We start from the raw sequence: 72,089 nt of genomic DNA on the forward strand, positions 1-72,089 counted from the left end.
TTGGCTTCACTTTTATAAGAAATACAGCCGCCAGGTTTCAAACCTGTCAACACTGGATTGGGCTGTCAAAGGTGGTTCACTACAGGAGTGAACCAGTGTGCTTCAGAAGTCATTTTCACGTGACTAGTGACGTAATGATACAAGCTCCGAAGCAGTGGTTCATTGCAAGGACCGTTCGAGTTTGAAGCAAGCTTCGGAGCGTCGGTGTCAGACGTAACATCACTAGGAATATGTGGAGTTGCTGCAAATGAACTGAGAAGATCGTGTTTGTTAAAAGAGGAGATTGAGGAGGACTCGAGTGAATAAAACACGAGGAACAAGCAGGTTGGTGTCTATTCTAAATTCATCTTTAATGACTGGTGTGGTACATTAATACACTAACAAAGCTTTAGACACCCCTTGCAAACATTTCCTGTGGTATTCTATGTGATAAACCATCAAAAGTACCACACGAAACGAAACTGGTGTGGTAATTGTGTAGTATTGTGTTGTTTTTTGGGACGCTTTACCACAGGATTTTGTTGTATTGTATGTAATATTGCTGTGATATTCTTGTGCTACTGTCATATTCCTGCAGTAATACTTGGAATTTCCTTGTAATGAACCTGTGGTCCAAATTGTTTTGCACTGTTTCTGTAACCTTTTATTTATTTTATGGTAACATTCTATAGTAATCCTGCTAGAAAAGTTGTTTGTCCATGATAAACCCGATATTACTTGCATACTAGTCATAATCTGAAAATATAGTACACATGCAAGCCAAGGCTTTAGTGGTGACATGTTGATATACAAGGTAAATTGCTGCAGTCAGTCATGATATGTGACATCAAATACACTTATGTTAACATTTATTCACAACACATTTGAGAGTTTGTTGAGAGTCCACTTTGTACAATACTGGTTCCCGACAATTCCTACCCCTCGCTGATATACAATTAGTTAAAACAATTATCTGAATAAATGCAATCTGCAATTTTGGGGCGAAATCTAGGCTGAGATGGGAGAAGTGAAATCAGAAAGTGTTTTATTTTTGTGTGTGTGATAAAAGTCATGCATTTAGCATAGCTATGTATGTAAAAAAAAAAAAAAAAAAATCTTGCATCACAATAAGTGTATTGTGATTGTCAAAACATTTTAGTAACTAAACTGAATTTTATTAGGTTTAGTGACAACATGTTACAATGTATATATAATGGTACAATTTCTGGTAAGCTGCGCTTTTTTAAATTATTGATTGAAACAAATTTCACGATTTCAATTCAATTCTTGTGATTTGATTTATTGTTGACTCATTTGGATAAATATTAGGTACACAAGATAGGCGTTAATTTTTCTCAAGAAAAAAAAAAAAATCACCTAATGCTGTAAACATTCAGACAACCCTATCCGCTGGTAGTATTAAGGTTAAAAATAACTCAAATTAAATATAATGTGTTTTTTATTATAATAACAACTTTATTTAATGATAAGTAAACATATAATAAATATGTAATATAGTACACATATTTAGCAAAATAAGTGTCAATTGCGTGAGTCTCACGGTGAATGCGTGAGAGTTGGCAGCCCTGCATTTAGAGAGCATGCTAAACACCATGTAACAATGATTTTGGTATATAATCATATCAATAATAAGTAGTATTAAAATGTTTATTTTTACAAAGTAAAATTTTCTACCATATACAATTGAATATACAATTGAAGTTTAAAGACAGAGAGAGTAAGCGCGTGAGGGAGGAGCTCTTTTCTCTTTCTCTCCCTCAGGTAACATGCGCCCTGTCACATCTACATCACTCATAAATCACAATAACCAATCAAATAAGGCTTTGGCGGGACAAAAATTTGTTTTGGCAGCCACCTAAAAAATTTAATGGGGGGGGGAAATCCACACAATTAACACCCTAAAAATGACATAGCTTATAGTGTTTTGACCTCGACAACCCAACTACTGCAAACTTGCGACTAACGTTAGTTAACTTACTAAAGAAGGCGTAATCGCTTGTTTGCTAAAGGTCGTGTCGGGACTCCAACATTAACACACTGACAACATTTTATTCAGAATCTAAAATATTTTTTGATCTGGTTGATCTCTGATGATCTCGTTTTCATGGAGACAGACGCGGTGTGCACGGAGGGGAGGAGCTGTCTGTGTGTATGTGTGTGAGAATGTGAGAGAGACGCGTGAGTGACAGAGAGACGGAGGGAGAGCAGGGAATGGAAATGCAGCTGAACGAATACGCTGTGTGTTTTAAGTAGTGTAAAACAAATAAATGAATAACGAAACGCAAGATGAAGCGGCCGGTGTTGATTATGTGGCGCACCGCCATGAATTAGTCTATGTGTGGGAAACACTGAATAGTATATGCGATATCCGTATCGCAGAGAGGTGCGATAAATTACATTTATTTTATGTGCCAAGCATTTGTGTGTTTCATGCATTGGTTGTTTATCCAAATTCAACCAATCAGATGGAGCCTTACTATTTGAATACCCGCCTCCCCAGTAGGTGCTATTATGCTATTGGCTAGGCCAGGCCTAAAGGGGAACCTAGTGGCTCAGAGCAGAGAGTGGAAAATAAAAACTAATGGCGGGAGTAGAGAAGCGAGGAAAATGACAACAGCAAAGAACCTGTGCCTAAAAAGAACTGTACGTCTGAAATATTGCAGTATTTTGGCTTCAATAAGAGAATGTGTCACAAATGCAGGTACTGTGTAAGGGGCCGTTCACATATCGCGTCTAAAAACGCCTGGAAAGCGCAGCCGCGCCGTTATCTCCTCCTTTCCACAAGCGCTTGCGCTCCCATGGCATCTGTCGTTGCTATGCAACCATGAACTGCACTGAGCGCTTTCCATGATGACGAGAAAGTATCAGCCAATGATTAATTGATTTCTAGCCCTTGCATTAGCTTTACTACTAGATATATTTATTGAGATGAGAAATAAAATATCGCCCTGTACGGCTATGATCAGCTGTTCGGCCGAGCTTTCGACGTTGTTATGGAAACGCTGATCGGTTGGTTTTTGTTACGTGACCTGCGGTGATTTTGCGGCATTCTGAAAAGTTGAGACAGGCCTGGAAAAACGTGCTTCCATTATATGCCTCCATTTGACATAATGAATTTGCATGTGAAAAAAAACGCGATATGTGGACATTAGTGACGGTGTCATTATAAGTCGTGCCGAAAAATTGTGGCCACGTCAAGAGGGAAAAGCCAAGTCATCTGGAAAGCCACCTCAGGGAGCATTATGAAGACTTCAACAAGTGTGAGCCCAAATCTACCAAAACTGCTAATGAATTTCCAAGTAAAAATAACCCAGTCTCACAGGCAAACATTAATCAAAGTTGTGCAAGTGTAACTCCTTATGAAAAAACTGAGATATTCTTCTGAAGGACCTGCGCCTGGACCCAATGTCATAGCGGGGTGCTAAAGTGCCAACTAGTTTCACCTTATGGAGGATCCCTTTACCACTCTACAGATAAAGCGTTCTCGGGAAAATTCGGTTCGCGTATCTACTGAAAGTAAACTGATTAATTAAATGTAAAGCCTTTGACACGTTGTTTTCATCTTTTAAGAATCAGAGCCATATAGACAGTGGCGTAACTTTGTTTTAAAAAGTGGGTGGGACAGGTGGGGTGGGGTGGGGTGGGGGGGTTGCTAATAAAATGCTAAATCAGATATATGAACAATAACATTACGATGACCTTCAATCGATTTAAATAGTAGGCTACATGGGGTTTAATTTGTCGTTTAATGAGATGTAACCTGATATATGTATCCGCTGCTTGACTAACGTGTATCTTAATGGTCCAGTGGTAGAACTTTCGCCAACCTTGTCAGAGGTTCTGGGTTCTAATCTGCTCTCGCATAGTTTTTTTTTTTTTTTTTTCTCATATAATTTTTTTTTTTCTCATCAAAACCGTTTATGTTCATCAGTGGTTGTATATCAAGCAGGGGCACGTTTGTGTGCATTATGTTTTGTGATTTCACCAGAACGAATAGAGAGTATCCGCAACGGACTGAAGCGCGCGTCCGAGTGAAGACAGTGCGGTCCACCGAAAACACTGTATCCGCGCCACTGATCACAGCGCCAACGAGCACTTTGATCACTTGATTTAAAAAACACATTTGAGCGCTAGATCGTCTTTTATTTAAAAAACGAACGAAATGAATGCTCTGCCAGTTAACTGGAGATGTTTTATTTATTTGTAGAATTGGTACATTCGTGCCGCGAGATGTTTTAAAAAGTGATGGGGACAATATCGACCCTGGCAAAAAGTGGTGGGGACATGTCCCACCCGTCCCACCCGCAAATTACGCCTATGCATATAGAGATATATATTGTTAAGAACAATGTAGTGTCGTCATTATCCTGATGAAGTCACCGCTCACGCCTTCCATTCGCTTTGAGTTTCAGCGTTGAGTCTTCTGAGGTGAGGAGAGCAGTTCACGGTATTTCTCATATTTACACAACCATCACACACACTTTATACTGTTTGATTAAGCAACAGGCTCATTTCTGTATTGTTTTCATCGATCACAGCGATACTTGTGCGTCTTTTCTGGCGTCTTCCTACTGAAATAAACATTTAGTGCAGCAGCAGCGAGCATGAGGAGAATATGTTGAGTTCATTTAGACCTGAGCGATTTTGTGTTCGTTTGTGTGATTGTCTCGATGTTTGTGAGAGAACTGTTACTGAATATGTTGCTGCCGTTACTTCCAGAGGTCATAGATCCTCTTCTTAATATCATTAATTCATCTTTGTCTCTAGGATACGTACCAAAAACCTTTAGGGGAGAGTGGGGTGAGTTGTGCCAGTTTTTACTCAAAGTGACTTTAAAGTGAGGCCATGACAGTAATGCCTTCAACTTAAGGATGTGCATGTATTTCAGGATGTTGTGCATCCCTGAGAATAATTACTTTGGATCTGAAATAAATAGTTTCAGAAATATAGCTTTTGGGAAAAAAGTGGTCTCATGGCACAACTTGCCCCTGGTGCGGGGTAAGTTGTGCCTTTTGGGGAAATATGTTGGGGTAAATTGTGCCAGTGCTTTCTGAAGTAAAACAGAACATTTTACTGTTATGAACCGTATGCTATATGAAAGCAAGACAAATTCAATACAAAATGACTAATTTAAGGTTTATTTAGATATTGTCACCCTGGAATACCATAGCATGCATTTTTCCTACTATGGTCAATTGCATAGGGATTTTGTATTGAACACAACTCTGGATCACAGTGTCACAGAGACAAGGGGGCGGGCTCATTTTACTCAGACGACCAATCAGTCTCTCAGGATCATTGTGAAGCTATCAAGCTACGCCCTAGCAACCATTTAGAGCACCATAGCAACACAATATATGATATTTGTGAATCATTTCAGGCAAAAAAGGCTTTGGCAATAGATGCCTGTTGACAGAACACTGTCTGTCAATTATGTAACATAAGAATAAAGTTACTAGGCTAATTTCTAAACATCCTATTGTGACTTAGGCCACTTAAAAACTGAATAAAACTTATCTTTATTAACATAGTGCAAACTCAAAACTGAAATCAGTGTTAGCTAAATTAAACAAATAGCAGGTAGGCCTAAGTCAAACACAGATGAGGCATGCCCATCTCCTCACTTCTCAAGATTATCCCCTGTGAGTATGTAAGTCTCTAGGTGGTCTGGATCTGGCACAACTTACCCCATGCCCTTTGGCACAAATCACCCCAGACCCACAAGTTTGAATAATTAGCATGATCCAGCAGTTAAGAGCTAACATCATGCTTACTGTATAGACTCATTGTGTAGCCTACTAAAGCACTAAAACATGTGTGAAATGTTTTCAAACTTGTCTATAATTGTCCAGACACTACAATCAAAAAACCTTAATCATAGAAAATGTACTTTGAAAGGGAAAAAACTGTTTTTTGCACTAAAATGTGCTTAACTCTCATGCCATGTATCTCTCTTCTTTGGAGGATGAGTAAAATTGATTGCTTTTCAAAATTATGTGGTCACATGACCAAATTATTCTATGGTTTTCCAGAACAAGGGGTGGAACTACTTCCCCCCTGGCACAAATCACCCCACTCTCCCCCTAAGCTGGCTATGATTAAACCGCTTGTTAAAAAACCGCAACTTGATCCTACAGAATTAGTCAATTACAGGCCGATCTCGAATCTACCTTTTCTGTCAAAGATATTAGAAAAAGCAGTATCTTCACAACTGTGTTCCTTTCTTGAAAGAAATGATATCTGCGAGGATTTCCAGTCTGGATTTAGACCATACCATAGTACCGAGACTGCTCTCGTTAGAGTCACAAATGATTTGCTCTTATCATCTGATCGTGGTTGTGTCTCTCTATTAGTGTTACTCGATCTTAGTGCTGCATTTGATACTATCGACCACAACATTATTTTAAATAGACTCGAAAATTATGTTGGCATTAGTGGAATTGCAATAGCATGGTTTAAATCATACTTATCTGACCGTTATCAGTTTGTAGCAGTAAATGAAGAGATGTCTCATCGATCACAAGTTCAGTATGGCGTACCACAAGGCTCAGTACTAGGACCACTGCTGTTCACTCTGTACATGCTACCATTAGGAGATATCATTAGGAAACATGGCATTAGCTTTCACTGTTATGCCGACGATACTAAGCTCTATATTTCTTCAAAACCTAACGAAACTTACCAATTCACAAAATTAACAGAATGCATAGCTGATATAAAAAAATGGATGACTCTTAATTTCGTACTTCTAAATTCTGAAAAAACAGAGTTTCTAATTATTGGACAAAAAACGTCCTCACGTAACAACCTAGAATACTGTCTAACACTTGATGGCTGCTCTGTTATGTCTTCGTCGTCGGTTAGGAACCTGGGTTTGCTCTTTGATACCAATCTTTCATTTGAAAGTCACGTGTCCAGTATCTGTAAAACTGCATTTTTCCATCTTAAAAATATATCTAAATTACGTCATATGCTCTCATTGACAAATGCGGTACAGTTAGTTCATGCGTTCATGACCTCAAGGCTAGATTATTGTTTGCTAGTTTAGTTTTTTTTTTTTTTTTTGAAAATGCTTAGTTTTAGTTTAGTTTTTATTAGTTTTAGTGTTAGTTTTAGTCTTTTTTTGTAATTTGGGTTATTTGTCAGGGGCAAGATTCTAAAAGGTCAGTAAAAGTATTGTGTAATAATAACTCAACAAAAACATCATACAATTTTAGAAAAAAATTCACATCCCATTGAAATTCCTTTACCTCGGCTCTTACAAAATCCACACGCCACAATCCATACCAAAAATCTACATCTTCTATACAGAATTCACACCCTATACAAATACCACAGCTGTACAATTTTCACACCCTAGGCCTATACTAAATTTACCCTATACAGTCAATAGCCTACTCACTGAGGTGGACAGTAACAAAGTACATTTACTTGAGTACTGTACTCAAGTACACTTTTTGAGTATCTGTACTTTAGTTGAGTATTATTTTTGCTGGAAACTTTTAACTTTAAAGCTACACTGTGTGATAATTTCCCCCATCTAGCGGTGAAATTGTATATGACTACCCAGTGAATATTAGTTTCTGTTCCTTTCAATTTCGAGGGGGTTTTAACTCCTACGGTGGCCGTATTATTCCAAGATTAACATGGCTTCCAGTTCGACTTTGTCCAATTGCGCCTTTAAAACTATTCATCACCTGTGATCTGTCGCAGCACAGATTTATGTTACAAGGTAAACAATACTTTTTCACCATTGACGTGAGGAAAAGTAATGCAAGTTATTCTAGAGGTTGTTCTGCACAACCATGCTATGGTTAGACAAGCAACTATAAAACTTTTTTACACAAATAGGCTGGATTACCTGCCGAGAAGAAAGCAGGCAACTTCGGCGTCCGTTTTAAAATCTTTGCTCCTCATGAGCTCTTTCCATCTGGGAAAAGTTACTCCAATATTGACTTTGGTCTTGCTGATTTGCCTATCGCGTTGACGTTTTAATTCTCTCTTTCGCTTCCTTGGCGACTTTGCTACATGTCCTCGAAAATAGGCGTGATCCTCCATCAGCAATCTTTCAAATCTGCAGGCAGTCGCGAGTAATCTCCCCCTCACATTCATCTCTGTCACTGAGTGTAAAGCACGAAAGGCGAAGCTTGATTTTACTGGTATGTCCCTCTTTGGCTAATGTAGTTTCAAGATGGAGGGGCAACATGGCGACCGGCATTCGAACCCCTCACCCGTATGTACTTTCAATGGCAGATTATAAACTTACGAGAATACTTTATTACTTGAAAGAAGTAAATATACATAAATGAGCACATATATTTTTGAAAGAACAAAGTGTTTTTTGCTAAGAATCAACTAAAAAAATTACACAGTGTAGCTTTAACTTCACTACATTTGAAAGACAAATATCGTACTTTTTACTCCACTACATTTCTGTCAAGGTCCTTGAGTAGAAAGTAGTAACGTCAGTCAGGGGATGATTTTGGTTGGAAATGAAAGTCGGATTGATGTCAGAAACCGACTGATTTCGGTTTCTGACGTCAACCCAATTTTCTATTTCAACGACAATACAACGTCTGTCCAATGTTGGAGATTAATGTCAATCTGGCGTTGGATTCTGACATCAACCTCATTTTCATTTTTAATGTTGGGTTTGGTCTTCTGAATGCGAATTGTCATTGTTTTGGAGCAAACCAGCTTATAGATAACAGTAAGGCTAACATATTCATACTAAAAGCCAAAACACTTTAAATAGGGCACTATTTGAGGGAACAGCCATTTGGGTGTCAGAAACCATTGTGGACGTTATTGAGTGCACTTATTCAATCTCACATTCAATCCCACTACTGGAACTGTGTTCTAGAAATAAATGTGATATTGTTATGAGGGTATAGTCAGGCATAGATTCAGAGGCATAAGGTACTGTAAGTATTATACACAACAATGCAACAATAATAAAACAATGCATTGCCATTTACTTTTTACTTTTGATACTTAAGTATTTTTAAAAACAAGTACTTCTGTACTTTTACTTAAGTAAAAATCGGTCTTTACAACTTTTACTTGTAACAGAGTAATATTTGACCAGTAGTAGGCCTATCTGTACTTTCACTCAAGTAAGTTGTGTACTTTGTCCACCTCTGCCTACTCATCTGGATTGAAGCAGCAAACATTCAGTGTAAAAGTAAAAAAAATAACATAACATTATTTAATATTTGAATCACAGCTTATACAGTGTTTTGATATCGACAACCACAACCAAAAAGTGCATTTTACCTCAAACTTGCGGCTAATTAACTTTCTAAAGAATGCGCAATCGCTTCTCGGGTTGACATTAACACACTGACAAAATTATATTCAGAATTTAAAATATTTTTATACCACTTTTTAATGTGTGATTGTGTAAAGGTGTTCACAATACTAGAGATACCAACCTTTAGCGAACTTGCTTTTCAACGTCGAACGAACACTCGTTCTCATGGAGACGCGGTGTGCACGGAGAAAGGCGGCGCAAGGTGGAGGGTGGGTGTGGCCTTGACCATCTTGCGCAACTGTACCGTGCATGTTTACGTTGGATATAGCAATGGCACGAAGACACGCAGTCTTTCAAGCATTTCAGTTTGACCCAGAATCTGATCCGGATGGAGAAGCAACGGATGAAGAAGTTGCAACTCAGCGGCTCCAGCAGGACGTTTCTGAATGGTTAGTTTAAAATATTATGTCTGGATACGGTACTTTATTCGGATGGTTTACAGTTATTAGAAACTGCGTTGTTGTCGGATGAGAAGCGCTGAGAAGAGAGGGCGGTCACTGTGGTCAGTCTCTAATAAAGCCTGAGAAAGGCCACCCCTCTCTGGGTTTGCTGTACCAATGAGAAGGGTGGACTGTTTGGCGGGAGTTTCCTCTGGTGAAGATTTATGACGCTATCTCAAATCTGCCTTACCTCTTTTCTGTTAATTAATACTCAGATAGATATAACAAATCCACACTGCATTCTAAGAGAAGGTGATGTACATCAAAGCATTAGTCATCAAATGAGGATTAATTAGATAGGAGACATGAAACAGGTAAAGTTACATTGACCGTTGGTTGTATAATGAAATACATACCATGGTGTATACATAATAGGACACAAAACATCACACTCATTCACACAGTTTCTGGGATGCACGTTCATTTCTAGCTCAGTTCGTCTCTGATTAATGCAGCGAAGTCTGCATGGAAGATTGTTTCTTCCCATTGTCTCTCTCTTGCACATTGTCTCTCTCTTGCACATGCGGCCACATACCTTTCGATCGTAAAAACTGTCTGTGTTCCCTGTAACAAGACATCGTCCTGCCAGTGTGTTAGCCTCATTTGGGATGTTAGTTTTTGGTGAAGGTTTCACAGTGAGTTTGCTGGATTAATCATTAAATAAATGAATAATTTGTGTGTGTCCGATTGGTCCAGACGCTACACTTATTACAATTACATCAAGCTCTGCGATCTTGAAATGCGGATATCGCGCGCGCGCCATATAACCAACAGGAAAACGGTTATCCAAATAACAAAGAAGTGTACAACACTCGCGTTACAGTGTGTGTATTCACACACATAAACTGCATAGCTGCATAGCTAATGTTACAGCCACATTCTACGTGTAACAATCTAGGTAACCATAAACAGTAAAGCAACACACTGTAAGATATTTGTATTTGTAGTGATTTGTCAATTTAGCTCAAAGGAATTATTAATTAATTTATAGGGAATTCGAAAGAGTCACTTATTACAACTGAGCAAATGACTCGTTCGCGGTTCATTTGAACTGGCTATAACTATCAACTCTGCAACGGATATGAATATCCGAACTATAGGGAAACACTATAGTTAGCAAGGTAACTTAGATCGAAGTTCAAGACAATAAATTCGTAAGCACATAACAAGTAATACTTCTCTTTTCAAATAAAAACAATACTTTATTGATTATATACTAACACATAAAGCTAATATCTAACACAAACACACACACGCCTACACGCATTCATACAAGTTGCCGAAAGAAAGAAAGAAAGAAAGAAAGAAAATTAGAGTTTGGAAAGAATGAGTTTAAGAGTGAGATGATGAAATCTCAAGATTCTATGCACTTATAAGACATAACCTGGAACGAACCATCAATCATTAATTAACCCTTCTATCGTTTCTTAGACAGGTTATTACATTTATATCAATACACCAGTTCAGCTTTTAGTCTGGAGGTTACTTGCTTGTCTTTTGCGTTCCTTTTTTCTCTTGGGATTCCCTTTCGGCGTAAAAGGGGTTTCCCGAGTTCGTTCTTGGCTGGTCTCCTCGTGCCTGGTCTGAGGCGGCCAATCACGTGGTGTACTGGCGGGTTGATGGAAGTCTTTGTTTGAAGCTGGCTTTGCAGAAGAAACGTGGACCGAAACTTTGCCGCAAAACTTAACTTAGAACCGAGACTCACAACGGAAAATAAAGGAAAACTTAGAAAAGAAAAGAAAATTTAGACGAGAGTAGTAAGATGGCTTGAATAAAGCTGTTGAACCCGTTCTTCTGATCTTAATTTGGGTTCTTTGTCTCTGCGGTCTACATGGTTGCTAGTCTGGTTTAGATCTTCATCTTTTTCTGCCCATCTCTCTTGAGAGTGATAGCAGAGCGTTTCTTGAGGGTGAACCCAGAGAGCGAGAGCACAGAGAGAGAGAGCGACCTTGTTTCGGGTCTAAGATTTTAAACTCAAAGTTTGTCCAACCTCCAGGATGAGTTCTGGCCAATTAGACACTGGCTAAATTTAGGAGGTGGCATTCTTTTCAGTTCTGATCGTAAATTATCTTATCTGGGGGGGTGTCTGTTCTCTAGCTCTTAAGCAGAGAGAACAGAGGCCACAGTTTAGACATCATTACTATTATAAGAATACAAAACATTTTACACAGATTTCAATCAAGCCATCTTTTGAATCACGAGCATACGGTCATGCTGACAGGATGCACGACACACTTTCATTCAAGCATCTAATAGTTATAACAATTACATGAATTATATGGGATCAAAACATATTATCTTATTAAAATATGCATATAAGTGGTAGAAACAACACAGGATTAGGTAGTTGCATGATTGTTTGATCATGAGTCCATTGAAAATTGTTCTTGAATGGTTTTATGTATTTTGATATGTAAAGTCTCTTGGTGTGTAAAGTTTATGGGGCTCACGACATTCCAATCTGAGGTCATGGATAGTTCCTGCTGAAAGCTGTTTTTGTTCATTTCTCATGGGACCTTGGTCTCGGTCATTCCCTTAACCCATCAGTATTCGGCCACAAAGCTAGCATTGACCAGTTATTTTGTTAGTGCTGGGGGGGGCTCTTTTAAATAGCCAGACTGGCCGGCGCCTGGACCCCATGACAAGATTGATGAGGATACGAAGTCCTGACCAAATCTTCCCCTTTGTTCGGCAGGAAGTGGAAAGTTTGAATTAATTTTCTGGAAGAAGATTAGTTTGTGGTTGGTTCCTTCTCATTGTCGCTACAACACTTATATATCATTAGTTGACTTACTTGTTCGAGGTGTGTAGCTGAGCCAAAGAGAGTGATCCAGACTTTAGTTTCAGACGTCCAGCAAGCCCAGCTCTGTATTGACCCTTCGGTGTTCATTTGTACATCCAATTATTGAGCAATTATTATGCTTCGCTCGCTCAAAAGCCATGATATCTCTCGTGGAGAAACTAAAATCGCGCTTGCGCGTTCCTACTTCCTAGCGCATTTTCTCATGGGCGGAACATATTCTCTGGGCGGGCAAAGCAGAGACAGGGGAGGTAACATTTCTCCTTATAACGTCATAAGGAGGAGATTCAAGATGAGCGCGTATGAGCCTCCATTTTCTCAAAGGCAGAGAAAAATAGCAAAAGCTCGATTTACTCTGATTGAAATTTCTAGAAACTTGGGGACCATATACAGGCTAGGTGAACTCATATTAATGTTAAAAAACCTCAGAAAGTGAAAATTTCATGTCATGGGACCTTTAACCGTTGCCAGTGCGCCCGCGTACAGAAGCGTTTTTTTTTTTTTTTTTTTGTTCAAAGTTACTATCAGATTTAATGTTATACCTTGACAAACTATACATCATTAAAAAGATACAAGACTCAAGTTTCAGTATTTAACCACTATTGTATTCTGATAACTATAGTGACAGTTATTTCTTAAATTTGTTAGTTACAGTGAGGAAAATAAGTATTTGAACACCCTGCTATTTTGCAAGTTCTCCCACTTAGAAATCATGGAGGGGTCTGAAATTGTCATCGTAGGTGCATGTCCACTGTGAGAGACATAATCTAAAAAAAAAAAATCCAGAAATCATAATGTATGATTTTTTAACTATTTATTTGTATGATACAGCTGCAAATAAGTATTTACAGATTACAGAGGTATACAATTACAGAGGTCAAACGTTTCCTGTAGTTTTTCACCAGGTTTGCACACACTGCAGGAGGGATTTTGGCTCACTCCTCCACACAGATCTTCTCTAGATCAGTCAGGTTTCTGGGCTGTCGCTGAGAAACACAGAGTTTGAGCTCCCTCCAAAGATTCTCTATTGGGTTAAGGTCTGGAGACTGGCTAGGCCACGCCAGAACCTTGATATGCTTCTTACAGAGCCACTCCTTGGTTATCCTGGCTGTGTGCTTCGGGTCATTGTCATGTTGGAAGACCCTGCCTCGACCCATCTTCAATGCTCTAACTGAGGGAAGGAGGTTGTTCCCCAAAATCTCGCAATACATGGCCCCGGTCATCCTCTCCTTAATACAGTGCAGTCGCCCTGTCCCATGTGCAGAAAAAACACCCCCAAAGCATGATGCTACCACCCCCATGCTTCACAGTAGGGATGGTGTTCTTGGGATGGTACTCATCATTCTTCTTCCTCCAAACACGTTTAGTGGAATTATGACCAAAAAGTTCTATTTTGGTCTCATCTGACCACATGACTTTTTCCCATGACTCCTCTGGATCATCCAAATGGTCATTGGCAAACTTAAGACGGGCCTTGACATGTGCTGGTTTAAGCAGGGGAACCTTCCGTGCCATGCATGATTTCAAACCATGACGTTGTAACGTAAAGACGGGTCAGAATGCCAGCTCTCCTTGATCTAATTAACTTACTGGGATCTTCACAGAACACAAAGACCCCTGTTCTCCTTGATAGCAAGAATTTACATGATTAACTTACTGACTTTCCAATCAACAAACAGGCTCTGTCCTTCCTCTACTGTCTACAAACAACAGATGGTTTTGTCATCTCAGTTACTCATTGACTGCCATTTGAATACGCTCTCTTGTCTTGAATCAGCAAAACACGAAGTTTACTACTCCACGGGAAGTCATGAGGGGCAAGGCGCCGCAATGTCGGCAATTTCGCAAATCCCCTGTGGGTTCCTTAAGACACTGATTTACACCCAAACACTGATTTACACCTCAGAACAAACAAGACAGTGTCTAACCAAAAGCCATGCGAGTGGAAAACGCACATACACACATTTACACCCTCACCCTCCCCGGCTCGGAAAGCCAAAAGTTCAACGCGTGGTGTGAACTCTGTGTGACACCACACACACACACACACAGAAACACACGCAGGCCCCACCACGTGTGATCCAAAATCCTTGTATAAAATATTTTAAATGTATTTTCGTGATGTGTATGATCCCCTGTCCCAAATATTATGCCTATGTAGTTTATTGGCCTGTAATCACTCTGTGGTGCCCACAATTACAAGAAATGATGTACCTCCTTGATTTTAGATATTAGAACTGTCATTCGCGGTATTGCCGTGTTCCACAAACCCCAACGATGCTGAATCTTTAACACAAAATATCAGAGAATGCATTGTTTTATTAAATACCAGTGTTAAGTTAGGGACGAATTCATCGTTTCAAAACCCCGCGGAAAGGGGAGCGTATAGACCTCGAAACGTCAGGAGGTGGGCCCATACGTTGTTAAAGACGATTGGCCCACGTACGTGAGGGAGGTGTGAGTTTAGCCCTTTAAAATTGCGCGCCCCTCTCCTCTCATTGCAGTCCGCCAGAGAGAGAAAGACGACACGCCTCCTTCCCTCAAGGAAGCTTCGCTCGCTTTTATTTTCCTTTTATTTCCAAGTCTTTTCTTAGAACTACTATTACTTCAGTATAGTCTTCTGAAACCAACCCACGAAACCAACTTAAGGCTAAGATAATCTTTGCTGAGTCTTCGCTCGCTTCAAGTCGCCATAGCAACCAGAACGCTGTGACCACGTGATCCAGGTGCCTTTATATCCAACACAGACGAACACACGCACAGAAGGCCGATCTTCCAAACAGAGTAACGTAGATCTTTTAAATTTGCAATCTGAAGGAAATGCTGTTTAAAGTTGTCTAAATATTACTAAGAAACGTTGGGGTTTTGTGGTGTATGACTAAACTGTTTCTATCTCTCTCTCTAAATTCTCTTTCACACACACAAACATACACATACACACACACACACATACTCTCACCCACGTGTGCCGAGACAAACACACTACCACGTGCTCACGGAGCCGCCGACACACCCACCTTACAAACGCGACCATCTCAACATCTCACACGCACACCAAAAATCATTCGTATCTCAACTATCAGTTTCCTCTCGTTGATTTTCTCTCTCTCTCTCTCTCCCTTCCTCTCTCTCAAACCTTTTTATTTTGTTGTATTTCTGTATTACGATCGTTATATTGCCTGTTTTGTTTATGCATTTTTATTCATGCGTGATTTTAAAATAATTGTGTAATCGCTAGCTTGTTTAAATAAACTTTGTTAAATCATTTGAATTAAGTTTGCCTGTTTGTTTCAAATTCTGAGTCCCTGAGGAGTGCAGATTTTACCTTATAAGCTCTACGATTGTCTTTACTATTAAAAGAAATCCAAAAGTGTCTAAAACACGAAGATAATTATCTTCTTTGTGGCCACAAGAAAGTGTTATCTATCAGTGTTAAAGACGCCCGATTTCTGTTCATAAATTATACATTCTGTCCGCCGGACGGCCAGTCTGCATGATAAATGAACATTCTTCAACTTCTACCTCAAATTTCCCCAAATTGAGTAAATTCTACCCGTCTCTATCAGTGATTATTACAAGTAATTGTGTAATCGCTGATACAAGCCGAGGTTTTGACCTATTCCCTATTTTGAATAAATTAATTTATGGAAGCAACAGATGCATATTCACATTGATGAATATTACCGCTAATTTGAGCTAATTAATTCCCCAACACAAGGTCATTGTTGTTACAACGTCTTAGTGTATTACCAACAGTAACCTTGGAAACGGTGGTCCCAGCTCTTTTCAGGTCATTGACCAGCTCCTCCCGTGTAGTTCTGGGCTGATTTCTCACCTTTCTTAGGATCATTGAGACCCCACGAGGTGAGATCTTGCATGGAGCCCCAGTCCGAGGGAGATTGACAGTCATGTTTAGCTTCTTCCATTTTCTAATGATTGCTCCAACAGTGGACCTTTTTTCACCAAGCTGCTTGGCAATTTCCCCGTAGCCCTTTCCAGCCTTGTGGAGGTGTACAATTTTGTCTCTAGTGTCTTTGGACAGCTCTTTGGTCTTGGCCATGTTAGTAGTTGGATTCTTACTGATTGTATGGGGTGGACAGGTGTCTTTATGCAGCTAACGACCTCAAACAGGTGCATCTAATTTAGGATAATAAATGGAGTGGAGGTGGACATTTTAAAGGCAGACTAACAGGTCTTTGAGGGTCAGAATTCTAGCTGATAGACAGGTGTTCAAATACTTATTTGCAGCTGTATCATACAAAGAAATAGTTAAAAAATCATATATTGTGATTTCTGGTTTTTTTTTTTAGATTATGTCTCTCACAGTGGACATGCACCTACGATGATAATTTCAGACCCCTCCATGATTTCCAAGTGGGAGAACTTGCAAAATAGCAGGGTGTTCAAATACTTATTTTCCTCACTGTACGTCACATTGTTAAAATAAACTGCAACAGATACTGCTAAATACTATACTTCGAGCCTGTGAGTCACGTGAGACATTTTAAATCTATACATAAATAATATTGTATTTATTGCACTTTGAATAATAATGCTTGTGGTGCTCTTTATTTTTTAAAGTTTTTGTTTTCAGTTTCTGCACATTTTAATGATGAATAATGAAACTTCAATGCTTGTTTGTAACCAACAATAAAATGCCTTGACAATGTAAAATCTCAACCTTTTCAAAACATTGAATCAATTGGAAACACTGGTCCAATTAAGCATTTACTGGTGCATAATGTGACGTTTGAGAACCTAAAACCCAGTTCCTCCCAGTTGAAACGGCAACACAACCGGCGTTATCAGAAATCTCCACTTTGGCCGGAGTTTTTAGAAATAATCGTTTTCTGTGATAAAAACAAAGTTTTTGTGTAAATGAGACGCCAAACCGCAGGGAAATATCTGCGTCTTCCCTTCGTGTAAGCGGGTCCTCAGTTGACCCTTCGCTAAGCCATGCCTGAAAACCGTCACAGGGGGTGGATTTTCTTCATTTATATAGCGCTTTTAACAATGTAGATTGTTCCAAAGCAGCTTTACATTGATAATAGAAAATTAAAATTAAAGTGTTTTGGCTTTATAGCAGCTCTAGAGTAAAGTTATTGTCCAGCTCGTGGATCAAGCAGTGTGATTAAAGGCAAGACGGAGGCTCACTGACATAACGTTACTTTATTACTAACGTAAATATATTTCAGCATTTTGTAAATCGACGGCCAAACTAGTACCCCATTCCGATCGCGACTCTCCTGGTGTTAGTTCTAGTAAAAGTAAAAGGTAGTTAGTAAAAGGAGGGAACATAAGGGGGCTTGCCGGAGATCTCCAAGGAAAAGGTTGGTATGCAAACTTAAATTAACAAAAACAACAAACTTAATCAGGTCATAACAGTAATCACTTATGTGACCCACGACGTGTGAGCTAGAGCTTAGATCGGGCCCAACAAATCAAGCCCGACCCTACCCGAGCCCGAGCACGTTGTGTCCGAGCCCGGCCCGGCCCGACACATTCACTGTAATTATGAGCCCGAGCCCGATTTAAATCCGACCATTTTTAATATGTGAGCCGTTATAACCAGGGGCGGCGCCAGAATTTTTTTTAACGCAGGTGCTGCTGTGCTAGATCATTTAGGCTACAGGGGGGAGCTGCGCAGTTATATATATTATATAAATACTATTAATAAATGAGAAAAAAATTGGCCACTCAATATTAAATATTCAATTATTTTAATTATTACAATTAAAGTTAAAATTTTCTTAAATTGAACAAGCACAACATTCAGCATTCAATCAAATATTCTTAAAGATTAATTATTATTAATAATGTTACTACAACATATTGTTATTTCAACATATGTGTGTGAGCAACAAGCAAGATTTGTAAATTCGGTGACAGCGTGCGTTACGAGTTTCAAATGGTGTAAGTGACCGCGACGCGCTGGCGACTGCATGTCATGATTATATTGTCTGCTATAGGCCTATTGCTTTTTATGTATTAAATCCAGGCAATTGGAATGTATTAAAATTAAGATTCAATTTATACAAAACGAAATTTACTTTAAAGAAAAGCTTTCTTCAAAACAAAACTTAACAAACTTGAAACTAAATGTGTTTATTTAATGGCTAAAACACATAGGCTAGCCTACTACAGACTCTCTTTTTGTACAAATTTTGCACATTCATTTAACCCTTGTGTGGTGTTCAGAACCCTAAAACCCCCGGGATCTTCCCGGTCAAAAATGACCGGACTATAAAAAATAGCTTATAAATCTCTCATTATACTATATTTTCACCCAATATTGGATTAAATCTTTTTGCCAACTTGTTCTCTTTCAATTAGGACTGGTTTTATATTTCTATTTGCATCTAATTAATCGTAGGCCTAATTTATTTGACAGTAGGGATCTCATTTTTTGAGTAAAAAAAACATTATTTTTGAATAATTTTGGAAATATTAAATAAAATCTGAAGAAAATTGGCACTGTTTATCAGACTAGTCTACTTTAATTTTTCACCAGGAATTTTGTTTTGAAAAACTTTTATTTTGTACAAAATGGCACATTGTCACACTTGTGGTCTTCCCGGTCAAAAATGACCGGCCTACAAAAAATTGCTTATAAATCACTTGTTATGCAATATTATCACCCAATTTTGGATTCAATCTTTTTGTTAACTTGTTTTCTTTCAATTAGGACTGGTTTTATATTTCTATTTGCATCTGATTAATCGTAGGCCTCATTTATTTGACAGTAGGCATCTCATTTTTTGAGTAAAAAAAACATTATTTTTGAATAATTTTGGAAATATTAAATAAAATCTGAAGAAAATTGGCACTGTTGATCACACTAGTCTACTTACATTTTTCACCAGGAATTTTGTTTTGAAAAACTTTTATTTTGTACAATATGGCACAGAGTTACACTTGTGGTGTTCCACTGGGCCATTGAGGGCCATTGTTTCAATGGGCCATTGAAAGTGAATGGGAGACACTGAAAAGTTTTCAGGAGCATGTTCATTGTTTATGTACACATATGTGCATGTGATGGATTATGGTGAGTTTGGGCTCTTTTTAATCTTAACAATCTCATGTAAATAATGATGTGCCATTTTTCACAATTTATGCATGCTTCATTGAGTTATGAGTTAAAACGCAACATAAGTGCTAGGCTACATCTATATTCAAGGCTCTGTGAGCGCCTGTGGGGGTTCGTGTGTTACAACTCCATTAGGAATATCTTTAGATCTGAGTGATGGATTATGCTGAGTTTGGGCTCTTTTTAATTGTGATAGTCTACTGAAAATAATGATGTACATTTTTCTACGATCGATGTATGTTTCATGAATATACGAGTAAAAAGGCCAAGTCTAAGCTACCTTGCTTGGCTATGTGAGTCTTGTGCGTCTGTGGTCTTTTTTGTGTTAGAACTCCATGAGGAATATATTTAGTTCTGTGTGATGGATTATGTTGAGTTTGGACTCATTTTAATTGTAAGCATCTGTTGTAAATAATGATGTGTCATTTTCCACAATCGGAGCATGTTTCATGAAGTTACGAGCTGAAATGTGTCTAAAATTCCATCATCCATATATGGTTTACACATGGTCTCTTGAAGGGCTTCTTTTACAAAAACCTCGCTCAAGTTTAGTAAATAGCCTGAAACAATTATGCTTGCTGTATTCTACTCATTGAGACCTTTCAAATGACATATGATACAGGACTATCTGAGCTGTATGATGTATTTGACATATTGCTGAATGTAGTACAAAAAAGTAGTTTATAAATTATGAATTTGTTTTTTTCTATTTATCAGCAAATAACTCAGCACTACTTAGGAGTTTATCAAATTGGCTACATTCATTGTAAATTTCAGACTCTAAGCTTTCAAATGACACCTATTTTAAGTTGATCAAGGTAATAGGTTTGAAAAATATTATGATTATTTATTTCGCAGCTAGGTGGCGCCTGCGGGTGGTACACTCTGTTTTAGAGTGATAACTCGGCTCTCGTTAGGAGTTGATCAAAGTGATTAGATGCATTAAAAAGCTGAGATTCTAAGCTTTAAAATGATACCTATTTTGTGTTGTTCCATTGATTGTTTGCATTGGTCTCTCCCATTCACTTTCAATGGCCCATTGAAACAATGGCCCACAATGGCCCTCAATGGCCCAGTGGGACACCACAAGTGTAACTCTGTGCCATATTGTACAAAATAAAAGTTTTTCAAAACAAAATTCCTGGTGAAAAATTAAAGTACACTAGTGTGATCAACAGTGCCAATTTTCTTCAGATTTTATTTTATTTTTCCAAAATTATTCAAAAATATATATTTTTTTTACTCAAAAATTTAGATGCCTACTCTCAAATAAATGAGGCCTACAATTAATCAGATGCAAATATAAATATAAAACCAGTCCTAATTGAAAGAGAACAAGTTGACAAAAAGATTGAATCCAATATTGGGTGATAATATTGCATAAAGAGTGATTTATAAGCAATTTTTTGTAGGCCGGTCATTTTTGACCGGGAAGACCACAAGTGTGACAATGTGCCATTTTGTACAAAATAAAAGTTTTTCAAAACAAAATTCCTGGTGAAATATTAAAGTAGACTAGTGTGATCAACAGTGCCAATTTTCTTCAGATTTTATTTAAAATTTCCAAAATTATTCAAAAATAATGTTTTTTTTACTCAAAACATGAGATGCCTACTGTCAAATAAATGAGGCCTACGATTAATCAGATGCAAATAGAAATATAAAACCAGTCCTAATTGAAAGAGAACAAATTGACAAAAAGATTGAATCCAATATTGGGTGATAATATTGCATAACAAGTGATTTATAAGCAATTTCTTGTAGTCCGGTCATTTTTGACCGGGAAGACCACAAGTGTAACAAGGTGACAAAATCCCCCCTAAAAAAGTAAGAAAATTGTCAAAAAACATTTGAGAAGTAGTTATACCATCTGTGAATAAAGTCACTAAGTTTCAGTCCAAAGCGATAACATTAAAGGTACCGTATGTAAGAAATATATTTCAATTAATCATAAAATTGCCCTAATATGTCACTAGACATTAAGAAATCATGTTCATTTCAAATACTTATATCACTGACAACAGTAGTATGGCTAGGATATTGTCATTTAAAAAGTGGACTTGCAGCCCTCAACTGATGTTGATGTTGTCATTTTGTGTTTTGGCCTGAAGCGCCTCCCTCCACCATCTACCAATCACGAAGTCAGTAGTGTTTCGGGATCCGGGTTGCCAGCTTTGCTCTAACCTACCCTAACTCTAGTCGGATAAAAATGTCTAACGTTAATAAATCCAAAAGACCTCGTTACAATTCAGAAATTCTTCGTGACAAAGTCCGAAATAAAACCAGAATTTGTATTGGAGATGCTTTTGACAGATGGAGACGGCTGAAAACGGAGAACAATTTTAAAACAGACGCCAACGTTGCTAATTTTCTCCTGGACAGGTAAGATTCATCTATGCTTGGATAACTTGTACTTGATGTCAATGGACATTTCATATAACGTTATTCATGACAGTCGAACAAAGTTATGCATGCTCGTGCAAAGTAACGTAACAGCTCACATGGACGTATGCTAACATTAGCAATGCATTATAGGAGCCCGTTTCTCTGTACTTATGCTGAGACGCTGAGGAAAACAACATTAGCACACCCATTAACTTATGGCAATTTGAAACGTAACTTAATTGAGACAGCAGCCTAACTTTACCTCAGAAAAAAATTATTCGTCATTCGTTCTTCTAAGTTACACATGCTGCAAGTTGACCTATATGACCATTGCTAATGTAATGTAGTTACTCTAACAATATATTCTGATGGGACTGAAAACAACCCTGTGACAGCCATTGGTGATATTGACTTTGTCCCGCGTTATAATTGCTGTGGAAAATGTTTTGGTTATTTTTTAGCCTACTTATGACATAAACTTTTTTCTTTTTTTTTTTTCTTTTCGTATTGAAAAAATAAGGAAGTTTTATTTTGTTGTTTATATGTTTTTTGTTTTGTTTTACTATTATCCTTTTTTTTCCTCCAATTTTTTTTAAAATTGTAATTGTATTTATATGTTCAACATAAAGAAATCAAATCAAATTAAATATCGAATCAAAAACGCTTATCTCTTCAGCTATTATGGCCCCAGCACCTCAACACCCAGTAAGAGAGACTTGAAGAAGCACCACCTGACTGCACCATCACTTTCCAGTATTGTATGTGCATCATCTGAAACACTTTCAAATCGGTCAGTAGTCAGTACTACTTTTATTTATTTATTTATTTTCATTGCATATTCTGAAACATTTTGGGTCTAAAACAACTACACCATTTACAGAGAGGACCTGTCGCCTATTGAGGAAAGACTGGAAGATGATGAGTGCACCATGGATGCCTCTGAGGTTCTGGAGGAAAGGTAGATAAAGCCTCTCAAGCTTCCTAATATGCCAAATGAAAAGAAATGTTGTTTAAATGTGAAAAAAAAAAAAAAAAAAAAAAATTCCATTGTGACCGCTGTATTGTTTTTGTTTTTAGTCTACAGAACATGAGCATCCAGGATGCTGAAACCCAGGTCATGAATGAGCAGGAGAGAAATGACCTAATGAACAGTGTGTAAGTTCCACTGGGTTTGACTGTACATTGTGTAACAAGATGTTCTGCTTTGTATTAACAAATATAATTTTCTATCACATTTTCCAGAATTGATTGGGGGGACAGTGAAGGTGTTAGTAATGAGGAGATTGAAGCAGATGACAGTGATGTTGAAGACTATGTCCCTCGTATTTGTATTCGGTATGTTAACATTGGATCCTCTAAGATTATTCACAATACATCCTCGAACATTGATTCAATGAAATATGTAAACATAAAAATAGAAGATGTCTGGTCTCTGTAGTATCTCAAAGATAACCCCCTCTCTGTATTTGCCATTTTTATTTTATTCATCTGATTGGATATCTATCTGTAATTGATATATATATATATATATATATATCTTTCATGTCTTTAGGTTGGGTGGAGCATTGCAGGCACCACCATGCATTGACAATCTGCCTGTGATAGATGCCAGTGAGACAGTACATGACATCCCGGATGTAGAGCCTCCATCAGTCACCTTACCTACACTTCATCAACCTGGCTTTCCTGATACACTGGAGGTCATGACTGAAGATGACCTAATCGGGAAACGGGCCTCCGTCACTTATGAGGACTGTTTGAAGCAGCTTGCAACATTCCTTGTGCTTCCGGTCCAAAAGTGCCCATACAAATGTGACGTCAGTCAAGTGGAGTGTCAGTGTCGCCCTCCATTTGAAGTTTCCATTACGCGCAGGGGTACTGCAAGCATCATGGAATGGGTAGGTGTTATAATCATACTACATAGAAAATAAGTGTAGATTGGTGTTGGATGCAAAGTTAATACCTTGACAGTGGTTTTGTGAAACTCAATCAAGCTTCCTGAGTTGTAATTCCACTTAGTGGAAGAAATTCTATGTTTGTATTTGATAATGCTAAATAGCATAAGTTGTGTCCCATTTATTGTCAGACCTGCCCTGTTGGCCACACTGTATGGAGATGGAGCTCACAGCCCACTGTGAGGTACGGGATGCTAGCAGGGGACTTCATGTTGGCAAGCAACATACTAATCTCCGGAAGCAACTACGCCAAAGTCTCGCTTCTGTTCAAGTTTATGAACATGGGGATGGTGGACCGTAGTTCATTTTTCACAATTCAGGACACATACGGTGTAGACACTGTGAAGGACTTTTGGGAGGAGAGGAGGGCTGAGGCAATAAATCGCCTGAAAGACAGAGATGTGGTAATAGTGGGTAATGTACATTTTTTATTCATTTAGGCTATAGTATGTTAATATGTCAGTTTGATGTTATGTGAAAATCATTGATTCTTGTTTACAAATTGAATAGCGGATGGAAGAATGGACAGCCCTGGACATTGTGCCCAGTACTGTACATACACTGCCATGGAGAACGAATCCAGGGAAATCATCTCTGTCATCACTGTGGACAAAAGGGAGACTGGGCGAAATTCTGTGATCATGGAGAGAGAGGCATTTGTGCGGACAGTAGACACTCTTTTGAATGAAGTGAAACTAGTAGAGGTCTGCACTGATGCCCATGTCCAGATCTCCGCACTAATGAGTAAGTTGCCACTGAAATTTTGCGTTACTTGTAGAATTACAACAACTTTTTGGAGGGGTGGGGGGGGGGCATTACTGTACTAATTATACATATTATTTTTCCAAATAAGACAAAGGAAAGTACAAAGACCTTGGGCTGCAGCACAGCTTGGATATGTGGCATGGGGCCAAGAATTTGGCAAAAAGGATCCATGCTGTAAGTTCAGCTGTCATTACTATGGCTTCATTTTCTGCAAGGCAATCTACCCTAATTTGAGCGATGTAAAAATGATAACTGTTATGTCTATTCCAGGCTTCACAGGTCAAGGGTCAGTCCAGTTTGAGCAGTTGGCTGAAAGACGTTGTCAACCACTTTTGGTGGTGCTGCAAAACAGCAGATTCTTACCAAGAGTTCCTTGTAAGTTGATATGGTTTGAAAAATAGTTGTCATCTAAAAAGAATATTCTGTCAATATAACATGCAGTCTTCTTAAACATACCTTGTTGGCAAATAGAATAAGTTAGGATGGTTACTTGATGTTGAATATTGGCTGATTCAGTAGCTAACCAGATGTGTCATTGTAGTAAATCATGTGACCCACATAGATTATAGTACTTACAAACAGCATCATCATTAATAATGAATTATGTACAATATGTATGCTTTTTTTTCTTCTGTACATTATATTTCTATATTATTTCTAGGAGCTGTGGCTTGGGCTCCTACATCATGTGACAAATGAACACAGGTGGGTGCTGGGAAGCTGCCAGCATGCAGACTTAGAATCTGGTGGAACTCAACAGTGGCTTGAGCGAGGCTCTATGGCACATGAGGCCCTGAAGAGCATCGTTAGAAACAAGCGGTGGCTTAATGAGGTCCACAAATATCTCAATTTTAGGTAATTTTTTGAGTATATACACATACTGTAGATAGAAAGTTATTTTCAAAATCCCACAAAATGTCTCTTCTCACACACAACCCACAGGTCCACTGCTGATCTGGAGTCCTTCCAGAACCATATTTTAATGTACGCTAGCAAGCGCACAGCTTTTAGCCCTCCTGTCTTTGAGGCCAGGATGCTCCTTGCAGCGATGGACTATAACTTCCACAAGGACCGCCCAGAGTTGTGCAAATCTGATGGAAGCAAACAGTAAGTGACTTGCTCATATCTACATGCTATTGTTTTATACCAGATTACAAAATAAAGATGAAAAACCGCACTCTCAGGTTATATTTTTATAAATGTATTATCTGAGAGTGCGGTTTTTCATCTTTATTTTGATAAACGTTTTTTATTACTCGCACCCTTAAATTGTTTGGAGAGTTGAGCGCGCCTGCTCTTAATTTTATACCAGATTACAACACCATTTAAGGGATACTCCACCGAAAAATGAAAATTCTGTCATCATATACTCACTCACCCTAATGTTGTTTCAAACCTGTATGAATTTCTTTCTTCTGCTGAAAAATGTCCCTTTGAATGTAAATGTCTTCTTCCCTCCCCTTTCTGCTTTTAATTCAGGTACAAGAGGCTGTACAAGAAGAATGCTCGCAGGTATATGCTTTACACTCAGAAGGCATCCAAGACGTATGACTACATCCCAGAACTGCAAGCTATGATCCTTCAAAAGAGATTGGCTGGTAAGGGGATGCCCAGGCGGAAGACACTACGACCTGATGACCCCAGAAGGTACGGCCCACTTCCCCCTGTGCCGGCACCAACCATTGAGGAACTCCTGCACACCCAAGTCAGGAGAGGTCTTGGTAGGTTAAATGCCAATTTATTTATTTTGCACCTTGGGCTACATGCCACACACTAAGTCAGATGTCATGCATAACACATCCAAGTTTGAAATACACTAACTTCAGGTTTTATTTTGCTCTCCTCAGTATCAGCATTCCAGACATGAAGACCCGTGAAGCCCAGTTTCCAGAGCCTCACAACCCTGGCCATGTTCATGTCCATGTAACCTTTTGTGTCACAAGCTGCTTATCAACAATTTTAGACTAAAAGTTTCAACAGTACAGAGCAGCTGAGTATAGTTTTCTATTTATACGGTGTAACCTTTATCATTAAACCATTTTATATACTGTTTCTCTACATCGTAAAAAGCATAGTATTGTTATTCTAAATAAAAAAAATTTAATTGAAAAAATGAGGAAGGCTCTTTACAAACAAACAAACCAAAAAACAGAACAAATCAAAAAAAATTGTAAAACCATATATACAACAATAAATAACTTGAATTAAACTGTTCACGTTAGAGTGGTATCAAATGGTGGGTACAAAGCCAGTGTACTGGCCCTGGGGGTCGGGGTATTTGTCCCTTATTCTCCATATACAGCAGCTGGGTATAACACGACGGTTACCCAGACCCAGTGACCCATGCTGCCAAAAGATGTATTGACGATAAGCAGCATGCCTAAATTGTCTGTTATCATCTCCTGGCTCTCTAACTTCAGCTACCACCAACACATCATTTCTGTAATCTCTGTGAATACGCAAATAACCATCTTCCAGACAATACAGATCAAAATGTGCCAATTTGCTGATGCAGTAGTCAGGCCCCTGGCCACAGCATTTCCTTTCAGCGTCTGTGGCCATTTCCCTGCAGTTCCCACAGGTGCACCATGAAAGAGCAGCATTAGGTGGGGTTGTGCTGTCCAATGTAGGAAGTGCATCAAAAACTAATCCAGGATTCCGGGAGAAGACCTGGGTTGCTAGTGCTCGTAGCCTCACTTCACTCATGCCCTGAATGAGTGCCTAAGTAAACAAACCACAAAAGAAAATGTGTTATTTACATTTGATTAAAAATAACAAAGATGCTAACATTGATTCAAATGGTGACTACTTATTACAAGCCATAATTTTACTAGAGTCTATCAAATGTGTAGCATATTCTGGAAACAAACCTCTGTCCGGACCCTTCGGTCATTTTGGATCATCTGAACTCTGTTCTCTTCCTCTGCATCTCTGCCTCCTCTCCCTCTCCTTCCTCTGCTGCCCCCTCTCCTTCCTCTGCTGCCAACTTCAGCACTTGGACCTGCATTATCTCCTCTTCTACCTCTCTGGCCTCTTCCACCTCTCTGGCCTCTTCCACCTCTCTGGCCTCTGTCACCTGGTGCAGGGCCCACACTCTCTCCTTTTCCACCTGAAACATCTGCACTCTCTCTTCCAGCTCTCTGGCCTCTTCCACCTGGTCCATCTCCTCCCTCTAAATTCTCTCCTTCTCTCTGCTCTGTGTCTCCTGGACCAAGACCTGCACGGTCTACTCTTGTCCCTCTCCCTTTTGCTCTTCTTTTCCTTTGTCTGCGCCACCTCTCGCCTTCCCAGCTCTCATCAGCCTCACTTAGGACAGCGGGAACCTCATAACTGAGGTCTGAATCAGGCTGCAACAAGTGAGAGCAGTACAAGTGCTAACTCAAAATAAACATTCTCTACCTATTAGGCTATGTACTATGTTAGTGTTGGTTTGTAAGCACTAGGTGCAATTCCAAGGGAAAATAACTTTTTCTAATGTCCATAACACTAATGAAAAGCACAGTGTAGCCTATGATGTGAAAAATTTGGGCCACTTGGAACGTTTTGTAGCCTACTTGTTTTTCATGCAAGTTCTACAGCCAAAAATAATAGAATGTCAAGTAATCTTTCACATCACATATTTTAGCGTTATGGACGTGTGCTGCAGGGTAAGTAAAAAAATACAGCTGGCCACTTTCACGTATAGCATCAGCTAAATGTATAGTTGTATCTTTGATATTGGTTACACATAGTGACATAGGCTTGTACTTACATTAATGACAGATACATAACGTAACAAAAGATTAGACTAACAGCTACCGTTCTGTCTGTCACATACGAGCATACATCTTTATGATTATACTGTCACATACAAGCATAAATCTTTACGATTATATTTAACTAATGACAATTAGTACATTTTTTAAATAAATAATGACTCATCAAAATATCTCTCATGAAGCATAAACACAATTAACAGAAAAAAACTTACTGTGTACGTCTCGTCGTCACTTGCCATTGGAAGCTCATTGAAAGCAGCATACGTTTCTGCTGAATCCTGCAGCTTATCTGGCAACCTCGAGTCAGGGGGGAGGGGGAGGTGATACACGGCTCTACAGTATTTTTAAAGTGATTGCAGTACCAGTTTTGGCCACAATCCTACATACGGTACCTTTAACTAGTATTTTGGGGTAAAACAAAAATTCTCTCCGGGTCAAAATGACCCGAACACCACACAAGGGTTAATTCAGAATTTTGCACATGTAAAGGAAAGGCATTTGTTTGTGCATAGTAAAACATATCTGTGCATATCTTTTTTTTGCTGTCATAGGCGAGCAGCGTGCCGCATTTAATGCACGAGACAAAGCCAACACATATTGTCACTCCGCATGACTAGTTTAAAATGTTTCCATACCTCCGATTTTCCTCCAAACTTGCTCAAAGTTAATTCTCCTGTTTTAATTTTTTTCTTTGCTTCTTCAAGCTCCATGTTGCACTTAAGCAGCAGAATAGTAGCCTACAGCACGCACAGCAGGTGTGATGCGTCACGCGTGCGAGACTGCGAGTGAGAGTGGACGAGACGCTGCGCATGACACGTAACGTGCTTTATCAAGGGCCCGACCCGATCCGGCCCGAGGACAGTGGCGGGAAATATCGGCCCGACCCGGGTTGCGTTGGGTCGAGTCCGGGCTCGGGCTCGGGCAGAGAATCTAAGCTCTAGTGTGAGCAGTAGCCTGGTGCACAAAAAATATAAGCGGGAGAAGTTACCATTGCAAAGTGGTCAGGCTAATGTCTTGTGTTTATTCCACAATACTTATGGATAAGCTGTATAATATATTAGAATATTTTCAAATTTCACTTACCCTGCTGTGCATTTGAATGGTCAGCATATGAGGCGGCTGCTGCTTGCGCTGGGACCTAACGTTATAGACTTTAGCTTCAATTTTGATGAAATTATTCTCTAATCGTTTGCATATTATGTCGTGGATATATCCTTCGAATGCATACTGCAGTCTCTTTTGACTTGCTCTCTCAGATTTTCACCTGTTCGCCAAAAATGACCAATAATCCCCCTCTGAGTCTGTCCCACACCTCAACGTGGTGAGGGGGTGAACAGTCAAGTAGGGGACCGCCTACTTGGGCTATGCCATCAGTGATGAAGGTGCTCGCACCGAAGTATCACCCAGGGCGTCACGCGTGGTGGAAAGGCCTTGCAGGAACCCTGAAAATGACTGGCTAAGTGGGCTCTGGCGAAGACTGCCATGGTGTCTTCTGGCTACAACTCGGCACGTCACGACATTGGCGAAGACAGCACCGCAGCTGAGCAGTCACAAGCCACTCTGGAGGGCGGTAGGGTTCCCTCCTGGGATCACTTGCTGCTCTCTTCCACGGAAGAAGGGGATAGAAAAGGTTCCCTAAACATCACTCGTTCCACTTACTCTGCTGGTTCACCGCGACCATCTGAGTATCCAATCCTGCGGTAGACAAAAAGTACAAAAGATAAAGACTAAACTGCCTCATGGAATGTGCGCACACTTCTGGACTCTGCTGACCGTCACGAACGGAGAACTGCAATCATTGCCCGTGAACTGGCGAGATACAGAATCGACATTGCTGCTCTCAGTGAGACGAGAATTTCTGGAGAAACCAAACTCACAGAAGTCAACGGCGGCTATACATTCTTCTGTATTGGGCAGCCTGATGGTCAGCCAAGGCAGGCTGGAGTTGGATTTGCAGTGAAGACATTATTGCTACCACTCTTAGAAGTGCGACCTCGCAGCCTGTCGCCAAGGTTGATGACCTTGCAGCTGATGCTTAAGAATGGCAATAGTGCTGTCTTGATTAGTGCCTATGCACCCACAATGACTGCCAGTGATGACCAGAAGGAGTCTTTCTACGAACACCTTAACACTGCCTTACGCTCAGTGCCTCATAAACACCGGCTCTTCCTTATGGGAGACTTCATTGCGCGTGTGGGACGTGATGTCATTGCATGGCCGAAAGTCTTGGGGCAACACTCAGTGGGTAACGAGAACACTAATGGTACGCTGCTGCTGGAGATATGTGCGCAACATGAGCTGGCGATCACAAACTCCTTCTATCAGAAGCCGAACAAGTACAAGACCACGTGGCAACATCCTCGATCAAAGCACTGGCACGTGTTGGATTACATCATCACCCGGCAGGAACATCTCAGGGAGGTCCATATAACTCAAGCCATGCGAGGCACAAGCTGTTGGTCTGACCATCGACTGCTGCGTAGTGTGATGTGTCTGGACCTAGCTCCATCTTGTCAACATAAAGCCAAAAGGCGAAAGCGACTGGATGTTTCTAAGCTTCGTGTTGACTCTTGCCATATTAACTTCTGTCAGACTCTTTCCAACAGGCTCAGCACCTTGGACAATCAAGCTGCCATTAATGTTGAGGAGACATGGTCCAAAATCAGGGATATCACGTACAACACAGCTGCTGAAGTCCTCGGCTTCACCACATCCAAACATAAGGACTGGTTTGACGATCAGGATGTCGAAGCGCAAGCCCTGCTGAACACAATGCACACATCTCACTTGGCATGGGTCAATGATAAATCTAGCACTGCAAAGTCAGCATATACTCGAGCAAGAAGTACAGCACAGACCTGCCTGCGTGAAATGAAGAACAGATGGTGGCAGTCAAAAGCTGAGGAACTTCAGTCTGCTGCAGACCGACATGATATGAAGACATTCTATCACGGTCTTAAGGCAGTCCATGGGCCCCTGAGAGCTGGTTCTACACCTGTACTTGCCATTGACGGAACCCTACTTACTGACAAGGCTGAGATCCTCAGACGCTGGGTCGACCACTTTCAATTGGTACTGAACCAGCCAGCTGCTTTTGATGACTCCGTGCTTGGCGACATAGCGCAGTGGCCAACGGCCTCAGATCTGGATGACACCCCATCCCGTGAAGAAATCGCACGTGCCATTAAGCAGATGCCCTCTGGTAAAGCCCCGGGTCCTGATGGCATTCCAAGTGAGGTGCTGAAGGAAGGCGGACTATCTCTTCTTGCCGCACTCAATGCATTATTCTGTAAAATATGGAGCGAGGAAGCTGTGCCTCAAGATTTTAAAGACGCATTGATTGTTCACATCTACAAGCGCAAGGGAGACAGAGCCTGCTGTGACAATCATCGTAGCATCTCGTTGCTCTCCATTGCAGGCAAAGTTTTGGCACGAATTCTGCTGAACCGCCTCCAACAACACATTCATGACAGTGACATCATCCCAGAAAGTCAGTGTGGATTTCGTGTAGGCCGCGGTACTATGGACATGGTGTTTACTGCTAGGCAGATCCATGAGAAGTGCAGAGAACAACACCTTGACCTTTATATGATCTTTATTGACCTCACGAAAGCCTTCGACTCAGTTTCCCGCACCGGGCTCTGGCTCATTCTTCATAAGATTGGATGTCCAGAGAAATTTATTAACATCGTCCGTTCATTTCATGATGGCATGCTCGGTCAGGTTCTGGATGATGGAAAACTGTCTGACCCATTTGGCATCTCCACTGGCACCAAACAGGGATGTGTGCTTGCCCCACTGTTATTCAGCATCTTTTTTTTTCATGATGCTGTCTGTGGCTTTTAAGGACTGCGATTTGGGCATTCCAATCCAGTTCTGCACAGATGGCTGTGTCTTCAATCTACGCAGGCTTCAGGCTCATACAAAGACACATTCAGCAATTCTGCGTGACCTCCTATATGCAGATGATTGTGCACTGATGGCGCACACCCTTACTGAAGCTCAGTCACTATTCGATTGTTTTAGAACTGCAGCTTCTAGGTTTGGGCTTACTGTCAGTCTAAAGAAGACAGAAGTCATGCTTCAAGCGGTGAACAAGTCAAACTCCAATCCTCCGGTAATCACTGCAGGCGAGACAGTGCTGGCGGCCGTTGACAAATTCTGCTACCTCGGTAGCATTCTTGCAGCTGATACGACAGCGGACTCCGACATCAGTGCCCGCATCGCAAAAGCTAGTTTTGCCTTCGGTCGACTGTCCAAGAGAGTATGGGATGAGCACGGTATTCGATTGGACACAAAGGTGGCAGTATATAAGGCAGTCATCCTCACAGTGCTGCTGTATGGATCTGAGTCCTGGACCATTTATCGCCGGCAGATTACCAATCTTGATCAGTTCCATATGCGCTGTCTCCGTCGTATTGCACATGTCAAATGGCAGGACAAGGCCCCAAATACTGAGGTACTTCAGACCTGTGGCATCACTGGTATTGAGGCTGTCCTGCTTGCTGCGCAGTTTCGCTGGTCTGGACATGTTGTACGTATGGCAGATTCACGCCTACCGAAGCAGGTTTTTTATGGACAACTCCAGAGTGGCATGCGCGCTCAAGGAGGGCAACTAAAACGCTACAAGGACGGCCTCAAAGCCAATTTGAAACTATGCAACATGGACCCAAATGACCTTGAAGAGATGGTTGCAGACAGGATACCATAGCGAGCACAGTGCCATACTGCCATACACTCCTTTGAGCTCAGCCGCATCACTTCTGCAGTAGACAAACGAAGACGCAGAAAGCACAATGCCTTAACATCTAGAACAACATCTAGCCAGTTTGTGTGCGACGCCTGTGGCCGGCCATGTGCGTCAAGGATCGGCCTCTATTCACATCGTAGGACGCACCAACAACAACAACTGTGACGAGATCTGTCGTGTCGACAGCTCAGACCATATATATTAGAATATTTTCAAATTTCACTTACCCTGCTGTGCATTTGAATGGTCAGCATATGAGGCGGCTGCTGCTTGTGCTGGGACCTAACGTTATAGACTAGCTTCAATTTTGATGAAATTATTCTCTAATCGTTTGCATATTATGTCGTGGATATATCCTTCGAATGCATACTGCAGTCCCTTTTGACTTGCTCTCTCAGATTTTCACCTGTTCGCCAAAAATGACCAATAATCTCCTTGGGAATATCTGAAACTGGTGCATACCTACGTGCCAGGCGCAAAAGCTTGACAGGCGTAGCAACAGTAACTAAGGAGGGCGGGGCTTAGCGAAGGGTCAATTTGCAATCCGAGTGCTCTATGTAAAAAACATCTGTGGCAAAGGGGGCCTGGTTCAGTGGAGTCTGCAATGGGAGAACGAGTCAAGAGATGAGCGGTGAGTAAGTGGGTGAAGTACGAAATGAGTAACACCTGTTTCTGATTGCAGTAATTGGCATGGAGAGGCAGTATAAAAGCACACTGGTCATCAGAGATGAGAGAGAGATCATGGTGAACTCGCATGTGTGTGTCTGTCTATCAGCTGGAGCCGGAAAAGACACAGAGACTGTCATTTTCTGGCTCCAGCTGATAGACAGACACACACGTGAGTTCGCCATGATCTCTCTCCTGTCTTCGATAACCAGTATGCTTTTATACCACTGACCATTTTATACCTTGCCACAGATGTCTTTATTCACAAAAAATAAATGCGTGTTGTGTTGACGTGAGAGCAGACGTTCTCATCCGGAAACACTGCACTGTTTAAAACCAGGGGAAGAGGAATGCTGTATGCAAGCTTTGTTTATTAAAGTATACATTTATGTTGCTTTAGGTCTTGGTTTGTTTTCTAAAATTGGTGCTTCCAGAATGGGTGAGAACATATGGTCTCAAAACGCATGCGTATGCGTCATGGTGCTCTCGCGAATGTGCGTTGGGAGACTTATTTTTTTGTGAATAAATGCGTTTTTTTTTTTTTTCACAAAGCATTTGCGTCACTTCACAAAATTGAGGTTAAACCACTGGAGTCACATGGACTACTTAAATGGTTTAACTTCCTTTCCGGCCCTTAAAAGTGATAGTTGTGTAGCTGTCAATAGAGGGACTGAAATAGAGACCTGCGCGGGACGGATTTTTCCGTCCCGCTCCCGCCCGCTCCCGCAAGATTTTGTCCCGCTCCCGCCCGCTCCCGCCAAAATATATGTTATTTTCTCCCGCGCCCGCCCGCAACAATCAAGTTTCGTCCCGCTCCCGCCCGCAAAATCCCGCGGGTAAACGTATAAGTAGTTTTTTTTTTATAATACATTGCATATTCTGCCTGCTACTCTGTTATTTTTTCACTTGCTCCCCTGTTGAATATAAATAATAAAAAAAAATAAACGGAAAATAAACAAATGTTTCGTTTTATTTGCGTTTAATTCAATGGATGAACATGAACAAGGAACGCAGAACATAGAAATACAGTAAAAAAAAGTAAGAAATGTAAATAAAAAATATACCATAATAATTATAGTATAGCCTAATAAATTATATAATAATAATAAACCTGGATTTCTTTCATGTTCAAACAGAAAAGTAGCCTATATATAGGGCCTAATACTGCTTAAGAATGCCTTCTTTGCTTTTAGCAATTCCTTCAAACATTAAACAAAAACTATCCTTATTCCTCAATAACAAAATAAACCAATTTTAAATATTTAGCTAAATAAAAAATAAATAAATAAATAAACTGAATTAACTAAAAAAAAACTGTACGACTACTTAATGTGCCCATGCAGGAACAGCATGTCGTTCACTGATGAGGGCTTCAGATTAATTCGTCTCTGCTCCAGTACGCGACCGCAAATACTGAAAGCCCTCTCCGATGGTGCGCTGGAAGCTGGAATGCAAAGTACATGGCGTGTTACTTTGCTTAATCTCGGAAATTCTTGACATCGTCTTTTCCACCACTGGAGGACATCATTGGGTCTGTGTGCTTCTAATCCATCCAACTTGACCTTCAAATATCTCGCTATTTCGGAATCGAATGACACGTCGCTGTCCATGGTATCATCAGCATCCTCCCATTCCGCAAAGTCTTGAAAAGTCCTTTTTGATGGCGGCGGTTGTAGGTTTTCCTCTGTGTTATCCTCATCAAACCCCAACTCATCAACTAGCACTTTGACGGCAAGGATCACAGCTTGTCTTTCATTATCATCAATCATTTTTAACTGACGCAGTTTGGGAGTGAGGAATGTAGCTATTTTGTAGAGCATATGAATTCCATTTGGTGCCGAATTTTTCTGCGACATTAGTTCCTCCAGACGTTGCAGACAAGTGGATGCAATTTCACTGAGAATGCAGTCAGTCCTGGCTGCCACGCAGTGGTTTCTTAGTTTTACGGACCACGGAAGTACTAGAGACGCACTCATGGCTGTATTATCTGACTCCAAGTCATTGGTTGCGTCTTTGAACGGCTTCAAAAAAGTCACCAGGGTTTTAAGAATATTCTTGTCAATGCACCCTACTTTGTCATACTGTTTATTATCCAGCAGGATTGTTGCAATCTCATCATACTGTTGAAGCACAGAATCTAGCATTTCAAAATTAGAATTCCATCGTGTTTCCACTGACTGCTTTAGAGACTTACTTAGCTTCACTTGCAGGCCGGAATGTTTGAAGTAGGTGACAAGTTTTTTCACGTCTTTCAGAAGTTGGCCAACTTCGGGTGTTTTGTCCATCACAGCGGACGAGAATGCATGTGAAAGAATGGTGTTGAGTACGTGAGCACTACAGTTCAGTCTTGTGAAGCCGCGTAGAGCTGCGACCATGTTCGCTCCTCTGTCAGTGACGAAGACAAGTTTCTTTGCCTGTGAACTATCAATTCCAAATACTCTAAGATTTTGAAATAAGAAAGCTCGAATGTTGTCGCCAGTTTTTGAAGTGCCTGCATCGAATGGGGTTGCAAAGAGCACCCTTGACACCAAGTCGTAATTTTCCTCTATGTAATGTATTGTGGCTGACAGAAAGGAGGTTTTCCGATAGTTTTCGGTCCAGATGTCAGTAGTCACTGCGCAACCATATTTCGCAATTGTATCGGTCATGTCATCGACAACAGCTCTCCTTAGTGTTTGTGCCCTTTCACTCAGATTTCGTGACAATGTCGTTGGATGAGGCAACATTTCCTTCACATCGAACTTTCCTATCTTGGCTGCTGTGTCAACGAGGTGCTGCGCTAGTTTAATGAAACCCTGGCCAGAGACGGTGTCATAAGGTCTTAGGTCGGCACAAACAAAGTCAACACATTTTTCTGTTGTTACATCTTTTAGTGCACTTGACACTTTCGACTGACTTGCCGTAAACGTCAGGGAAGTTTGGCCTCTCAAAACGGTGCACACATGACGCTTCAGACCTGAAGTTCCAGACTTGTGCCCGCTGTATGTGAGTATTTTGCTGCATTTGTCACAGCTTGCAAAAGGAAGGTGCTTTCCATCGCTGTCGCATACTACTGAAAAACATTTCCAAATATCAGATTTTCCTTTGTTTGGTTTTGTAGTTTTGCATGTTCCTTTCTTTAATAACGCGCTAATATCTGTAGCACTAAACGATCCACCTGAGTCATGCGGTGCAGACATTTTGCCTCTGTGTAGTAGGCTTGGCTGTTCCGCGCCTATGAATGAACCACGCGAGAGTTAGCTTCCGTTAAATCGTTTTTATTGTTGCTTGTGCATTAAATAAATAACGGGTTATTTGTTTTTAGTTATTTTATTTTGTTAGATATTTCCCGCAAATAATTTAATTTTCCCGCAACCCGCACACAATAATATCTTGCCGCCCGCACCCGCATTCACCCATCAAATATTGTCCCGCGCCGCACTCGGTTGCGCTGGGTCCCGCGGGTCCCGCGGTAGTCCCGCGGGAGTGCAGGTCTCTAGACTGAAATCTCTCAGATTTTATTACAAATATCTTCATTTCTGTTTGCAAAAAAAAAAAAAAAAAAATATACTACCTGTTCTCTTGATAAAAGAGTGCAGGCCACTACGGCTGCACAATTCTTGCTAAAATGTGAATCACGATTTTTCTCCATGGGAATTGAGATCACGATTCTCTTACACGATTCTCATTTTTTCAACCAAAATTTATTGCAATCAAGTACAAAAAAAACAAACAAAAAAATAAACAAAGGACATTCAGTATAATAAAGTGCAGGAGTAACAAAAAAAATTGTCTCTTTTCTTTATTTTAGACTCCTTAAAGTGAATAATTTTAAAGCTTTATGTTGTTGAACATAAGAGAACATTAACCCTCTGAGGTCTGAGGGGTTTTTGGGGTCCTTGAGATGTTCTGACATGCCTTGACATTTGTGCTTTTTTCAGTTGCTTATAAACATATTAATGGCAAAGGTATAATTACACTCTATTTAGCACAAACAGGGCTACCATAATATGTGAGCAACATGCATGTACATGTTTGTATTTTTGAGAGAATAATGTTTATGCATGGTTATTGAAAAAAACTAAAAACTAAAGTTTCTGAAATAAGGCCACAAAACACATACTAAATACGTGTCAATAAGACTTTTGACTAATTGATGTCTTTGCCTAGAGTTTTTTCTTCAAAATGATGTGAAAATCATCCTGCCCTTATCATTCACATAACACAATACATTGATTTAAATCTTGTAAAACACTTTTTGTTTGTAAAGGCAATATGCGCAAGGGGCGTCAACCATTCAACAGCATCATGCATATGTAGTGGTTCACACCTTAGGAGACAATGGGGCCCGCATACTTAATGAGCCATTCATTCAGGTGTGTCACCTATAGCCACAAGAAAGAATGCAAGAGCAATATATATATATACAGTATATATATATATATATATATATACACTGCTCAAAAAATAAAGGGAACACTTTTTAATCAGAGAATATCATCAAGTCAGTTAAACTCCTGGGATATTGATCTGGTCAGTTAAGTAACAGAGGGGGTTGGTAATCTGTTTCAGCTGCTTTAGTGTTAATGACATTAACAGCAGGTCCACTAGATGGGCAACAGTGAGACAACCCCCAAAACAGGAATGGTTTTACAGGTGGAGGCCACTGACATTTTTTTCCCTACTCATCTTTTCGGACTGTTTTTCACCAGTTTTGCATTTGGCTAGGGTCAGTGTCACTACTGGTAGCATGAGGCGATACCTGGACCCTACAGAGGTTGCGCAGGCAGTCCAGCTCCTTCAGGATGGCTCATCTATACGTGCCATTGCCAGAAGGTTTGCTGTGTCTCCCAGCACAGTCTCAAGAGCATGGAGGAGATTCCAGGAAGACAGACAGCTACTCTAGGAGAGCTGGACAGGGCCGTAGAAGGTCCTTAACCCATGAGCACGTGACAGACAGGAAAGGGTCTGGAGAAGCCGTGGAGAATGTTATGCTGCCTGTAACATCGTTCGGCATGACCGGTTTGGTGGTGGGTCAGTGATGGTCTGGGCAGGCATATCCATGGAGGGACGCATAGACCTCTGCAGGCTAGACAATGGCACCCTGACTGCCATTAGGTATCGGGATGAAATCCTTGGATCCATTGTCAGACCCTATGCTGGTGCAGTGGGTCCTGGGTTCCTCCTGGTGCACAACAATGCCCGGCCTCATGTGGCGAGAGCATGCAGGCAGTTCCTGGAGGATGAAGGAATGATACCATTGAAGGGCCACCACGCTCACCTGACCTACATCCAATAGAACACCTCTGGGACATTGTGTTTCGGTCCATCTGACATCACCTGGTTGCACCTCAGACTGTCCAGGAGCTCAGTGATGCGCTGGTCCAGATCTGGGAGGAAATACCCCAGGACACCATCCGTCGTCTCATTAGGAGTATGCCCCGACGTTGTCAGGCATGCATACAAGCACGTGGGGGCCATACAAACTACTGAGTACCATTTTGAGTTGCTGCAATGAAATGTCAGCAAAATTGACAAGCCTGCTACATCATTTTTTCACTTAGATTTCCGGGGTGTCTTTGAATTCAATCCTCTGTGGGTTGATCATTTTCATTTCCATCAAACGATGTGGCATCCTTTCGTTCATAACACATTACCCAGTCCATATTAGTATAGATATCCAGCATGACATTTTTCCCCATTGAGATCTGATGTGTTTTCAAAGTGTTCCTTTAATTTTTTTGAGCAGTGTATATATATATATATATATATATATATATATATATATATATATATTCTACCAAATTGGTTCACAGTTGGAAGCATGTCAATTTTTTTTTTTTTCACAAATTTTGCTTGCAAATTGTATAATATCCAAGGAAAACATGTCTATTAATTGTGCAGTTAATTCTCATACTGTATTTTCAGTTTTGGAATATGTATCCTCTCCCCAAATTTGTCAATAATAAAACACAATAAAAATTATTTAAAGAAAATGCTTATATTTACCTTTTAAAATTTGTTTACATCTACCTTGTAAATATATATTTTTTTATTAAAAAGGTTACAATTACAACAACAATTGAAGTGTAATCTTTCTTTGTAAAAACTAAAGTATACATTTTATCATACATATTTCAAACTTCGAATATAGCCTACATTGACAAAACATACTATATTTAACATATTAGCAAAAATTGGCAAACAAAAGCTTATTTGAGGTGGCAGATATTTTACAGTAAAAATGTGTAATCTATCCAAAACTAATCAACGAAATGTTGTCTTTCATATGTCTGTAACATAGGTCTTTCGTTTTTATTATAAGGAATATAAATGTTAATTTGCAGTTTAATACGTTGCTTATACAAATACATTTTATTTCAACATATTTCAATCGATTTTACTCAGTATAGCAAAATAGTTTGCTAAAAGCAGATCATTTATTCACACACAGAAACGCAATTCAAATTTAAACCGTCTTTTTGCGAGTTGTGGTAAACAGCGCATCGCTGCCATTCATTCATTCACACAGAAACGCGATTTACTTGAGAATGAAAAAAAAAAACTTACTACATTATTCCATCCGTTGCTCCTCGAAATACCAGCACTTCTGAGGTAAGTTTTCCATTATTATTATTCCTCACAGCGCTGCGAGACAGTGTAGACAACTACACTTATCTGAATAAACTTGATGTGTTTTCTCGAGCTGATATGTGGGCGTTCACAGTTTGTATGGGATCGTCTCAGTCATTTGCGTTTGAATAGCGCGCGCTCTCCGTGGGCGTGGCCGATTATAACGTAATGAGATGAGATGAGCTCGACTGGAATCGCTCTCTTTTAATACAGATTTCACAAGATGAGAATATTTGTTTTTCATATAAATTACTTTATTTAAAAGAAGAGAATTCAAGCTTCATGCCTGTGTGTCTGTATGCCTGTTTGACTGAGTATTCGCTCAGTTATTGTTCATTTTCGGACGCGTTTCAGAATGGACTTCACTGGCAGAGAGAAGGCAGAACTCGCTTCGTGTTTATTTTTCTTTATTTGGCAAAAAGCACAACACTTTGTTTTTATTGTGAGTATACACAAAAATAATACACATTTAACAGAATCGATTGATGTATGAAACTCCTATGGAAAATCAAAGTCAACAGAGTATTTATGAGTTTCTTTTACATTGATAAAAAAAAAAGCGAGCTGGTATCGCCGGCGATACCGTAGACCTCAGGGGGTTAACATATACAATGATAAAAATAACTAAATAGAACCTGTGCTTTTTGCTCCAATTGGCACAGAATGTATATAGTACTTACATCTACTGTGTTTACGGTAATACTCGACTTGGCATTTTGAAATATCTCTCTGTTTATTTGGCCGTTTAGGTGCGCAACCGGAGACAAAGACTGCTTGTCCGTGTTGCGCTTGGAGCGCGCGCACAGCATCCTGTCAGTATAATTCAGTTCTCTTTCGCGACTTATCGCGCTTTTAATATTTCTTTTCAATATAAAGCACATTCTGCTCCTCTGCCATGTTGTGGTCGTGTCGGCGTCTCTTACATTATAGTCAGGGGGCCAAAACTGATATTAAAACTTTGTTGGACACTTTTTGGTACAAGTATACAACCTATCCAGTATTAATATTTAACCCCTCAACATGTGTTCTAGGCAGGTTGTCAGCTTAGAAAATTTTTTTTGGTCCATTTTAACACTATATTCTTAAAAGTGGTAAAAGCGGATTTTTTTCCCAAAGTGCTTCCATTTTTTTCCATGTTACCTATTGTAATTTTGGGCAAATGTGCAATATAATCCAACTTATGTGCAAGCATGATCATTAAAAAAGAATAATCAATAAAAACCACAAGAGTATCACACCACAAGGGTCACTGTTGTGTCAGCACAGCTGTGATTTGGCAGCAGATTGAGGCAGCAGATCCAGAGAAGATGATCACAGCAGGTGTCAACAGTACAGTGTGAACAAAACTTTATAAAGGAGTGAATCACACAACAGATTAACTTGATCTATTTGTCTACACAAACATGCTCTATTGGGTTGAGGTCTGGTGACTGTGGGCGCCATTTTAGTACAGTGAACTCATTGTCATGTTCAAGAAACCAATTTGAAATAATTCGAGCTTTGTGACATGGTGCATTATCCTGCTGGAAGTAGACATCAGAGGATGGGTACATGGTGGTCATAAAGGGATGGACATGGTCAGAAACAATGTTCAGGTAGGCCGTGGCATTTAAACGATGCCCAATTGGCAATAAGGGGCCTAAAGTGTGCCAAGAAAACATCCCCCACACCATTACACCACCACCACCAGCCTGCACAGTGGTAACAATGCATGATGGATCCAATTTCTTATTCTCTCTCTCTGTCCTAGCGTGTATCCCATATTTGTATAGGGTCCGCTTGTTTGCATGCTTTTCGCCACTTGGCTCGGTCCAGGGCATCATCAGTGGTGATATTTACTGCGCGCATATCCTCCGCCAGACGATCGAGCCACCGCTTCTTCGGCCGGCCACGCGGTCGTCGCCCGGGTGGTGATAGATTATACGCCGTTTTCACCACTGTCTCATCGCCACTTCTGATGACATGGCCATACCAGCGGAGTCGGGCTTCACGCATCTTATGGACTATGGGCACCACGCCCATGCGCCTTCGGACATCTTCGTTCATGACGCGGTCGAATCGCGTGAGGCCGAGGGACCAGCGGAGCATCTTCATCTCCATAACATGGAGGGACTGCTCATGTTTGGTGGTGGCTGGCCAACACTCGGAACCGTACAACGCGACCGGGCGTACAACGGTTTTATAAATCTTGCCCTTGAGTGATATGGGCATTCGGCGATCACAGAGAATGCCTGTGACTTGTCTCCATTTGAGCCATGCTGTGTTGACTCGGGCTCGGGCGTCAGGAAGAGAGTCACCATCGCTCCGGATTAGAGAACCAAGATATTTAAATTCGGTGACTTTGTTTAATGGCTGCCCTCCAACTCTGATTGTCCCGTCGCTCTGGGTTCCGCACTCCATATACTCGGTCTTTTTGATGTTTAGGCGCAGTCCGTGCGCATCTAACCTCTCATTCCAGCCTTGCACTTGACGTTCAAGCCCACAACGAGTTTTGTCAGCTTGGAAGATATCGTCGGCGAATAAAAGTGACCAGGGCTGAGACACCTGAATATCCCCCGTGGCAGTATCCATGCAAAGGATAAAAAGAAGCGGGGAGAGGGCGGATCCCTGGTGCACGCCAACGGTGGTCGGAAATGTTTTGGACAGGCCTGCAGGGCATCGGACGGCGCTGGTGGTGTTGGTATAGAGAAGCTGGATCCATCGTACGTACTCTTCAGGGGCACCGTGAAAGCGGAGGGAATGCCAATTTCTTATTCTGTTTACGCCAAATTCTGACTCTACCATCTGAATGTCTCAACAGAAGTCAAAACTCATCAGACCAGGCAACATTTTTCCAGTCTTCAGCTGTCCAATTTTGGTGAGCTCGTGCAAATTGTAGCCTCTCTTTCCTATTTGTAGTGGAGATGAGTGGTACCCGGTGGGATCTTCTGCTGTTGTAGCCACACCCCTAAATGTATTGAAGCAACTGCCATGTGATTGGTTGATTAGATAATTGCATTAATGAGAAATTGAACAGGTGTTCCTAATAATCCTTTAGGTGAGTGTATAGCTAGGCTAATTTACTTTCATAATTACTAATAGGTAAATTAAGTTTTGTGCAGATGTGTAATGGAAATATTATGTTTTTAATTTATTTGCTGCACAGCAGCCTATTTTACAGTCTGCTATAGCTAAAAGTGTTAAGTTTGTTAGATAGCAAAGCCCTCAGCTTATGTCAGAGGACATTGTAGTGATCCACTCAGACTAGTGTAGTGAAAATTTTCTTTGCCTTCAGATGAGATAACATGGATCCAGGGGGAGCTGTAAGCCTAGCGTCCAAAGAAAAACAAATATGAAGAGATATTGATTGGGAAAAATGTTTCATTTGCCAAGACAAATATGGAAAATACAGCCAAGATAAAGCCCTTTGATTGAAGTGATTTTTCAGGAAGTGGTGTCTTTGTGCTCTTTCTGGAGATTATTGTAGTATAATATTGTGCAATATTTTTGCAATATAATAGACACATAGACACCATTATTTGCATTGCGCTTAGCTTGACCTTGCTTATTCAATCCATTTAGTCTCAAAGGGATGAGACTGACAACCTGAGAGCCAACCTCTGCCAACCTGAGAGCCACTGCTTTGATGGGGAAAAACATACCTTTGCCATACGACTATTACATAGTTATTACTACTAACTAGTTACTAACCCCTAACCCTAAAGAAGTGAGAGAGCAGGTTTGTCAGGATGGAATTAATAACTATAGTGATATGTGAATTAAATATAATTTGTGTTACAACCTGGTACACTAATTAAGTCAAATAGCACCATAGACCATTATCTACAGTTCTAAATTTCCGCCTTGACATTAAAGTATTATAACTTGTGCAGCATTGCACTGTCTCTCCCTACAAGCTTTAAACTTGGCTTGACTCATTCCCATAGATATAGGTACTGATTGATTTGATTGATTGACTGATTGATTATGAACATGGTCCTTGTGGTTGTGGAGATATTCAACATTTACTGTTGGTGTCGTGTTGAGCAGGAAACCAAAAAATTGGCCTGAAATTGCTTGTACAAGTCAAAAAAAAAAAAAAAATCAGCTTGACAACCACCCTAATATCTTGCCTATGGGTGTCTTCTAACTAAAAAAATAGGGTGACAGCTTGTACCAAAACATGTCCGCAAAAGTCTTAACGGAAGCCCTTTTCAGAATTGGCCCCCTGACTATTATGAGCGCTCTTGCTACTACGCACGACCCGCCTACATTTGAAATAACGAAATTTTGGTCCGCTTTTTTCTTTTTCTTCCACTGCCGCCTGCCTCCACCATCCCCCCTGAATGCTGCAGAGACGCTGTGCGGGAAGCACGTGACATAAAACGAGGCCAGCTATTGGCTATTCGCTACTTCTCCTATTGTAATGGCTGAGTAAAACCTCCGGTGGCTCTTTACTGCCACACTTTGGTCACCGCAGATTTAAAATATGCACGAAATGAGCTGCTTACAGCAAATAAAAGTTATTTAGCTACTAATCGATGACTAAATTAGTTGACAACTATTTTAATAATCAATTTTAATAGATTAAATCGATTAGTTGTTTCATCCATCCATCTTCTACCGCTTATCCGGGACCGGGTCGCGGGGGCAGCAGTCTAAGCAGGGATGTCCAGACTTCCCTCTTCCTAGACACTTCCTCCAGCTCTTCCGGGGGGACACCGAGGCGTTCCCAGGCCAGCCGGGAGACATGGTCTCTCCAGCGTGTCCTAGGTCTTCCTCTGGGTCTCCTCCCGGTGGGACATGCCTGGAACACCTTCCCGGGAAGGCGTCCAGGAGGCATCCAGAAAAGATGCCCGAGCCACCTCAACTGACCCCTCTCGATGTGGAGGAGCAGCGGCTCTACTCTGAGCTCCTCCCGAGTGACCGAGCTTCTCACGCTATCTCTATGGGATCGCCCAGCCACCCTGCGGAGAAAGCTCATTTCGGCCGCTTGTATCCGGGATCTTGTCCTTTCGGTCATGACCCACAGCTCATGACCATGGGTGAGAGTAGGAACGTAGATTGACCTGTAAATCGAGAGCTTCGCCTTGCGGCTCAGCTCCTTCTTCACCACGACAGACCGGTACAGAGACCACATTACTGCAGAAGCTGCACCGATCCGCCTGTCAATCTCCCGTTCCATCCTTCCCTCACTCGTGAACAAGACCCCAAGATACTTGAACTCCTCCACTTGAGGCAGGAGCTCTCCACCAACCTGAAGCAGGCAAACCACCCTTTTCCGGCTGAGAACCATGGCCTCGAATTTGGAGGTGCTGATTCTCATCCCAGCCGCTTCACACTCGGCTGCAAACCGTCCCAGTGCATGCTGGAGGTCCTGGTTTGATGAGGCCAGCACGACAACATCATCCGGAAAGAGCAGAGATGAAATCGTGTAGTCCCCAAACCTGACCCCCTCCGGTCCCTGGCTGCGCCTAGAAATTCTGTCCATAAAAATTATGAACAGAACCGGCGACAAACGGCAGCCCTGCCGGAGTCCAACATGCACCGGGAACAAGTCTGACTTACTGCCGGCAATGCGAACCAAGCTCCTGCTCCGGTCGTACAGGGACCGGATAGCCCTTAGCAAAGTGCCCCGAACCTCATACTGCCAAAGCACCCTCCACAAGATGCCGCGAGGGACACAGTCGAATGCCTTCTCCAAATCCACAAAGCACATGTGGATTGGTTGGGCAAACTCCCATGAGCCCTCCAGCACCCTGTAGAGGGTATAGAGCTGGTCCAGTGTTCCACGACCAGGACGAAAACCACACTGTTCCTCCTGAATCTGAGGTTCTACTATCGGCCAGATTCTCCTCTCCAGTACCCTGGCATAGACTTTACCAGGGAGGCTGAGGAGTGTGATCCCCTTATAATTGGAGCACACCCTCCGGTCCCCCTTCTTGAAAAGAGGGACCACCACCCCGGTCTGCCAGTCCAAAGGCACTGTCCCCGACCGCCACGCGATGCTGCAGAGGCGTGTCAGCCAAGACAGCCCCACAACATCCAGAGACTTGAGGTACTCAGGGCGGATCTCATCCACCCCCGGTGCCTTGCCACCTACCTCTGTGACTTCAGCTTGGGTGATGGACGAGCCCGCCTCCGAGCCCTCAGCCTCTGCTTCCTCAATGGAAGACGTGATGGCGGGATTGAGGAGATCCTCGAAGTATTCCTTCCACCGTCCGGTGATATCCCCAGTCTAGGTCAACAGCTGCCCACCTCCACTGTAAACAGCGTTGGTAGGGCACTGCTTCCCCCTCCTGAGGCGCCGGACGGTTTGCCAGAATCTCTTCGAGGCCGACCGATAGTCCTTCTCCATGGCCTCACCGAACTCCTCCCAGGCCCTAGTTTTTGCCTCCACAACCACCCGGGCTGCAGTCATCAGCTGCCTCAGGAGTCCCACAAGCCAGCCAGGCCCGATAGGACTCCTTCTTCAGCTTGACGGCATCCCTTACTTCCGGTGTCCACCACCGGGTTCGGGGATTGCCGCCTCGACAGGCACCGGAGACCTTACAGCCACAGCTCCGAGTGGCCGCGTTGACAATGGAGGTGGAGAACATGGTGCACTCGGACTCAATATCTCCAGACTCCCTCGGGATCTGGTTGAAGCTCTGCCGGAGGTGGGAGTTGAAGATCTCTCTGACAGGAGATTCGGCCAAACGTTCCCAACAGACCCTCACAGTACGTATGGGTCTACCGAGTCTGTCCAGCTTCCTCCCCTGCCACCGGATCCAACTCACCACCAGGTGGTGATCAGTTGACAGCTCCGCCCCTCTCTTCACCCGAGTGTCCAAGACATACGGCCGGAGGTCGGATGAAACGACCACAAAGTCGATCATCGATCTCCGGCCTAGGGTGTCCTGGTGCCATGTGCACTGATGGACACCCTTATGCTTGAACATGGTGTTCGTTATGGACAAGCTCGGGTTCAGATCAGGGGGGCCTTTCCTCCCAATCACGCCCCTCCAGGTGTCACTGTTGCGGCCCACGTGAGCGTTGAAGTCCCCCAGTAGAACGACGGAGTCCCCAGTCGGAGCACTTTCCAGCACCCCTCCCAGAGACTCCAAGAAGGCCGGGTACTCTGCACTGCCGTTCGGCCCGTAGGGACAAACGACAGTGAGAGACCTATCCCCGACCCGAAGGCGCAGGGAAGCGGGGTGAACTCCAACACATGGCGGCTGAGTTGGGGGGCTATAAGCAAACCCACACCAGCCCGCCGCCTCTCACCATGGGCAACTCCAGAGTGGTGAAGAGTCCAACCTCTCTCGAGGAGTGTAGTTCCAGAGCCCAAGCCGTGCGTAGAGGTGATCCCAACTATCTCTAGTCGGAATCTCTGAACCTCACGCACTCCTTCCCCGCCAGAGAGGTTACGTTCCATGTCCCTAGAGCTAGATTCCGCGTCCAGGGATCGGGTTGTCTAGGCCCCCGCCTTCGACTGCCGCCCGATCCACTTAGCACCAGCCCCTTACGGTCCCTCCTGCAGGTGGTGGGTCCACAGGAGGGTGGCCCCACGTCGCTCCTCAGGGCTGAGCCCGGCCGGACCCCATGGGGGGAGGCCCGACCACCAGGTGCTCGCATACGAGCCCCAACCCCGGGCCTGGCTCCAGGGTGGGGCCCCGGCTGTGCCATACCGGGCGACGTCACGGTCCTCGTTTTTTTTTGCATCATAAGGGTTTTTGAACCGCTCTTAGTCTGACCCGTCACCTAGGACCTGTTTGCCTTGAGAGACCCTACCAGGGGCATATAGCCCCAGACAACATAGCTCCTAGGGTCATTCGGGTACTCAAACCCCTCCACCATGGTAAGGTGGCAGTTCAAGGATTAGTTTTTTCAGCTCTAGCTTAAAGACATCTCCTCTTGAACTGCTGAATTTGCAGTTATTACTGCATTAAGTCCTTGGATCATCCTGGAAAATAGAACATTATCAGTTACCTTAAATTGTAAGAATCACAACCTTATATTAATTAAAATTAATATAAAAAATAAAGTTAAAATGCAATGCATTTAAGAACCATATTCTACACTTTTAAAACAAATGTTATCTTTATGTCCCCATATTTAAAAGCATATGATGTACAAAGAAATCGCTATGAATATTTATTTTTAAGAATTATCTGTTCTATACACACAATATAGCCTATACACGCATACATATGCGTGTGAGAAATTGTAACGATGAAACTGCACATAGAAACCGCAATCATACATTTATCTCTCCACGGTCTTCTTTCTCTCTCACAAACGTGCAGAAAAGATAAGTAACGCAATCTAACAGCGCCACCTTGAAACAAAAAGCGGGATAATATACCAAATTTGCGCTGGGATCCTAAACATATAATTGAAAAAATTGAAATAAATTATCTAATTTATGATAATGTGTTTAGAGAACTTTAAGGAGCTAACATTAATCTTTTTCTGACCAGTGACACAAACATAAACAAATATTAGGCCACAAGCCGTTTTTTGTGGATTTGCTCAAACTTTTTTGTTGATGGCAACAGTGCTTCAATGATATGTCTTTTAATGATTATAATTACACTAACATATGAGTTAAGACTTAAAGGGTTAGTTCGCCCATTTAAGACATGAAGTTGTATGCAATCCTTACCAGCACTATAGTGCATATACACAGACCCACTCTGTGGTCACCTCCCTGGTCAGAGTTCTGGCCGCTGGAAGTTTTTCAAGAAAGTAGTCTCGGTTAGTTTCCGGGGCCTCAAAACTGTGCGTTTTTACGTGAAAAAATTATATGCGTTTCAAAGCTTGATTAATTTACATCACAAAAAACACGCCGGACAAAATTCATACCTCAGTTTTAATCGGCACTATTTTCTTTCCATTTCTATCAATCCGCGCTGCTGTCAACGTCAACAGTGCGCACGTTCAGATCAGCTGTTCCATAGTTTGTCCAGAAAACTTTGTTTAACGTGTAGCTGTGACATTTTGGTGACATGTATTTTTATGTAGATTCACAGTTATTCACAATTCCTAATCTATGTTTTCAAAAAGCACAGTATGCTGGACAAATGGTCATTTCATTTTTTACAGTGTGGTTATCATAAAATCAAACTTTGTCGAGTTTTCCTATAGAGTTTTACAGGCTTTTATCGTCTATCCTGACTCAAATAATGTGTTTCTAACAGCAAAAACTCAGAATAAAGTGAGATGATCTGCTGATGATCCTGAATGGCTTGTTGAATGAGTGTTGATAGTCTGAGGCTCATCAATATTAACAGATCTGCTGAAAACACTCTTTATCTCATGACAATAGTTCCTGTTTTCACCTCATTTATTATGCTGATGTCTTCAGATCTCCTGTGAATTGACACTTAAAACTCATTTCATTGGTGTCAGCAGACGGAGGGTAATTGTTGGTTACTATGTAGGCTACATTTATTCTTTAGTCTTTTTTACCATTATATATATTTGGAATAATTTAATTACATTATTTATATTCTGTTACCAGTAAGTATAAAACAAACTCAGTAACTGATATATTTTTTTTATTTTGGGCAGATCAGCTCCTCCCACTAAAATTCACCACAATTTAAGCCCCTCCCATATCAATACATCACCAGTGAAGCTCCACCCACTGTAATTCCCCAATAAATGCTGTAAATTCACATCAGCTACAAGTGAAGACAAGCATCAGAGCATCAGGAAGAGCTGAAATCTGCAAAGACTGAGTTTATTAAAGAGGACAGAGAGAACCCTAGTACCCACATGATCCGCAAGCCCAATATTGACAGTAAATGTTAAATTTAAAATAAATACAAAGAAACAGTTTGTGATTTTTTTTTTTTTTAGGTAATTTACTACACATTGTCATAGGCCTATTATATACTGTGGATTATTAAGGCTAAATTTGACTAAACACTCTTGCTAAATGAGGTAAGCACACTTACTTTCTTATTTCAGATTAGGGGTGGGAATCTCTAGGCACCTCACGATTCGATTACGATTTGGAGGGTAACTATTATCGATTATTAAAGGTAGGGTAGGTAATCATTTTTCTAAAAAAAAAACATTCCAAATTTGTTTAAACTGTCTTTATATACCAATACATAATTAAAATGTAAGTACTCTGAAAAAGAAAATATAAAAATCGAGTGACTGTAGACCTTTTAATCTGCAATAAACACAGCTCATTATTTCCATTCACTCCACCCCCTCCCTTCTGAGCTCCTTCCAAAGCCACGCCCCCAAAACACATGAACGCGCGACGCCAAACGCTCAGGCTGGAACAAGACGCATTTATTACCTGAGACGAGTGGAGAGGAAGGAGCGCAGTACATACAGTGACATCATGTCAGAATCACATGTAATAAAATACCTAACTTTATCACTATGAATATAAACAAATAAGATTTATTTTAGTACTCACTATCAAGCTAGCATATCGATAATGGTAAAGTTTCATTCGGTAACGAGCTATATTTATAAGGCAAAACTAAAAACAGGTTGCATTGATACACGTTTTTCCATTACCATCAGTTACACTGTGATGAAGATGAATTTCGTGTAAGATTCATAACATATACGGTGTTTTGCATGTAAGAGTTTCCATGATGAAAACATTGTTGACTCTAATGAAGACTAACGTACACTCCGAGTCCGGAGACAAGTACCGCATCGTCGGTTCGAGGACAGGTCCGGGGTTGAGGGCGAAGCAGAGGAGGTCGTTCAAGAGCGCGGGCAGGGTCCGAGGAAGTAGTTTTTGCCTTGTTTGCCTTCGCTGACTGCATATGCAGGTGCTTTGAGCTGAATATTTCCGGGAACGGTGACATGTGATGAGTGCACGCCGGGCAGCGCACGCAGTGGGGCTCGGGGCGGGCACGAGACATGAAGGCATCTGATTGGTTCTTTACATTCGCACCGAATGGCAGTGATTGGTCAGAGTTTTTACTGTCCTGCAGCTGCTACAGAGGTCTGATTTTTTTCATTCCTTTTTCTAAACACATAATGTATTGACTACTATCAGGATGGAAGGACCATTTCACCCAGTATAAAAAAAAGTGTTTCTGAACAGGATTACCTACCCTACCTTTAAGGGTTTTTTTTTTTTTTTTTTTTTTTTTACTTGGTACTTTTAAAGCAAAGTATTTATGATGACCCATAACGAACTTACTTCCATCTTCCTATATTAATTTTATTAATAAAACAAATGGAAGTGATTTGAACATTGCAAAGAACCAACAGGAAAATAAATGTGTGCCTGTACTAGCAGCGTACTTGTAGTAAATTAATACTAACTTCAGCATATTCTGAATCTCTAGCATTTAATAATAGACTTCTAACCAACATCCTCTTGTTATTTCCAATGAGCAATATAATCCTTCAGACAAAAAAAATTTTGCTGTAGCAAAATCACAAACAGTTTTTGTTCAAAAATATAGAATTATGTACCAGCAGCTCTCATATAATGCTTGTGGACTTATGCATATTCTGAATTAGTAACATACAAAGCCTCTCTTATTCACAACTAAATAATAAAGTTATGACTTGAAATGTTTGCTGTATACCACAATCAAAAACAGCTTATACAAAAAAAGTGAATGAACATCTGCAGAGCACAGTCAAAATTTAACTTTTTGTGACTGGCATTGCACATATTGCAGGGCAGTACAACGTACGTATAACAGATCGGTTTACAGTATATTGATGTGAAAACTAAATAGGCTACTGAAAGCAGCTTTCATACAAAAAATACAAAATAGGTAACAATGAAATTAACAAATTTTCCATACGCTAGCTTTTAACGAAGAGGGTGCCGTTCGAATTTGGCGCTCAGCCATCATGCGTCTGTTAAGTGTGCGAGTCTGTTATGTTCCCCCTTTTGCGTTCCGTCAATATTACGTTATTAGAAAAAAAAAAATTTTTTTTAGAGAATCGATTTTTTGACATTTGTGAACCGATTCAGAATCGTCCACGTCCGCATCGCGATGCATCTAAGAATCGATTTTTTCTCCCACCCCTATTTCAGATGTGTATGTTCTTCTCAGTAATGATTTGTTATACACCGATTCAGACACTGACGGGCAGACCAATTGCTTTAACCATTCATTATAATGAATCGGCTCAAAGGAGTCATTAGGTCGCGAATCGGTCTTTAGCGGACGTGTTGTGTGGGAATCCTGGCTGTTAGGACATCACGAAAGATTTGTCAACACACACACACAAAAAAAAACCCACTTCAAACTCTTCAACACTTTTTTGCGTTTATTTAAAGTTATGTCAGCTGCATGTGCGGAATGCTTGTCACAAGTTGTAAGAGAAGATAAGGCAACTTTTTTTGACTGCAATTCACACCCAGCGCTAATTCAGCAAAAAATATTCTCCGTATGCACCACGTGAAACATGGATTCGGTCTTCCGACCTTTAGGATCAGTTGATTTTGATGCGAGGGAGAGAGCAAAGACAGAACTGAAGACGGAGAGTGCCCGCGCGGGGGTGGGGCGCTGTGATCGTTCTCTCCGTCACACCGTCAGTAGCCTGCTTCACTCACAAAACCCAATTACAGATCAAAAGGCTTTGGCGGGACAAAAAATCGTTTTGGCGGCCGCCAAAAAATTTTCAATGTAGGAAAAACCCTGATACAATCTGCTCCACTGGACTGCAAAAAGCTTGTGTTCTTGTAATTAAACTAGGAGGCCACAGTGTGACGTTTCTGTGGCAAGCAGAGCGAGAATTGAGTTCGCCAAACTCGAACTGGAACACAGGGGAACTCGCTTTATTTAACTGTATTTAATATTTATATATATATATATATATATATATATATATATATATATATATATATATATATATATATATATATATATATATATATTTTAAAAAAGGTAATATTTTATAGCAGTTGCCTACTTTAATGTTCTTTCACTTCATTTTTTTCTCTTGTATTATTTTGATGAATAACAATATTTTTGTTTCACTTCAGACCTGATGGAAGTGAAGGAGGAGAGTGAAGAACTGAGTGAAGTGAAGGAGGAGAGAGAAGAACTGAGTGAAGTGAAGGAGGAGAGTGAAGAACTGAGTGAAGTGAAGGAGGAGAGTGAAGAACTGAGTGAAGTGAAGGAGGAGAGAGAAGAACTGAGTGAAGTGAAGGAGGAGAGTGAAGAACTGAGTGAAGTGAAGGAGGAGAGTGAAGAACTGAGTGAAGTGAAGGAGGAGAGTGAAGAACTGAGTGAAGTGAAGGAGGAGAGAGAAGAACTGAGTGAAGTGAAGGAGGAGAGAGAAGAACTGAGTGAAGTGAAGGAGGAGAGTGAAGAACTGAGTGAAGTGAAGGAGGAGAGAGAAGAACTGAGTGAAGTGAAGGAGGAGAGTGAAGAACTGAGTGAAGTGAAGGAGGAGAGTGAAGAACTGAGTGAAGTGAAGGAGGAGAGTGAAGAACTGAGTGAAGTGAAGGAGGAGAGTGAAGAACTGAGTGAAGTGAAGGAGGAACATCATGTCAAACCTGGAGAAAAAACTTTGAGTCACTCAAAGACTAAAAAGACATTTTTAAAGAAAAGAAGAGCCAAGAAATCTTTCACCTGCACTCAGTGTGGAAAGAGTTACACAACGAAAAGTAGTTTTGAAATTCACATGAGATTTCATACAGGAGAGAAGCTGTTCACATGTGATCAGTGTGGAAAGAGATTCCCAAGCAAACAAATTCTTGAGATTCACATGAGGATCCACACTGGAGAAAAGCCTTACGCATGCGATCAGTGCGGGAAGAGTTTCACACAATCATCATACCTTAAGATTCACTTGATGATCCACACCGGAGAGAAGCCGTTCACATGTGATCATTGCAGCAAAACATTTCTTTGTGCATCACACCTGAAGACACACCTGAGAGTTCATACGAAGGAGAAGCCGCATTCATGTTCTGTGTGTGGAAAGAGTTTTTCACAGCAGTGCAATTTAAAAGTACATCAGAAAATTCACACTGGTGTGAGAGAGTACATGTGCTTTGAGTGTGAGAAGACTTTTACTACAGCGGAGTGTTTAAAACAGCACCAGAGAATTCACACTGGAGAAAAACTTTACAAGTGTTCACACTGTGACAAGAGACTCAGTCATTTAATAAGTCTGAAAAAACATGAGAGGATCCACACTGGAGAAAAGCCTTACAAGTGTTCACACTGTGACACGAGATTCAGTCGATCATCATATCTGAAAACACATGAGAGGATCCACACTGGAGAAAAGCCTTACAAGTGTTCACACTGTGACAAGAGATTCAATCAGTCATCAAATCTGAAAAAACATGAGAGGATCCACAGCAGAGAGAAGCCGCACACGTGTGATCAGTGCGGAAATAGTTTCTCTATTAAAAGTGACCTGAAGCGACACTTGAAGATCCATACAGTGGAGAAACCGGATCACCATGATCCATGTGGAGAGAGTTTCCTTCAGTTATCTTCAGTGACTCACTCAAATGGAAAACAATCACAGTCTGAGATCACAGTAAGTAGTTCATCTTTATGTGCTGAGCATTAAAGTCTCTCCTGTCTAAGTTAGTTTCCTAACAGCCATGATGAGCAACAGGACATCTTGGTGGTTGCTTGCTATCTGATTCACATTTTTTTTTACATTATTATGAGATATTGAGTTATAATTATAAGAAAGTATCTCATTATTATGTAAAATTATCTCATTATTATGACATGCTCATGCTCACCAGATGTACATTGTTTCATGACCAAACTAGTGACTTATAACACAAATCATCTTCTTGACATTAAAATAGATCATAATCATGCACAGCAGTTGTTCACCAGATTTGATGAGATTAAAATGACTGTTTAACTCATCAGTGATCTTGAGCTTCACTTTTCATTTCACGTTTGTCTCTCATTTGAAATCTCACTTGATTTAATGTTTCTTTTAGACCTGATGGACGTGAACAAGAAAGGAAAACAGAAGCCAAAAAATCTGTCACCGCTTCAGGTCTCCTGTCCTCAGTGTAGAAAAAACTGCACATATAAATCAAGTCTGAAGATTCACATGAGAGTTCACACTGGGAAGAAGCGGCTCAGGCTTTCATTTCTGCTTCTCATTCTGAAGAAAGACCATTTAACTGTGATCAGTGCGGTAAACCGTTTCATTGGGGGTCAGTCCTGAAGAAACACCTGAAGATTCACACAAAGGAGAAGATTCATTAGTAATATTACAGCAGAAAATAATTTTAACTCGTTCTTCATTGTTTTTCATCAGAACCTCTAGTTTCTCTTCCACTTCTACTCTTCCATGCAAACACAAGATATACTTTCATGTATCTTTGAAACAACACTTTTCTTCTCTTCTTCTCTTGAGATGCTTTGGCTCTTATAAGTCAGTAAAGAGAGAGATCTGTCTCATTTGCTTTTACTTTTACTTAATGTTTGTAATTGCATCATGTAATGATTGATTAAACTATAATTTTTATCAACACCTCATGGTTATTGTCTGTTTTTTATTTTCTGCTGATTCTGCTTGAATCAGGAATAATTTTAGATCTGAAAGTTATGAAGTATCCTGATATGATTGCTTTTTGAGCTTTCCATGTTTTAATTTTCTCAAAATAGCTTTTAAATGACATTATTAACAGTTTCACCCTTGATATTCAGTATCATATACACATTTCATAGAGTCTGTTCTAGTCAGTTTGATGTTTCATTCACACCATGAGGCTTCATGAAGCCAGAACAATTACTATGAACTTAAAGGTAAAAAAGGTTGGGAACCACTGATCCTGATTCTGTTAATTTGTGATAAATAACGGTTTTGTATTTCACTAGAGCAGTTTTACAGGTTTTTTATCGTTTATCCTGACTCAAATAATGTGTTTCTAACAGCAAACACTCAGAATAAAGTGAGATGATCTGCTGATGATCCTGAATGGCTTGTTGAATGAGTGTTGATAGTCTGAGGCTCATCAATATTAACCGATCTGCTGAAAACACTCTTTATTTCATGACAATAGTTCCTGTTTTCACCTCATTTATTATGCTGATGTCTTCAGATCTCCTGTAAATTGACACTTTTTGAAATTGAACTGACTGCTGATAGTTGTAGTTTTGTTGGTGAAGAAGTCAGCAAAATCATCAGCAGTTAAAGAGAAGGTGGGTGGAGGTGGACAGAGGAGAGAGTTGAATGTCTTGAAGAGTGATTGTGTGTTGGAGGAGCTGTTGATCTTGTTGTGGAAATATGAAGATTTTGTGGCATGAACATCAACAGAAAAGGAAGAAAGAAGAGATTGATACATACTTAGGTCAGATGTGTAAGGCTGGTGCCAATATGTCTGATCGATTAGTACGCTTCACCCCTGAAAACGAACCTCAGGAACTTCTTGTGAGATGGAAGGATGGAAATGTGTTAAATCTCATAAATTACTCATTCATTCATTCAAAGTGAGATGATCTGCTGATGATCCTGAATGGCTTGTTGAATGAGTGTTGATAGTCTGAGGCTCATCAATATTAACAGATCTGCTGAAAACACTCTTTTTTTCATGACAATAGTTCCTGTTTTCACCTAATTTATTATGCTGATGTCTTCAGATCTCCTGTAAATTGACACTTAAAGTTAATTTCATTGGTGTCAGCAGACTGAGGGGATTTGTTGGTAACTATGTAGGTGTGGCGACCACAAAAGTGTCGTATTTGTGTTATAAGAATATTCAGAATTATTGTTTTTTATTTGAACACAAGTTATTGTATTTTATTTTGGAAAAAAGGTATCCGAAGGGTTTTTATTTTAATGTGTTTTTCCTTCTTCAAAGTAAATTGTGTAGTGTTTGCTCCGGGCCAGCAGGGGCAGGGTCGGGTGACGGGTTTAGCTGCTTGAGTTGTGGGTTTCTCATTAGTGCAGAAAGCTCGAACCTGACACATTTGCTGCATCCCAATTCGCCTACTTACAGTGAGGAAAATAAGTATTTGAACACCCTGCTATTTTGCAAGTTCTCCCACTTGGAAATCATGGAGGGGTCTGAAATTGTCATCGTAGGTGCATGTCCACTGTGAGAGACATAATCTAAAAAAAAAAAATCCAGAAATCACAATATATGATTTTTTAACTATTTATTTGCATGATACAGCTGCAAATAAGTATTTGAACACCTGTCTATCAGCTAGAATTCTGACCCTCAAAGACCTGTTAGTCTGCCTTTAAAATGTCCACCTCCACTCCATTTATTATCCTAAATTAGATGCACCTGTTTGAGGTCATTAGCTGCATAAAGACACCTGTCCACCCCATACAATCAGTAAGAATCCAACTACTAACATGGCCAAGACCAAAGAGCTGTCCAAAGACACTAGAGACAAAATTGTACACCTCCACAAGGCTGGAAAGGGCTACGGGGAAATTGCCAAGCAGCTTGGTGAAAAAAGGTCCACTGTTGGAGCAATCATTAGAAAATGGAAGAAGCTAAACATGACTGTCAATCTCCCTCGGACTGGGGCTCCATGCAAGATCTCACCTCGTGGGGTCTCAATGATCCTAAGAAAGGTGAGAAATCAGCCCAGAACTACACGGGAGGAGCTGGTCAATGAGCTGAAAAGAGCTGGGACCACCGTTTACAAGGTTACTGTTGGTAATACACTAAGACGTCATGGTTTGAAATCATGCATGGCACGGAAGGTTCCCCTGCTTAAACCAGCGCATGTCAAGGCCTGTCTTAAGTTTGCCAATGACCATTTGGATGATCCAGAGGAGTCATGGGAGAAAGTCATGTGGTCAGATGAGACCAAAATAGAACTTTTTGGTCATAATTCCACTAAACATGTTTGGAGGAAGAAGAATGATGAGTACCATCCCAAGAACACCATCCCTACTGTGAAGCATGGGGGTGGTAGCATCATGCTTTGGGGGTGTTTTTCTGCACATGGGACAGGGCGACTGCACTGTACTAAGGACAGGATGAGCGGGGCCACGTATTGCGAGATTTTGGGGAACAACCTCCTTCCCTCAGTTAGAGCATTGAAGATGGGTCGAGGCTGGGTCTTCCAACATGACAATGACCCGAAGCACACAGCCAGGATAACCAAGGAGTGGCTCTGTAAGAAGCATATCAAGGTTCTGGCGTGGCCTAGCCAGTCTCCAGACCTTAACCCAATAGAGAATCTTTGGAGGGAGCTCAAACTCCGTGTTTCTCAGCGACAGCCCAGAAACCTGACTGATCTAGAGAAGATCTGTGTGGAGGAGTGGGCCAAATCCCTCCTGCAGAGTGTGCAAACCTGGTGAAAAACTACAGGAAACGTTTGACCTCTGTAATTGCAAACAAAGGCTACTGTACCAAATATTAACATTGATTTTCTCAGGTGTTCAAATACTTATTTGCAGCTGTATCATACAAATAAATAGTTAAAAAATCATACATTGTGATTTCTGGATTTTTTTTTTAGATTATGTCTCTCACAGTGGACATGCACCTACGATGACAATTTCAGACCCCTCCATGATTTCTAAGTGGGAGAACTTGCAAAATAGCAGGGTGTTCAAATACTTTATTTTCTCTCGCGCCTTTGAGTTCAGAAAAGCTCAGGTGAGTAAGAAACACTCAACAAACACGGTGAGTAATGTCTTGTCCTGTTATTATCATGCGTTGCGTCTGAATGCGTTGTTGTTTTTGGAGCTCTATCGATTTGATTTATAATTCTTGATTTTCTCTTTAAACTCGCTTACAACGAACATTTTCTACTTTTCCTCACTGAGAAGCACTAATGTTACTGCTCAAACCTCATTGTTACAACGCGGACTGTTGAGCAGACGCGTCTCAAGCCTATTAGTGATCCAACGCTGCATACTCTTAAAGGTTACGTCCGTGGATCACGGCTGAACGCGTCTTCTCCACACTCACTTATAAACAAACATTTGTTTTTTTCGCCTATCGTGCGTCTACTCTACACCCCTACCACTAAAAAAACCTAAAAAACCTCATAGTTACAACGCGGACTGTTGAGCAGACGCGTCTCAAGCCTATTAGTGATCCAACGCTGCATACTCTTAAAGGTTACGTCCATGGATCACGGCTGAACGCGTCTTCTCCACACTCACTTACAAACAAACTTATAATATAAATTAGTATTAATATTGATAGCATCACTGGTAGCTTCGTTGCTAACTCACTGTCCATCTGTTAAAATGGCGAATATATCAGATGTAAGTAGTCTACCGCTTGGTGCAGGTGAGGACACATTTGAGCTGCACGTACTGCAGTCTGAGCTGGAAGCTGTTGAGAAACAGATCCACAACCTTTTATTGAGACAGGCCGAGCTGAGAGACCGGTGTTTGGCTCTTGAAACATCACGCGCCGATGCACACAAATCAGTGTTTAACGTTACTAACCCGCTGACTCCGACCGCGTCTACTCCGTGCGTTCCTCAGCATCGGTCGAAATCAGCCATGGTCTCGTTCACTCCGGCTCCAACACGCCACCACGAAGCCTGGGTGGTTCCGCAGCGGAAGACGCGAGTCAGGTTTAGACCAAGACTTTCTCCGACCCTCCCGGTTTTCGAGTTATCGACACAAAACCGCTTCTCCCCTCTACGCGAAACAGAACGCGATGCTGTGATCATCGGCGATTCCATCGTTCGGCATGTACACGCTACGTTAGGTAAAAGTAAGGTGCGAAGTCACTGCTTTCCTGGTGCTCGTGTTTCTGAAATCGCTGCTCGCGTTCCCGAGATCCTGAACGGTGACGAGCACGTCGGAACTGTGGTCCTGCACGCGGGAGTGAACGACATCAGGCTGCGCCAGACGGAGATTCTGAAGAAAGACTTCAGGAATCTAATCGATACGGTACGCAGCACATCGCCTGAAACAACGATCATTGTGTCAGGACCGCTTCCCACGTACCGACTAGGGCATGAAAAGTTCAGCAGATTATTTGCGCTAAATGAATGGTTAATGTCATGGTGCAATGAGCAGAAACTGCTCTTTGTAAATAATTGGAATCTGTTTTGGGAGCGTCCTAGGCTTTTCCGTGCTGATGGCTTACACCCAAGCAGATTCGGAGCGGATCTTCTGTCAGATAACATCTCCAAAATGTTAAATACCCTTTGACTAGTAACCAAAAGTCCAAATCATAGTCTCTGCTGCACCAATTCAACTGATATAAATACTAGTGTAGAACATTGCATAGAAACCGTGTCTATTCCTCGTTTAGTGAGATCAAATAATAAATCTAATGCAGGATCTAGGAAAAATCTAATTGTTATTAAAACAGAAAATGTTGCTATTAGTAAACAAAAACTATTTCTAAAGCTAGGTCTTCTAAACATTAGATCACTCACACCTAAGGCAGTTATTGTAAATGAAATAGTCACAGATAATAGCTTCGATATACTTTGCCTTACTGAAACCTGGCTTAAACCAAATGATTATTTCGGTATTAATGAGTCTACTCCTCCTGGATACTGTTATAAGCATGAGCCCCGTCTGATTGGTCGTGGCGGAGGTGTTGCAACCATTTATAAAGATATTCTAAATGTTACCCAGAAAACGGGTTATAAGTTTATTTCATTTGAAGTACTTGTACTAAATGTTACGCTCTTAGATGTTAGAAAAACATCCCTATTATCTCTAGCCTTGGCTACCGTATATAGACCGCCAGGGCCTTACGCTGATTTCCTAAAAGAGTTTGCAGATTTTCTCTCAGACCTATTAGTCAATGTCGATAAAGCATTAATTGTTGGAGATTTTAACATACACGTAGATAATCCAAATGATGCGTTAGGAGCTGCGTTTACAGATTTATTAAATTCATTTGGGGTCAAGCAAAACGTCACCGGACCAACACATCGTCTTAATCATACACTCGATTTAATTATATCACATGGAACCGATCCAACCGATATAGATATCATTCCACAAAGTGATGAAGTCACTGATCACTACATGGTAACTTGCATATTACGTACTGCTGTAATATGTCATGCGGCGTCGCGTTATCAACCAGGCAGAACAATCCTCCCATCCACCATAGATAATTTCTCAAATTGCTTATCTAATCTGTCTCAGCTGCTGCCTGAACCCAAACAAACAGATGAACTAGAAGAACTAACTAGCACTATGAGCACCATTCTCTCTAGAACATTGGATGTGGTTGCACCTATTAAATTAAAAAAGGTCAGAGAGAAAAATAAAGCACCATGGTATAACAATACTACGCATGTTTTAAAGAGAGAAACGCGTATTTTAGAGCGTAAATGGAAACAAACTAATTTAGAGGTCTTTAGAATCGCGTGGAAAGACAGTATGTCACGTTATAAAAAGGCCCTAAAAGCGGCCAGGGCTGAGCACCTCCGCAAACTAATAGAAAACAACCAAAACAATCCAAGGTTTTTATTTAACACCGTGGCTAGACTAACAAATAAACAGACGTCACCCCAACAAAATATCCCGTTACAGTTCAGTAGTAATGATTTCATGAACTTCTTCACTGAGAAAATAGAAAGCATCAGAACCACAATTGTAAACGTTCAATCTTCAATCGCGCCTTATAATTCAGCTTCAATTATCACCCCGAAAGAACAATTACAGTGCTTTACAACTATAGAACAAAAAGAGTTAAATAAACTTATCACTTCATCTAAAACAACAACATGTTTATTAGATCCTATACCAACTAAACTACTGAAAGAAGTGTTACCTGAAGTGGAAGAGCCTCTCCTCAATATTATTAACTCGTCTTTATCTTTAGGTCATGTTCCAAGAACATTTAAACTGGCAGTTATAAAACCTCTCATTAAGAAACCACAATTAGATCATAATAATCTAGCAAATTATAGACCCATTTCAAATCTTCCATTTATGTCTAAAATATTAGAAAAAGTGGTGTCCGCTCAACTGGGCTCTTTCTTGCAACAAAATGAGATCTATGAAAAGTTTCAGTCTGGATTCAGACCGCATCATAGCACTGAAACTGCGCTCGTTAAAATCACAAATGATTTACTTTTAGCTTCTGACCAAGGCTGTATCTCAATACTAGTTTTACTTGATCTTAGTGCTGCGTTCGATACTATAGATCATACATTACTCTTAGATCGACTACAAAAGTATACTGGTGTTGAAGGACAAGCACTAAGCTGGTTCAAATCATACCTATCTGACCGCTACCATTTTGTCTATTTAAATGGAGAAAAATCGATCATAACTCCAGTAAACTATGGAGTGCCGCAGGGATCTGTATTAGGCCCTCTGTTATTTTCAATATATATGATGCCACTTGGAAATATTATAAGGAAACATGGAATTAGTTTCCATTGTTATGCTGATGACACTCAAATATATATTTCATCACGGCCGGATGAAAACGCTAAATTTTCCAAATTGACAGAGTGTGTTAAAGATATAAAAGATTGGATGACGCGTAATTTTCTTTTATTAAATCCAGACAAGACAGAGGTAATACTTATCGGTTCAAAAAACCACCCACAAAACCTCGCACAATACAACTTTAACATCATAGGATGTCCTGTTACTTTATCCTCTACAGTAAAAGACCTGGGTGTTATACTCGATTGCAACCTGTCTTTTGAAAATCATATTTCATATGTTACAAAAACAGCATTTTTCCACCTTAGAAACATTGCTAAGCTACGTAATATGCTATCAGTTTCTGATGCAGAAAAGTTAGTTCATGCATTCATGACCTCGAGACTGGATTACTGTAATGCTTTACTAGCTGGTTGTCCTGCATCCTCAATAAACAAGCTACAGTTAGTCCAAAATGCCGCCGCTAGAGTTCTTACTAGATCAAGAAAATATGATCATATAACACCGATTTTATCATCACTGCATTGGTTACCTATAAAGTTCCGTATTAATTACAAGGTATTGCTACTGACCTATAAAGCCCTAAACGGCTTAGCTCCAGTCTATTTAACGGATCTTTTATCACCCTATAATCCATCGCGCTCTTTAAGATCACTAAATTCAAGGCTTTTGGTCATACCTAGGATATCCAGAACCACCAAAGGAGGGAGAGCATTCTCACATTTGGCTCCAAAACTCTGGAATAGTCTTCCTGATACTGTTCGTTGCTCAGACTCGCTCTCCCAGTTTAAAACTAGATTAAAGTCGCATCTCTTCAGCCAGGCATTCATATAATCCTACAGTTCAAACTACAATCCGGCCTCTAGCTCATAAATGCCAGAGGAGAACTGGCCCCCGACTGAGCCTGGGTTCTCCCAAGGTTTTTTTTTCTCCATTAGGTCACCTGATGGAGTTTTAGGACACCATTAGGTCACTTGATGAAGTTTTTCGGTTCCTTGCCACTGTTGCCTTTGGCTTGCTCAGTTGGGGATATTTTGGGGATATTTAATTTAATTTTATCAATCAATAAATTCCTCTTGAAACAAACTTTGTTGTATTATTTTAATTTAATACTGTGAAGCTGCTTTGATACAATCTGTATTGTGAAAAGCGCTATACAAATAAACTTGACTTGACTTGACTTGACTTTTGAGTGTGTAGCAAAAGAGTAGGCAAGGTTTGGGACATACTACTTCGTCATCTTAACGGACAGATCTGTCGCATGCATCCTGTCACCGCAAACTGCCCTGTCAATCATTTGGTCACAGTTCAAATCCTCCATTCACTCTAATTTAATTTCCTACCGTTTCGAAGAGAAATGTAGTTGCACGTTGATCTGCCAGCCGTGGGTCTTTCAGACTCTCCTCATTTGTTTGCAATTTGAATATAATGATGCATTTAAAAGTTAATGGCTAAATGTATTTTTACAAAAGTTCACAATGCTGCTGCAGATATATAATGTAGACAAGTTTGAATAAATACATTTTAGCCAGGTTAGATAATGATAATAATCACTCAACCCCCTTTAAACCATAGACAGTAAAAGATCTAAACCTCTCTACATAACCGCCGGACTCGCGCGTCCTCCATGTCTGTAGTTTTTTAACACTCGTCCAATGGGATTGCGTCGATGGGTTGTGGGCAATATTAGCCGTTAGAGTGCTCATTGATCGAGACACCCCTCGCTGCAGCCTGTAGCACGATGACGTAGCTGGATGATCCAATACATACTGGATGGGGAAGTTCGACAGTGTTGCCAGATTGGGACGGTGATTTCCAGCCCAAAAGCTCACCAAAACCCGCACACTACAAGAAAAAAACGCCCAAAATTTTACTGCCAAAATAATATGATATAATTTCATTACCATGTCATTCAAGGTTGATAAGCACAATTTGTATCTCCTTAAAACAAAATAACAATGATAAAATAAAATAAAATTCCAGGAAAACAGATCAAAACAGGGCAATAATTAAGGAAAATTAGCCAATATGACTAAAATGTCCAGATGGACACTGTCAAAACGGCAATCGGAAGTACACATTGCAGAACATAACGCAGAATTTAGCAGTCAAACTCATTCATCGTTGAGTCAAACCTTTTTCAGCAGCTGTCAGGGTCGAGTATTGTGCAGTCTGGACGGTGTAAAAGTTGCCGATGTCTGGTAAGGTTAGGCTAGTGTGCACATGACCATGGACATATTTCACGTCCCATATTTGATTTCATTTCAAGTACTTCAACTGTGCTCTCCTCAGAGTTATATTCACCATCGATATCTCCCACCAGGTTTACGTTTTTGCTCACTATCTCACTCTTTACTGTGTAGATACTACTTACTGTTTAGTAGGCTATATCACTTTGGCATTAGCGATCACTTGAATATACAGCTACAACTTATGGCTAAAAGTGCGTGCTCGTCTGTGATGTCAACACTAACGCCAGCTGACTCTGCATGGGCGTGTGTGTACAGTAATGTCATGATGACTGATTTTATGGACTACATGCACACTTTAGTTTAGTTTTTTAACCAATTAGACTTTAAAATGTAGATGTTTGAAAACCGCCGAACTGACCCCAAACCAGCCCAAATTTTGTCCTCCCGCCCAAACCCTTTTTTTACCCGGCACAATCAAATTCAAAACTGCCCAATTGGGCCGGAACCCGCCCAATCTGGCAACACTGAAGTTCGGATCAATATACTGTAGCAACAACAGGTTGTACATTAATATTAATATTAGCTCAAATGATTTATAGGGAATTTTAATAATCATGAATATGATTATTATTTTGCATATTACAGTTATATTAATTTATCGCAGCTGAACTAGATTGATATATGAATGATTACCATAACGGGTTATGGTTCGTCATTAATACATAGTCTTATTTCAGCTCGAAGTTATGGGATAACTTTACTGGAATTAATTTAGCTATCAAACAATCTGTTTGTTCCGCAAACATTAAATGTAAGATTAACTTAACTCTCAAGGAAAATTATCCTTCTTACAAACACAAGAAAGAGTATCCCTTCCAGGCCTTGAAAGAAAACAACTCTCTGGGTTTGTAAGATTAGGTTACTTAAATCGTATCAAGATAAAGCATATAGCTAAGATCGAACATTTCAGTGACTTCGCAACATGGGCAATTAAAACAGAGTCAGTCAAGGACATATGGAATTTAATAATTGGACTAATACATCGAACTAAGGATTATATCAAACTACACATTACACACGGATTATATGTCTATGTACATAAAATACAGTTAAACAATACAAGACAACGAATAACAGTGAGAGAGAATAAAATGATCAGAATTAGAGAAAGATATGAATGACAGAAAAGGATGAGAGAGAGGATGAGAGAGAGAGAGAAGGATAAGAGATGAGATCGGAAGTGAAAGCAAAAATCTGCGATCAGAGATCGCAGTAGGCTATGGCAAAAATCACAGACAGTAACCCTTGAGAGACCACAAAGAAATCACCTTTAAAAGTTCAATTCAATAATCGATACTTGCATATGGTTCTCTTTGTATGAGGAAGGAAGGCAGGGTCCTGCGTGTGTCTTTAAGAGCAGCGTGAGTCGTCCGAGCGCGGCGTGCGCGTGCTGTGTCTTTCGGGCGAGCGCGGCCCCGGGAAATTCAAAGAGTCTCTTTCTTTGAGGTGAAGTTGCCAGGAATGAAAGCAGGCCGAAGCGGGTCCGGGCTTCGGTTTCCAAAGTTTGGAGGGGGGAAGAAGAGAGGAGGTCAGAGCGATCGACGAGAGAAAAGAGCTAGAAGTGGGGGTCTCTTCCTTTTAAAAGACGTCTGTTTACACCTTCTGTTTGTAACAACAGCAAATCAAATCTTCTGATCCGAGGCGGAAAGAAGTTTCTTTGTTGTGAAGAAACGCCTACTATTTTTACTGTCGTGTGAGAGATCGAAAATAGCATTCATATTTAGAAATATGGTATTTCCTGGAATAAATGCATATTCTTGTATTCTGCTATCGGAATTCAACTCCGTTAGATTGAGAGGATTACAGAGATATCAAAAATAGAATATAAACGTTGTGGTAATGCAAAGATGCATTATTATGCATTAGTATAGGCATTTGCAGTTCAATTAATGTTACAATAGGACATATATGTTTTCCTATGGTTTACACACACCTCTTAACACAAACAGGGATATATTTAGTACATTGAAAAGTGACTTTAGGGGTAAACAGTCCTTTTCTGTAGTAAGTTTCCGTGTGTGTGTGTGTGTGTGTGTGTGTGTGTGTGTGTGTGGGGGTGTTGGAATGTCTTCTTTCCTGGGCCATAAAGTTTTATGGTCTGAGGTAGGGTTACAAAACCATGATTCTATTTGAGACCCTAAATTGGGGGAAACATTCTTTCGATAAACACTTAGAATTCAAAACTACACATTAGAAAACCACACCTCTATTATAAGGTAAAACTAATCACACATGCATATAGGATTTGTACATATATTAAAAAGGTAAAATAAAAGATATTTCTCTTATTCTCAGTTATACACAAAGGATGTTTGTGTGTGTGTGTGGAGTATCTGGAATGTCACGGGCAGGGGCGTCGCTAGACACCTTTTACTGGGGCACGTGCCCCAGTATAAATCTGCTGTGCCCCAGTAAATCTGAAGTTTGAGTTTAACAATTTATTTTATTTGTCAGTGTATTTAATAGAAATTATATTATAGGGTAATAGAAATGATCTATTTGCAACGCAGTAATAAACAATCAACGCTTGTAAAAGCAACGCAGTTTAACCGAAAACAGAAACTGAACTGCGCGACAGAAATCCATGTCCGCGCGCGTCTGTTTCCTAGCAACTGCAGTGCAGCGCGCACATATTTGAACACACTGAAGTCCGGTCAGGTGTTGGCACGCTATTAAAGGTATAGCGGAGGATGTTTTACTTCCTGGTGGGTAGTCTAAACTATTGGTCCTCCTAATTGTCAATCATTCTGGTGAATCAATCAAACTTTTCAAAAAGTGGAGAGGGCGGGTCTTATCTAAAATTTGGAAAGATCCTCCGCTATACCTTTAAGGTAGGCTATGAAAACATGACGAAACAAAAGTTTGTAAATAATACAAATAATCTTATTTTTATTCATTATTGGCTTCTGTAGATGGACATCAGATTTTTGTTTTGTAGCCTACGAAGCAGGGACAGGGAAGCAGAAAGGAGAGATGATGAGTTTGAGGGAGGTAATACTTGATAAACAATTTACATCATCAGACATCAGATGTAAAAGCATCAAGCCTCAGAAAAACCCATTTGAAAAACCTCTGCCAAGAAATGGAATTGCACTTATAGGCAAAAAAACTTTTATACAGAAAAAGAGTGCACTAGTCTCGCATTAGCCTACTATGAATGAGAGAAATTGCAACTTGCATTATGGCGGAATAAGTCCCGTATTTTGTTCCGATCAGACTGTAAAAGAAGACGGACGACGCCCCTTTACTCTCTTCCATTGAAGAAAAGTGAAGCCGCCAAAGTCTCCGAGTCTGCGCAGTAGTGAGCGTGAAGTGAGAAACTTAATTTTGAGAAAGAAAGAAATAATTTTTACCCCCTTGAATTTCTGTTTATAGTGCAATTATATATATACATACATATATATATATATATATATATACATGCATACATACATACACACACACACACACACACACACACACACACACACACACACACACACACACACACTCACACACACAACGCTTTAGAAATAGAGTTGAGTTTCTGACTTGCCATTTTTGCATATTCAGTGTGTGTGTGTGTGTAGATCCGTATATATATATATATATATATATATATATATATATATATACAGTACCAGTCAAAAGTTTGGAAATGTTACTATTTTTTATGGTTTTGAAAGAAGTCTCTTATGCTCATCAAGCCTGCAGTTAAAAAAACAAAACAAAAAAAAAACTGTAATATTATTACAATTTAAAATAATGGTTTTCTTTTTTAATATACTTTAAAATGTAATTTATTTTTGTGATACAAAGCTGAATTTTCATCAGCAAGTACTTCAGTCTTTGGTGTCTTATGATCCTTCAGAAATCATTCTAATATGCTGATTTATGATCAATGTTGGAAACAGTTGTGCTGCTTAATATTTTTTTTTTAATAATTTTTTCAGGATTATTTGATGAATAAAAAGTTAAAAAGAACTGTATTTATTTAGAATAGAAATCTTTTGTAACAATATACACAACCGTTCAAAAGTTTGGGAACAATAACTTTTTTTTTTTTAAGAAATTAGTACTTTAATTCAACAAGGATGCGTTAAATTGATAAAAGGTGATGGTAATGATTTATATTGTTAGAAATGTTTTTATTTTGAATAAATGCTGTTTTTATGAATAAATGCTGTTAAAGTTTTACTCATCAATGAATCCTGAAAAAAGTATTCCAAAAAAATATATTAAACAGCACAACTGTTTCCATCATTGATAATAACTGAGTATCAAATCATCATATTAGAATGATTTCTGAAGGATCATAAGACACCAAAGACTGGAGTACTTGCTGATGAAAATTCAGCTTTGCATCACAAAAATAAATTACATTTTAAAATATATTAAAAAAGAGAACCATTATTTTAAATTGTAATAATATTTCATAATATTACTGTTTTTTGTTTGTTTTTTTTAACTGCAGGCTTGATGAGCATAAGAGACTTCTTTCAAAAACATTAAAAATAGTAATGTTTCCAAACTTTTGACTGGTACTGTATATATATATATATATATATATATATATATATATATATATATATATATATATATATATATATATATGAGCTACAATATATTGTTTCACAGCAGCTTCACAATAGTAACAAATTAAAAAATCGCCTGAGAAGCAGCTTGGCCAACAAGACAATAGTGTCAATATTCAGTTAATAGTCACTTCAGTGTTGATTCAGTTTAGTTCAATAACTGTAACATTAATCAAACATCCTGTTTAATATATACAGTGTATTTGTGCGCATACATGTACGTGTGACAAACTCCTATACACTCCACTGCACACTGAACAAGCAAAAGACACAAGATAGTAGTGTTTTACATAATTCATATCTGTGTGTAGTTTTGTGTGTATGTGGGCTAATCATTTTATGTTTGTGTGTAGAGTTACTACGCAAAAACAAACTTTTTGGAAGAGTTCAAATAGTTTTGAATGTTGACAATACACATTAACATTTTGTAGAGTGGATCATTCATTGCAACATTTATTAAGAATCTGTTATCTGCTTGATAAATCATTTATGCTATGCTGCCCACTAACATGCTTTTAAAGCTATTGTGATCCAGTTTTGTGGCTTTCAAACACCTTAAAATACACATTTGTAGGTCTGAGAAATCCAAATTTTCTCGGGGGAGCATGCCCCCGAACCCCCCTAAGTTATACCCAACTACCTAGCCTGGTGTTTTTGAAACAAACGCCCCTGCCTGCAGCACTGTTTAGCACAGAAAATACACGCAATGTTGTGTTCTGTACTACTGTCTTTGATTGTTTGTGATAACAATGAATCATTCTTTCGGATATGAAATTTAAATTTAATTGACCTTTCGGTAAGCCACTTTTGCTATCTCAGACAAATAATGGGGGACCTGTGCTGTTTATGTCTAGCAACGCCCCTGGTCACGGGGCTGTAACAACAGGGTTCCTTCGGTGACTCATGTCCCTCGGGGGAGCAACAAAGTTGCAATTTTGACAGTCCGAACCGACGTTGGGACGCCAGTACAGGACGTGAATAGATCTCTTGTCTGCTCAGACAATGAAGGATGTGTTTGCGAGATCGGGATCCACTAATTCGTTCATGAACATAATTCGCATGCGCTGGTCTTAAGTGACATGTGCTCAATATTGTATTGAGATGATGCTCTAACCTGTGTAGTAGTAGTAGCCTACTGATAAATAGTAATAAGTAATTATTGATGAATAAGTAATAATTATTTACATAAATGTGATGCTTTCCTAGTTTCTCTCTACCTACATGCAAAATAGTTAATTTTACAATATTTTAAATAACATGATTTTAAACCTAAATGTGATGGATTTAATGCGTGTACACAGAACATTTTAAAATAAAGCCATTTTATTTTATTCAGGTCATATTTGCTGTTGAGTGAAAGCAAAAATGAGTCATGTAATTGTCTCTGTAATTTGTACAATACGGTCTGTAAACAACTTAAAATACCAGTACACATTCAAGGGAAAATGCAAAAATAATAACAGCATCAAGAAACTAAATCTTGCCAGAAAAGAAAGTGCTTAATGATTATGTTGCCTGGTACGAGTTCCTTCTTTAAAAGCTATACTAATTTTTCCACAGTGATCTGTACATAAGGTTCCTCTTGCCACCCGTCCCTTAAAATACGGAATCGTCCCATATTTACAAGTAAGATGATGCGTCCCAAATCAAATCAATAAGGGACAGGATTTGTCCCGTATTTTTCATTAGGCCCACACATATACAAACATAAGGATGTTGCAGTATGGATAAGGCTAATAGTAAATATAAAAAATATCAATTTCACAATAAGTAGTAGAGAAGCTCATTGCATGATTGCATTTTAGCGTCTTTGTTGCCATGATGTACAAAAAAAAAAAAAAAAACCTGAATTTAAGTTTAATGTACAAACTAATCACAGCAGTCAGATCACGCAGTTGTCACTGGATTGATCATTTATATTTAACTTAAAATCAAATTTTTTTTTTTTTTTTTTTTTTTTTTACAGACCAAAACACACCACCGCGCATGCGCGTCCAGTACGTGTCGGATCTGATCCAGCTACGTCATCGTGCTACAGGCTGCATGCTACGATTTGGGATGTACTATATCTATTTTCGAATACTATTTAGGACGGATAGTATGCGAATTTGGACGCATCGTTCGGACGCATCGTGTGTTACAGGTGGGTAAATGTACAAAAAATACCTCAGAGCTAGAATTTAGCCATGCAGAAATGTGACGAGGCTGAATCCAGCTTCTTATTCGCAGCTTCTTATTGACGCTATCCGTTCCACCTTAAATGACGCGAACTTCCGCGTTTGCTGGCGTTTTTTAACGGAATTGTGTTACTTTTGTGTCTATTTTCAGAAGAAAAGAATAATTTTTTTTTTTTTTTATGCAAATAACACTGATATATTGTCACGGTTGTTGAATGCATTGGTTCCTTCTTGTCTCGTGTCTATGTTGTTTATGTGTGAGTGGGCGTTGTCCCGCTCACGTGTCCGTCAG

General features: G+C 40.3%; 2 protein-coding genes and 1 long non-coding RNA gene across 3 annotated transcripts in view; all 3 read left to right on the forward strand.

Annotated features, from left to right (window-relative positions):
• Positions 1 to 224: 224 nt before the first annotated feature.
• Positions 225 to 56,383, forward strand: LOC309500085 (uncharacterized protein). Its single transcript, XM_082171649.1, has 3 exons — positions 225 to 324; positions 53,487 to 55,000; positions 55,425 to 56,383. Exons 2-3 carry the CDS (start codon positions 53,492 to 53,494, stop codon positions 55,428 to 55,430), a joined length of 1,515 nt encoding a protein of 504 aa, XP_082027775.1. The 5' UTR covers positions 225 to 324; positions 53,487 to 53,491; the 3' UTR covers positions 55,431 to 56,383.
• LOC309509028 (uncharacterized protein) lies at positions 21,551 to 26,651 on the forward strand. The gene is made up of 14 exons (XM_082183536.1): positions 21,551 to 22,022; positions 22,702 to 22,815; positions 22,906 to 22,983; positions 23,103 to 23,180; positions 23,268 to 23,360; positions 23,578 to 23,923; positions 24,112 to 24,394; positions 24,491 to 24,724; positions 24,834 to 24,919; positions 25,016 to 25,120; positions 25,407 to 25,600; positions 25,688 to 25,852; positions 26,225 to 26,466; positions 26,593 to 26,651. The coding sequence occupies exons 1-14, from the start codon at positions 21,850 to 21,852 to the stop codon at positions 26,610 to 26,612; spliced, it is 2,211 nt and encodes a 736-aa protein (XP_082039662.1). The 5' UTR covers positions 21,551 to 21,849; the 3' UTR covers positions 26,613 to 26,651.
• A 14,629-nt stretch (positions 56,384 to 71,012) lies between the features above and the next one.
• Positions 71,013 to 72,089, forward strand: part of LOC309503622 — a 2,058-nt gene continuing 981 nt past the window's right edge. Inside the window, exon 1 of the long non-coding RNA XR_014207782.1 lies at positions 71,013 to 71,763. This is a non-coding gene — a long non-coding RNA (uncharacterized lncRNA). The remainder of the gene's footprint in view (positions 71,764 to 72,089) is intronic.

Source organism: Leuciscus leuciscus (genome assembly GCF_965113295.1).
Source record: "Leuciscus leuciscus genome assembly, chromosome: 1".
Classification (NCBI taxonomy): domain Eukaryota; kingdom Metazoa; phylum Chordata; class Actinopteri; order Cypriniformes; family Leuciscidae; genus Leuciscus; species Leuciscus leuciscus.

Excerpts from the sequence above, each read along its gene's own strand:
- LOC309500085 (XM_082171649.1), top strand. The coding sequence starts at position 53,492 with ATGGAAGTGAAGGAGGAGAGTGAAGAACTGAGTGAAGTGAAGGAGGAG.
- LOC309509028 (XM_082183536.1), top strand. The coding sequence starts at position 21,850 with ATGTCTAACGTTAATAAATCCAAAAGACCTCGTTACAATTCAGAAATT. Across the intron at positions 22,816-22,905 it reads TCTGAAACACTTTCAAATCG|AGAGGACCTGTCGCCTATTG; the intron begins GTCAGTAGTCAG and ends CACCATTTACAG. Across the intron at positions 24,395-24,490 it reads CAGAGATGTGGTAATAGTGG|CGGATGGAAGAATGGACAGC; the intron begins GTAATGTACATT and ends CAAATTGAATAG.